Genomic DNA, 72,089 nt, shown 5'->3' with positions numbered 1-72,089 from the left:
GCTGAGTAGCAGGAGACCGGGAACCAGTCTGAAGTTCCCGTACATATAGAGGACCCAGGGACCATTCATGTTCCCATGAATATAGACGAGGCTTAGGGGGCTCCTATATCCTTTCATCTTGATTTTTTGATGCTTATTTGTTTAGTTGACATTGGGGACAATGCCTGTTTTTATTTGTAGGGGTGCGCCCTACTTTTTTCTTATCCGGATGATTGTATATATTAGTTGACTTAGTTTATGTTTCTGTTGATTTTTTTATTTGGTCTGTATATAACTTTACATTTAGTCACTTTTATCGCACTTTTTATCTTCTCTTTGGTCTGTGTATAAAGTTACATTTTTGTGTATATATTCCTCCCCCGTTGTATATTCTAATCCTCTATTGTAAATATTCATTCTATTTTCTATTTTCGTACAAAGTTTTCATTTTTAGCTTAGTAGATAGGCCCACAACCTTTTTGTTTCGGTTTTGGTGCTTTCAATAAGCATTTGGTTTTCTTAATGCCACGGTTCTTTCCAAGGGTGGAGTATTGTGCGAACCGGGTGGCTCTTCCCAATGATGGATGGCGTGTCAACCTTCTTAAAGGTTTGAGTCCGTTTTTGATTTTTCTTTTGTTTTTACTAGTTTATAGTTAAAGATACCTCAAGCAAAGCTTCACTTGGGCCTAACACATTTGCCTTTGATCCCATGGTCAAAGACAAGTGGTTGTGTTTAGGATGGTGAAAGTAGTGACCTTGAGACTCTTGTTTTGACCAAACAAACATCATGTGGTCTTTCGGGACTATTGTGTGCTCAATCGTGTCTAAGGTTGTTGTGGGCCCCCGACTCTATGTCTTTAGCAATCCTTGAGTGTGTGTGGTGAGAAATCGAATTGTGAGTCCAAGTTCTGAGCCAATGGTCTAGAACTTGCCCAGAATATTTGTTGAGACGAAAGTTTGAGTGAAATTCGACTTGAGAAGTGATTATAGGCTCTCCTTGATCCAAACAATAGTCGAACAATTCCATAGCCTACCAATGATATAATCCCTAGCTAACACTTTTGAGCCTTAAACCTTTTTTTCTTTTAAGAACCAATGCCACAAGCCTATGCCCGTTCTAAATTACCCTCTCTTGGCACCCAAATCGTCCCTTAAGTAATGGCAAAAGTCTAAGTTTGGGGGGGAAGACAAGAAAGGAAACAAAGTGATAAAAGGTACAAAAGCAAAAGGAAAGAAAGACGATGAAAAAAAAGAAAAGGAAAAGACAAAAAGAAAGCCCAATGTGCAAAGAATAAAACGGGATTCAAGAAAAACAAAAATGAAAAAGGTGTGGAAAAAGTAGAAAAAGAAGAAATGCTTTAAATTGCATAAGAAAGAGTGGCAATGTGTCTCTCTAACCCCTTGAAAAGAAGTGAAATACTCAAATAGTCAAAGAGAATTGTGCCGAATGAATCAAAAGAAGTGCTTAAGGGAATATGGAACCCATATAGACTAACAATATTTCCTACCCTGAGCCAAAATCCTTCACATTGACTCTACGAAAGCCCTATATGATCTTGAGTTGGATGACGCTCGCATTAGTGGATACTTACATGAGAGTCAAGCATATGGTACTTAGAGCCGGACTTGTGACCTTTCCTTGAGAGAGACGAGTGAATCCCCATTAACCTTGGTTTGCGTGCTTATACTCTAAAAGGTGAGGTTTGCTTAGGGAGAGTTGAGGATGTGTGAGTTTGGGTTCCACATCGACCATAGTAATTGAGAGAGTTCTTTGATGTAATGAGTCAATTCTTGATGCTCTTGTGTCACACTTAATCCATAGTTTTTCAAAGTTTAAATTTTGTTAATGATCCATTCGTATTGAAGGCAATTGTTAGTCCCAATTGATGCATGTTGAGGTTACTTTAGGATAGCTGGAATTACTTGGATTCTCCCTTAAGGGGTGGGTCATATTTTGTTTGTTTGAGTACAAACAAAGGTTTAAGTTTGGGGGAGTTGATAAGTTAAGATTTTAACATGTTTTATGCCCCTACTTGCCTATGCTTTGATCATATATTGTTACAAAATAGTCCTAAAAGGCTCACAAGTTGTGCTTGATTGCATGTTTGATCGACAACGTGACGAAATGTCAAAGATCGACCCAAAAAAAAGAGTGAAACCTACTCAAGTATCAAAGACCAAGAAATTTAAGAAAAGGAGGCCTAGTGCGGACCGCGCAAAGTGGAATGCGGCCACACTAGGTGGTTCAGAGAGTCAGTGAATCAGGCTAGAAGAAGCGCAGCCGCGGTACACATCTCGCGGTCCGCGGTGAATGCTCTGCGGCCGCACTGCTCTTTTGTGCGGTCCGCGGTCATGAGATTTATAGAGATGAAAGTCTGCAAAGCCAATGCCATGCGGTCCGTGGTCATGATTGCGCGGACCACGCCAGCTCCCTCCGCGGCCGCGGTCCATTCTACGCGGTCCGCGGAGTCCAAGTTCAGAGAAGCAAAAGTGAGCCCAGTGCACCCACGGTCTATTTAATGTGGCCCGCACTGACCCTACATGGGTATTTTGTCCAGTTTTTCCAGCCTAGTATAAATAGAACATTTCACCATTTTTTAGGGAAGGAGAGAGATCATACAAGGGCTGCGCTAGTGAGAACGAATTTTGTAGCCATTTTTGGCACTTTTGCTTTATATTTACAATAGATTCTTGTATTTTAATTTTAGCAATTAATTAATATGCTTAGTTCTTCATCTATTTTTGTATTTGATTCTTCAAGCATGAGTAGCTAAACCCATTAGTTAGGGTTGTGGCTCAACCCTAGTGTGGGTAATTGATGGGTGTTACCATCTAATGTTAGATTGACAATGGGTGTTTGCTAATTGGGTTGATTTTATATTTTAATATAGAATTGGTGGTTGCAAATACTAATTCAAGCTTTGTGTGTTTAACTCTTCTTGAGAAAGAGAGTCTATGACCCCAAAATTGACCCAACAAGGAATTGGGATGGACTCATGAGAAATGATAGTTCTAATTAATGGGTTAAACCTCGAGAGAGTAATTACCCTGCTTGAACCCTAGTTACTTGGTATAATTTGCCTACCCATTTGGTCTCGAGAGAGTCAATTGGGCAATGTCACTTTCTCTACCGAGAGTTGTGAGAGTGGGTAAAATTGTGCAACGGTTATAGCATAAGCGCCAATTATGTCAATTGAACCTTAGTAACATCTATCCGTCAATTAGCCACCTAGGTAGTGTCACGACCCTAGTCCCCTTCTTCCCATTAGATACAACTTAGAAATATTCTCGTAGCATAATTTAGTGTTAATCAATAGTTTTATAAAAATAGTTATAATTCGAAAACCCAAAAATGTTTGAAGTGACATTAGGAGTACAAACACATCTCTAGGCTAGACGGACAATCCAACTCCACTACTAGCTCTCTGAGGAAATTGATCCCAACCCTCATATCGGGTAAAATCTATTGTGATCCGCTCTTCCTACCTTAGTGTAGCATCGAGTTGGAAGCGATCAATACCCTTCATTTGGAAGCACCTGAGGAGCTACTCGTGGCAGAGCTGAGGGAGGGTCTAGAATATTGACATTGTCCTGGCGGCCTCTTCTTTGACCTTGAGGTACTAGAGGCACCTCATCTTCACTATTATCATTTACTTCCTCCCACGGGATAACATTTTCGTTAGGATCATTGTTTGCCATTTTGTACCTGAATCGATTAACTCACACAAGTTAGTAAAACAGAAGGTAAGAAAAAGAAAACACACAACTAGTCAGATAGATAGCCAAAACCGTTTAACTCCCCGGCAACGGCGCCAAAAGGTGATTGGCTCCAATCCTATACCACTATAGAATGGCAAGGAGTGGTTGGTTCAGCTTTTACCCTAAAGGTTGGGATCAAATCCACAGGGAGTTAATATAAGTTGGAGATGGGTTCCTATCCAATCTAGCTACGTACGTTGCTTTTAATTGCATTTCTAAACATGTTTGGTTTGTTACTATTCTACTTTAATGCAAATAAATGCTTAAATTAATCTAAGTACAATATTTTTGTAGGGTTTTCTCAAGTCATAAAAGGTACTAGGGAAATGACTTACACCTAGGCGAGTATCTAATGAGATCTAAAATTTAGGACAAGCTTGTTATAATTGGGGCCGTGATATAATCTTTACACATAGTTACTCACTCTATACCTCTCGGTAGTTTGAGTGACGTTGCCCTAATAGGCTTTCTCAAGCCCAATTGGGTGTTCAAACAATACAAATAAAATTGGCTCAAGTCGGGTATTACTATTTCTAGGTTTAACCCTTTAATTGGGGCTATCAATCTTTGAGTGTACCCCAATTCCTTGTTAGCCTAAATTCCGTAGACTTAGTCACTCTTTCTCAAGAAGAGTCTAAGTCATAAAGGCATGAATCAGTGTTTGCAACCACCAATTCTACAATTAAAGCATGAAACAAGCTAAATATCACTAACCCATAAACAATTAAGCCCTAAAATAGAAGACACATTATATACCCACATTAGGGTTAGGTCACAATCTAGCTAATGGGTTTAGCTACTCATAATAAAGGTAGAAATCAAAGATGGAGATGAAATGTAAGCCATAAATGTTGATTACAAAGATGAAATTTAAGAATAATAGCTAAAGATACTCTAAAATTACTCAAAATAGATAAGTACGTCGGTTCACGAGCTCATCAGTACCAAAGATACACTAAAAATTTGAAAAAGATCTATTTATACACAGCTAAAATTACTCGACAAAAATTCCCCTAAGGAGGTTCCGCTGACAGCGGATTAATGAGCGCCTCTGTGCTTGGACTTCCGCAGCCGCGCAAAAGCAAGCGCGAACCGCGGTTCTTCTCTTTTGGACTGGGACTGGCCTTGATTCTGTTTGGAGCGAAAAAGCAATCGCCTCAGCATTGTCTGCAACCGCGGCCGCGAAATATTTTCGCGGAATACGCTCTTCACTTAAACTCAATTTCCAGTCCTTTGATTCTCAATTTTGCCCTCAGCGGACTTTAGACCGCAACCGCATCAAGTAATTCCGCTGCTGTGCTATTTCACTGCAATCAGCGGTGTCTGTTGTGCCAGAATTACCTTCTCTAAACCTCAATTCCGTTGAGAGCGCAATAATGGTCGCCTCAGCGGTAGACCTTTCGTAATCGTACTATTTCATCGATGTCAGCGCTTTTAGCTCAGCTTTGAACTTGTGCAGGTTTAACTCATTTATGAGCTGATTATGACTTTCTTGATTTATTTTGACCAAACACTGCAAACAAGCACAATAAGTTAATATTCGGGAATACTTTCACACATATTTTATCCAAAACCTAAGCAAAAGAGAGCATAAGATAGGCTAGAATTCTTTGTTATCAGTCATAAAATGGGTACCGACCAGGTCTTATTAAAGGGTTGTTTGGATTTGGGCTGGGGGCTATTGGGTCAGGTTGCTGAGCCATTTTTGGTCTGAAAATTAGTTTAAACTTGGGCTACTATTTAAATACACAAAATTTATCAAAAAAATAATTTATAAAAATATTTAATAAATAAATAAAAATTTTATTTATGCACTAAAATAATTCAAAATATTAACTTAGTATTATAAAAATATAAAATGCTATTTTGACACAAATAATATAAATAAAGTATGGTTTATTACTGTAAAATTATGCATATAGCCTTTAAAATTCTAATGTAATTATATAAAAGTTAAGTAAAATATTTGAAACATGTATTATAGGTGCAAGTAATAATTTTAGAATAATTAATTAATCACAAAATAATTGAAATGAGTAATTAATAAATTATTCAAATAATTTAAATGCTGAAAAATTAATTTTAAATCTCTAAAAATTATGAAAAATTATAGAAAAATGCTGGTATAGATTTGTAAACTAAATAATAATGCAAAATGATATTTTAAAAGTATTTATATTATTTGAGAAATATGAGTGCAAAATTGGGCATTAACATGGTGAACCTCTATGCAAATCAGGAACAAGGTTTACATAACAACTCAGAAGGGATAATTGAACATCCAATGCAAGATCCTACATCACATCTGATTATAAATAATTCTATGCAACAAGAGAATGTTAATCAAGAGAGCAAAAACTCAGAGGATGATGACTACGCCCTTGTTGGAGGGGGCAGAAGTAGAGCAAGACAGTCAAATAAGAAAAAGAAAAACAAAGCACATCCTCTGTAAAGAGGAAACAACATAAAGATACCTCTCTTAAAATAGTTACATGATTAGTGCAATCTTTTGGGATATTAGAGGAGTGAGGTCCAAAAAAGCAATTCATATACTTAAAAACTTATAGATATCAACAACATAATCTTTACGGAAATCATGAAACATATGATTGACGGAAACAATATTGATGATTACAATTTTTTTTTGAGATTTTAGGAATGTATCTCTAATGACAATAGGAAGATATGGTGTTTCTGGAAGAATATCAGTAATGTCATAGTCACCTTTAATGATGAGCAGCAAATCACCATAAAAGTATAGGAAACATCCTCCCATCAATATCACATCCATTTATGCTAAATGTACTGCTGCGGAAAGAAGAGATCTTTGGTGCAGTCTTGAGGAAGTCTAGATATTAAGGGTCCTAGGTGCATTGGAGGGGACTTCATTGTCATCTTAGATTCAGATGAAAAATTGGGTGGCGAACTTCACTAGATGCACATGAGTCTAAAACTCAACAATTGTATAGACAATTGTGGCACTACTGACTTGGGGTATACTGGTCCTAAATTCATCTGGTGTAACAATAAGTATCCAAAGAAGAGAATTTAGAAAAGTCTAGACAAAATCTTTATCAACGAAAAGTGGAGTCATAATTTTCAAAATACTAATGTCAAACACTTGGTGGAGACTGGCTCAGACCACATGCCTTTACTCATGAAAGCCTTTGATCAGGCAGATAATCACACTTCTGGACTAAGCCGGAAGATTTCTACAATATTGTTAAGGAAGTCTGGAGTACCAATATTAATGAAAATAATATGTGGAGACTTTAATCCAAGCTAAAGCTACTTAGCATAAAATTTAGTCAATGGTCTAGAGATGAGGTGGGTGACAGTAAAAATCAGGTTCTAAAATGGGAAGAAAGAATTCAATGCCTAGAAGAGATAGAGTTAATCAATAACTCTGAGAATGACAGAAAAGAAACCAATAAGACCCAGACTTAGTATATGAGATGACTACAGATGCAAGTTTTCCTTCTTCTCCAGAAAATTAATATAAAATAGTTTGAAGAAGGAGAGATGAATATAAGGTACTTCCATAGTATGCTCAGATAAAGGAGAATGAATCTTTAATTGAATAAGATCAAAAATCATAATGATAAATGGATTCACTAAGAGGATAAAATAGCTAGAGCAGTTATTAGATACTTTAATAAAGTGTTCAATCTCCATGCATTAGGGTTATCTAAGGGGAGGATATTGGTTCTTAAGGGTTAAGGGTACAAAGAGGGTACGGGTAAGGGGAGGGTTCCTAAGGTTCTTTTGTTAAGGGGATTTAAGGGTACGATGTAATGGTACTTTTACTAATTTCCTATTAATACCCCTACAGGTCATAAGGATGTGATACCTGTACTTAGGGGTAATTTCAAATTAAAAATTAAAAATAACTATATTTAAATACAAACAAACTATAATGGATGAAAAAATTTAATACTTTTATTGCAATACTTATAAAAATAAAATTATATATTTGTTACAATTTAGGGAATATTTCAAAATTTTCTATTGGTTCTTCGCGTGAAATTGATATTACTTGTTCTTCTGCGTCCCCATTGTCTTTGGTAGATAGTATTTCACGATAGGCATCGTCGTCTTCTTGAGTTATTTTAGGAAGGATAAAGTTTCTTCTCTTCCAATATTTCAGTAAGTCTTCATTTCCTTCATCATCGCAAATATTATTTCTAACAGTTGTTCTAATAAAACCTTGAAAAGCAAGATTATACGTTTCCTATATGTAACGCCTAAACTCGGACTGGTTAGGATTTGTTTCAAAATGGGGATCCCCTCCTTAGCATTACCCTTAGTAGATCTATCACACTTTTTTTACCAGTTTAGGAGCCATTTTTAATATAAAAAAATAAAATTATAACAAATAGCAATACGAGTATAGCAAAAATAAATACGAAAATTAATATGAGTGTTAAAACGCTAATTGCAATCAGAGAGAGAGAGGGAGAGAGAGAGAGAGAGAGAGAGAGAGAGAGAGAGAGAGAGAGAGAGAGAGAGAGAGAGAGAGAGAATTAGAGAGATATGAGAGTTTTGTGTGAAAATTGAAGAAACAAAATTGGGTATTTTTAGTTTTAAATGAGGCCAAAGTGTATTTGAACAAAATTAGGGATTAAAAATATAAATTAGGTAATAGAGGGTGTTGGGGGTTAGGGAGACAAAAATAGTCATTTTTTGCCATTGGCTAACTGTACAAAAATGACTAGATTTAAGATTATAAAAATGCAAGGGTACCGGTACAGTACCTTAAGGGTACCAACCGGATCGGTACAAAGGGTATTTTTTCGGTACCCTATCATTACCCTTACTCTTTACCAAATCCCTCATCCTACCCTCAATTCGGATTGGTACGGTACGGTACCAGTACGGGTAATACCCTCCCCGTAGACAGTCCTACCCTTCATCAAATCTGGATCCTACTCTATTAAATTTCATCTCCAAAAGGATCTATAAAGAAGATAGAGACAAGATGGATGCGATTCCTAATGAAGAAGAGATCAAAAATGCAGTCTTTGGTCTTTTTGATACAAGTACTGTTGGGCCAGGTGGGTACAATGGTACATTCTTCCAAAGTTGTTGGGACGTCATCAGATAAGTTATCATTGCCTTTGTGTGGGATTTCTTCAAAGGTAATCCACTTACTAAATTCTATACTCATACTTGTTTGGTCCTAATTCACAAAAAGATGTACCAACCTCCTTTAATGAATTTAGACCAATTAGCCTCTCTAGTTTTACTAATAAGATCGTTTCTAAAATCATTTCTCTTAGATTAAACCCTTTGTTAACAATATTAATTTTTTCCAATCAAAGTGCTCTTGTTAAATAAAGGCTCATTTCTGAAATATTCTTTTAACTCAAGAGATTGCTCAATCTATTTCTCAAGTCAATAATGGTGGAAATATTATTTTAGAATTTAACATGGCCAAAGTATATGATAGAATTGTTTGGAACTTTCTTACTTCTGTGCTTAGGAGATTTATTTTTTCAGAGAATTGGATATGTTTGATTATGAATCTTCTCTCTGGCATATGGTATTCTCTGATAATTAATGGCTATAAAAGGGTTTCTTCATGTCTAGTCAAGGATTGAAATAAGGTGATCCTTTATCACCATCCATTTTCATCCTGCATGCAGAAGTTTTTACCTCCGCTTTGAATAATTTGTTTCAAGATAGCTCTTATATCCCCTTTTCTATGCCTTCCAACGATACTCATATTAATCATCTTGTGTATATTGATAACATTGTTATATTTACTAGTGGTAATAGTTATTCTATTAATCTTATCATGGACGTCATTAAGAAGAATGAAAATAGGGTTGGGAAAAAGATGCATATTGACAAGAGTTTCGTTTTAACTACTCCTAACACATGTGCTAATAGAATTAATAGAATTAGAAGTATCACTGGCAACATGGACAAAAAAATTTCTTTTAATTACTTAGGATGTCCAATTTATATTGGTAGAAAGAAGATTGTTTATTTTGATTGATTGGTCAACAAAATTATTAGAAATTGATTGGTTGTCATGGAAAAAACCTTTCTTATGGAAGTATAGTTATCTTAATAAAGCATGTTCTTTAATTACTATCTATCTATTGTCACGACCCAATCCCCGAACCCGGCTGTGATGGCGCCTCTCGCGGAGACAAGGCCAGCCAGACCAAAACGAAACACCTCTTTTAAGCAGTTAATCATCATAAACAGTAGTAACATATAATATAATATTCATAAATTGCGAAATTTAACGATAATAACAGCAGGAACCATCCCAACACAGCCCAAACCGGGGTGTCACAAGTCATGAGCTACTACAGAATCTGCTATAGGTCTACAAAGTACGGAATCCGATACAACAGTCTGAAGAAAACATAAATGATAGAGGATAAGAGAGACAAGGGGCTGCGGACGTCAACCGCTACCTCGTAACTCCAAATCACTGCCTAGCCTGGAAGGAATCAGCGCTCAGGTACGGCCTCTGCTATACCTGAATCTGCACACACGGTGCAGGGAGTAATGTGAGTACTCCGACTCAGTGAGTAATAATTACAAATAATGGCTGAAGGTATGAAAACATTTAAAGGCACAAAGCAATTCCATGTCAAGCAGTAAAATCACTTAAATCAATAAATCAGTGAAGAAATCAAATGATATTCCTTTTTAAAACAAGTAAAACAGGTAATTTAACAGGTAATTAACAAGTAGAAATCCGCCCCCGAGGGCTCACTCTCAGTACAGTATCAGCCCCTCGGGCTACCTCACAATCACTCAGCATAATGGTCAGCCATTGTTACCTGACCAAATTGCATCAAACAATATCATTGTTACCACTGTTTCAAAACAATGGGTACCCGCGCTCACTGTGGGTGTGCAGACTCCGGAGGGCCCCCTTACGGCCCAAGTGCTATATCAAGCCACCTCGTGGCATCATCACTCGGCACTCAACCTCACATCACTCAAGCCACCTCGTGGCGTAAATAGTATCTCAGGCCCTTGGCCTCATATCACTCAGCATATCCTCACATATGGCCCTCGGCCTCACTCAGTCTAAAAATCATCATAAGCCCCTTGGGCATTAGTAAAACAGTAGTCCTCAGCCCAAACCATGATGTAGAAATATCATTTAAGTTTCAAATCTGAGTAAAAGTGGCTGAGTTTGTAAAACTGTAGATATCAACATGACTGAGTTCAAATAATAAGTCAAGCAGTAAGGAAACAGTGATAAAAATCCCTGAAGGGTTCAAATAGTTGACACGAAGCCCAAATATGGTAATCAGCCCAAAACATGATGATAACAAATGAATTTCGGTCAAATATTTAGTAAAGTCATCAATCGGGATGGACCAAGTCACAATCCCCAGTAGTGAAAGACCCCACTCTCATCATTCAGCGCGTATCTTGCCACAATATAGCACTACGATGTGCAATCCGGGGTTTCAAACCCTCAAGACATCATTTACAACCATTACTCACCTCAAACTGGCTAATTCTCTAGCTCGCGATGCCTTTGCCCCTGGAATTGGCCTCCACGCGTGTCGAATCTATCCAAAATCAGAACGAATACGTCACAATATGCTAAGAGAACAAAGCCCAAGCGAAAACATTCGAAAAATATCAAAAATCCCGAAATTAGCAAAACCCGAGCCCCGGGCCCACGTCTCGGAATCGGGTAAAATTTACATTCTCAGAATCCTCATACCCTCACAAGTCTAACCATACCAAAATTATCCAATTCCGATACTATTTGGTCCTTCAAATCATCATTTTACATTTTTGAAAGGTTTCACAATTTTCTTCCCAAATTCCTTCTTAAATCACGAATTAAATGATGAATTCAGTGATAGATTCATATATTCTAGCCAAATCTGAGTTAAAATCACTTACCCCGATGAATTTCTTGAAAAACCTTGGAAAAATCGCCAAAATCCGAGCTCTCTAGGTCAAAATATTAAATAAAACCCAAAACCTCGTATTTATAGGTACCACTCAGGTTTCATCTACCGTGGGCCACACCAAAACTCATGCGGTCTACGCTAGCCAGTGCGGTCCGCGCAAAGGCAACGTGCGGCCGCATAGGCCTCCCTCTGCAGTGACAGACTTTAATATTTTGGCAGTAACTTTTACTAAAGATGTCCAAATTGCGAAATCTTTGCCTTTCTGGAAACTAGACACGAAGGGCTACAATTTTCATTTTTGAATCACCTCAAAATTCCTTGTAGATTAAAATATATGAGCTTCCGAAGTAGGACCAGCGGGAGGGTTCTTCACCGCGGCCGCGCCCATTTTTGTGCGGTCCGCGCAACGCCTACCGCGGCCGCGCCTGCTTTTGTGCGGTCTGCACAGCACTCACCGTGGGCACACTCATTTTTGTGTGGACCGCGTGAGTGAGTTTCGGGGCCTGCAACCCCTGTAGACCTACTACAACTATGATTTTTGCACTAAAACATCCCGAAACCTACCCGAAACTCCCGGAACTTCAAACCAATTGTACCAACACATCTCATGACATCGTTCAAACTTGCTCAAAACTTCGGAACACTCACAACAACATCAAATCACCAATTTAACATAGGATTCAGGCCTAAGAACTCCAAGAACTCTTAAATTATGCTTTCGATCAAAAGGTCTACCAAATCTCGTCCGAATGACCTGAAATTTTGCGCACACATCCCAAATGACACAATGAAGCTACTGCAACTCTCGGAATTCCATTCCGACCCCTATATCAAAATCTCGCATATCAACCGGAATTTGCCAAAATATCAATTTCGCCAATTCAAGCCTAAATCTTCTCTACAACTCCAAAACCCATTCCGATCACGCTCCTAAGTCACAAATCACCTCCTGAAGCTAACCGAACCATTGGAACTCACTTCCGAGCCTTCTAACACATAAGTCAACATCCGATTGACTTTTCCAACTTAAGCCTTCTTAAAAGATACTAAGTGTCTCATTTCTTACCAAATCCTCTCCGAACTAGAACTAATAAACTCAATCACATAAAAACACGGATAACGAAGCGTAAAGAAGTTGAAATGGGCAAAATGGAGCGATAACTCATGAGACGACTGGCCGGGTCGTCACATCTATACTCTATCTGTGATGTCCCCCCCCCTCCAAAGGTATCTTTAATCTCATTGAAAAGTATTTTGGTAACTTCTCTTGGGGCCTTTGGGGTGAGAAAAAGAATTCCATTGGAGATCTTTGAAGAAACTATGTTATCCTTTAGATGAGGGAGGCATAGGTATTAAGAGGATAAAAATCTTTGATAACATTTTAGCTACTAAAATATGGTGGAGACTTAGAATAATTCCTTCTCTGTGGGCTGATTATATGAAGCATAAATACTCTCCAAGGTCTCAATTGGTGAGTAAGAAAAAAAATCTATTGGGAACTCACATGAATGGATAAAACTGAGGCAGAACCTCATATTCTTTGTCTTATAAACTCTGGCATATGGTGGGATAATTGGACAGGAAAAGGTCCTCTAGCACCCTTATACAGATAGCAACACCAATCTTAAGGTGCTTGTTAAAGAGCTTATACAAAATGTAGAATAAATTAGGAATAAACTAAGAAGCATCGTATCTGAAGAGATTATGGAGCATATCATGAAGATTAACATTGGCAACCAGAATATACCAGATCAAGCTATTTGGGACCTCACAGAGCATGATAAGTACTCAAAGAAAATCACCTATAATTTGCTCAGAGACAACAGGAACAAAGATTAATTTCTGCACAAGGTGTGGCACTCTAGCATCCCTTTTAAAATATCTTTCCTTACTTGGAGATTATGGTTGTCTAAATTTCCGTTTGATATAATCATTCATAAATTTGGTAAGAATATTGTTTCTAAATGTTTATGTTGTACTAGCCATGTCAATGAGTCTATACAACATGTCTTTATGGAAAGTGATGCAGCTAAGATAATTTGGAAAGCATTTATGGGTAAAAACTTCGTTTTATGTATTTGACCTAGTCAAGTGTAACAAGGCCTTTGATGGTTGTGACGTGTCGTGACGAAATCAAAAGGTTGAGTTCAGGGTTGAGAGACGAAGCGACAACGAGGTCGAGCCGATGCGGTAGATGACGAGGACGAGGACGAGCTCCCATTATGGACATGAAGTGGCGGCTAGTCTTAGATTTTAGATTCCTAGAGGAATATTCTACGGATATTCCTTTTCGTTGTACTATCTAGGGTTTAGTGGACCATGTGCGCATATAAATAGGAAAAGATATAGAACAGATGGATCATTGGACCTTCTGCAAAAGATTTCACTAACATTCTATGTACCATGTTCTCACGTTATTGAATAGAAATAAAGCTTGATTTTAGATTTTCCTTCGTTTATTTCTCTCTCCCGATCCAAGAAGGATCAGAATATATGATTGTTCATCACCATCCATCATTATCAAAAAGTCATCTGTGGAACTCATCCTTATTGGGTTATCTTTGTATCATTTACTATTTGAAAGTTATTTACTGTCAATTATTGCTCTCCTTTATATTTTCAAGTCATTATTGCTCAATTATTATTCTAAGTTGTCTTCTTCAACGCTATTCATTAAATATTCATTATAGAATACTAGATATATCATTAGACATTAATATTGGCTATGATTATCGCTACTTATCAACTAATCAAATTTTATAAAACCAAGATTTATTTTTTGGGTCATACAGTTTAGCGTCGTCTGTGGGAATTTTGTAGTCAAACTATTAGTTTTCATTTAGATCTACAATATTCATAGCTTGCTAACCTAGTATACTATAAGGCTATCCTTTTTTCTTTGCATACAAAAACTCTGTGGCAGGTAACCTGGGAAGAATCGACCAAGGAAAAGGAGTTGGAGCGGTAGACAACACCCCGCTCAATATATTGAGTGCTATTGATGAAGGGTACATAACAGAGTTTGAAGGTACCCTTCTGTAGCACAACCAAACCCAATGGGAAAGAAACTTCCACGTCCACAGAGGAAGGACCACCACCCGCCATCAAGAAACTCCTATAGGCGTGGCTAACTGACACTTGGTCAGCATGATGAGTAAGAAGATTTCATGCATAACCATAGAAACCCCAAAGACCCCCGCAGCCAAGCATAGGAATAGGAAAGACGACCAACTAAACCCTCCGCCTTTAGGTAATATCTATGCCAGTATCGGCAATGTAGGTGATGTTGCCCTCGTTGTCGTATTGAAAAGGATGGAGGAGATGGAGAACGATAATATGGCGCTCAACGAACATATGAAAGAGCACCAAGAACGGGTAGAAAAGATACAAGGTGCCCCCAAATTAATACTAAAAAGAGATGTCGGCAGGTTTATAGAATAGTAGTATAGGGAGGAAGCAGCCCCACGTGCCGTACTGAAAACCTTTAAGATGCCCCCGTAGCTCAAAATTTATGATGGGAAGACTGACCCTAAGGACCATATGACCCATTACATCACTACAGTAAAAGGCAATGACCTCAATAAGGAACATATGTCCTCCATCTTGGTAAAGAATTTCGGTGAAGCCCTCACCAGGGGAGCATTGACGTGGTACTCACAGCTGCCGGCCTACTTTTTGGAAACATTTGAGGAGATGGCGGACAAGTTCATAACAGCATGTGTCGGAGCCAAGAAGGTTGAAACTAGGGTAAATGACATCTTCGTCATCAGACAATCCCAGGGAAGGTCTGAGGGAATCCTTAGCTTGGTTCAACAGAGTGAGGATGACCTTACCAAATATCTCCGAAGGAATAGCTGTAGCAGCCTTCCATAATGGGCTAGACAGAGAAGGGTCGAGGGCAACCAGAAAGCTGCTCAGCTGACTAATAAAATACCCACCGGCCACCTGGGACGAGATCCATAACACTTATTGTGTCAAGGTCAGGGCATATGATAAAGACCTCAATGGGCTGACCCGATGACTTGCCTTAGTGCAATTCCAACCCAAGAGGGAACAAAGGGATAATGCGAGGAGAGGTCCTTTAATGGTGTGAGCGGAAAGAGATCAGCATTAGCCCTACATCAGACCACCCGTCCACAACTTTCACCGCGAAAATGGCTCCTCTAGGCCAAGGTCAGACATCCCCAGTAGTGATCGAGGTATGGTTCCTTCACTATCTGCTCATAATTTCTGTGTGTCACTTACAGATGTGGTCTATGCACTCGAGAAGCTCAGACCGAATGTGAAGTGGATATCGAAGATGAGGTCCGACCCAAACACAAAGAAATCAAACGCTTTCTGTTAGTTACATTAAGACCAAGGGCATAAGACCGAGGACTGCCACGCCCTAAGGCTAGAAGTGGCGACTTTGCTGCAACAAGGGCACCTTAAGGAACTGCTCAGTGATAAAGGAAAGAACACCTTAACAAAGAGGTGAGAATGCCCATTCCCACTAGAGTTATCGTCTCCCGCCCATACCATCGACCGATAGTGTGAATTTTAATCACTTATTAGTACCTTCTTGCTTTATTTTTTAGTCCAAAAGTAGTGATTTTTGTTTCCGAATCTAATGAAATTGTGTTCCAATGTTAGAGAATTTGAGCTCAATGAAGAAATCTAACTCAAAAAGGAGTGTTCCATCTCAACAAGTCAAAGAGGAGCAATGCAAAGGATTGTACGATCCGCAGAACTTATTTTGCGATTACAGACGCAGATGCGGCCCGTAGAGAGACAAGTGCAGCCATAACTTTACCCTTGAAGCTTCACAAGGATTTAGCATAAGCGCAATCCACACACCACACTGTGCGGCCACAAAAGCTATTCTCACTGACAAACTTGGAAATTTCAGAGAAGCTGCAAAAGATCAAATGTGAAGTCTCCTTAGAATGCGGTCTGCAACCAAAATGTGCGGCCACAGAAAGTGAAGTATGGCTGCAAAAGTTATTATGTGGCCGCCGAACCCTCCCACTACAAGAGCAAAAAAGAAAGTGCAGTCCACAGCCAAATTGTGCCGCCACAGAATCTCCCAAAGGGCATTTTTGTTAGCGAATTTCTAGGAACTATAAATAAATGAGAAACACGTTTTAGGGAAACTTTTGTCCTGTAGAAGCTGGTAACAGTTAGAGTTTACTATTTTAGGCAATTTGTGATAAAAATAGAAAAAAATCACTACTTTTATCTTTTAATTTTAGCTTTATGTCTTTAATTACTTCTTCTCTTTCATGTTCTATGTCTAAAAGTATGAGTAGATAGATATTATCTAGGATTGTTAACCAATCCTAGTGTGTAAAACATATGGGTAGTTAATATTAATGCTTGTTATTAATTAGGTGTATGTTATTTAACCTTGTTTATACTTTATATCTAGAATTAATGGTTGCAAACATTGATTCATGTCTATTTGACTTAGTTCTTACTTGAGAAAGAGAAACCTAGTATTGGAAAACTTGGCTAACAAAAGATTGAAGTAGTTGAGGTTTTGATTAGTTTGATTAAAGGATTTGAACTAGAGATAGGGATAATCCCACTTGGGCTCAATCAATTGATTAGATTGCTATCCATTTGGTCTTGAGAAAGCCAATTTAGGCATAACCACTCTTTGACTGAGAAGTATTGAGTGGGTACTTGAGAGTTGAGAGTTATAACACACTGTGATCTACCAAACAAGCATAATTTACTCTACCCATTAGGTTTATACCTAGGTGAAGATTACATTCCTAGGTTTTTCCTTATTTGTTAAAAATACCAAAAATATTTCATCTAGTTGCTACTACTTAGTTTAATTTATTAGCAGTCAACTTAGATAACAATCTCGTTGTTATTGAAAGATAAATCCAGTTATTTCAAGTTCTCTTCTTAAGTGTTTATCTTAGCATCGATCTAAACTCCCTATGCATTCAACCCTGACTCACATTGGGTTTTTATAATTACAATGACCATTTCATACTCATTATTTGGGTGTGAATTGGACGTGATCAGTAACGACACCTCTATCAATGACATCGGGTTCACTGCCACTCACAAACTCAAGAGATCGATCACCCATTAACGGTATGATGGCCTCGAAGAAAGTATTATTTTCGATGAGTCAGATGCCGACAGTTTGACCTTCTCTCACAATGATGCGCTCAGTATTACTTTACGCATTTTTGATAATAATATTAGGAGAATTATGGTTGACGATGGAAGCGGAGCATGAATTATCCATCCTTGATTCCTTGTACATATGCGACTCGAGGATAAGATAGTATCGCGCTGCATCACACTAATGGATTTTAACAATGCAGTTGAACGGACTTCGGGCGAGATCACCCTCCCTGTCCTCATCGGAGGAGTGACACTGAAGACAATATTCCACGTCATGGATCAAGACATGACGTATAATCCTATCACGGGTCGGCCATGGATACACCCTATTAGGGAAATCCCTTCCATCCTGAATCAAATTCCTAACCCCTTGGGGAATATTTCAAATACGAGGGGAACAATGCACATCCAAGGAATGCTATCAGATCGCCATGGATAGTACGATAACTCAACAAAAGAAAGAAAAGGAAAAAGAACATAGCAATCAGCAGGGTCGGGCTCCCTTTAGGTCGAAGCCAAAGACACCATTACAAATCTAGAAATGGTCGAGGCCACTGGATTGACTGTGGAAGACCTCGAGCCCACCTTTTTAGATCTAAGAGACCCCAGCAAAAAGGCCTACTTAGGCTACAAGCTCAAGGACTTAGGTAAATTTAGCCAATTCTTAATAACTAACATAGGCTTGTTCGCTTTTAGCCATGGAGATATGCCAGACATCCCCAAAGAGATAGCTATGCACAAACTGAGCATCGACCCCTACTACTCTCCAGTAAGGTAGGTCCGACGAAAGTTCAACCCCGCCGTGAACGAGGCTATCCACGAAGAAGAGGAAAAACTCCAGGAAAACGACTCTCTCAGAAAGTCAAAGTATCCCAAGTGTATTGCAGATGCAGTGATGGTTAAAAAGAAGAATGGAAATAAAGGATGTGCATAGACTTCACCGACCTGAACAAAGCATGCCCGAAGATTTGTTCTCATTGCCACATATTGAACAAAGCATGTCCAAGGAATGCTATCAAATCGCCCTGGATAGTACGATAACTCAACAAAAGAAAGAAAAGGAAAAAGAACATAGCAGTCATCAGGGTCGGGGTCCCTTTAGATCGAAGCCAAAGACACCATTACAAATCTAGAAATGGTCAGCTAATGGATGCCACATACACGAGTTTCTGAGCTTCTTGGACGCATGCTCGGCATAGAACCAGATACTTATGGATGAGGATGACCAGGATAAAACTACATTCATCACTCATAGGGGGACGTACTAATATAGGGTCATGTCATTCGGGTTAAAGAACGCAGGGGCCACGTACCGTAGACCGATCGCAAAAATGTTCAAAGACTAGCTCGACAAGACCATGGAAGTATACATAGACGACATGTGAGTCAAATCCTTGAGGGCCCAGGATCACATAGACCATCTGAAGGAAGCATTCAAAATATTATGGAAGTATGGGATGAAACTAAATCCCGAGAAATGTGCATTTGGAAAGACTTCAGGCAGATATCTAGGTTTCCTAATATCACAATGCAGAATTGAGGTCAACCCAGATCAAATTAAGGCCATTGACGGGATATCAGAGCACCCAAAGACCAAAGAATAAGTCCAATGAATCACTGCCCATTCCAAATTCATCTCGAGGTCATCCTATAAATAGATTCTTCAATATACTCAAAAAAGATACCGCCCTAGAATGGACACCCGAGTGAAAATAAGCACTGAAGGAGCTCAAGGAATACATGTTATCACCACCCATACTCTCAAAGCCTGAGTTCGGAGAACGTATTCTCGTCTACCTCGCCATTCTAAAGGTAGCAGTAAGTGCAGTCCTGGTCCGAAAATACAAAGGTACGTAATCTCCAATTTACTATATCAGTAAGACACTTATCGATGCCGAGATGAGGTATCCTCACCTAGAGAAATTGGCCGTGGACCTTGTCAAAGCTTCAAGAAAGCTTAGGCCATACTTCCAATGCCACCCAATCTCAGTCGTCACCACATTTCCTTTAAGGAACATACTTCACAAACCTGAACTGTGGTGGAGGCTGGCCAAATGGGCAATAGAGTTAAGTGAACACGACATCACTTACCACTCACAAGTACTCGCCAACTTCGTCGTGGAATTTAGTTCCAAGGTAATTCCTGAGGCCGAAGAGGAAGCTACGCAAGCTTCCGGCCTAATGCAAGACCTTTGAGTCCTACACACCGACGGCATGTCTAATGCATGTGGATCCACACTGGGACTTGTGCTAAAAGTCCCAACCGGCAAAGTCATTCGCCAATCTATAAGATGCCAAAATATGACTAACAATGAGGCCGAGTATGAGGCAGTAATTACAGGACTGAGGTAAGCACTAGAGTATAGGGCAAAGCACATAAGACTACGCTGCAACTCCCAGCTCGTAGTCAGCCAAGTTATTGGGACTTTCCATATCAAAGAGAAGAGATTACAAAAATATCAGATCGAGCTCCGCAAACTGTTACCTAGATTTGATGAATGTCAGCCCGACCAGATTCAAAGGACCTAAAATATTGAGGCGAATGACCTGGCAAAATTGACCGCCGCAACAAAAAGCATAAACCATGGGGATAAAAATATGGTGCATCTCCTCAGCTCAACTTTAGACCATGTCGAGGTAAAATCTATAAACTTATCTTGGGACTGGAGAAATTACATTGTAGATTACTTGCAGGATGGCATCTCCCAAATGATAAAAAAAGAAGCCAGGAAGGTGAGAATGCAAGCAGCAAGGTACAACCTCATCAACAACGAATTGTATAAAAGGATGTATGGGGCCCTTTGGCAAAATGCTTGGGCCCAAACCAGACTCAACGCGTCCTCAAGGAAGTGCATGAAAGTCACTATGGCAGTCACTCCGGTGACCGACCACTTGTCAGATTCCTCATATGGCCGGGATACTATTGGACCACTATGAAGAAAAACGCTCAGGAATTCACAAAGAAGTGCAAACAGTGCCAGAAGAATGCACAAATAATCCACCAAACAGGCGAACACCTCTATTCCGTCACCTCGCCATGTCTATTCATCAAATGAGGAATGGATATCGTGGGACCACTCTCGTTGGGACGAGGTAAAATTAAATTCATTTAGTTTTGACTGACTACTTCTTTAAATTGGTGGAAGCCAGTGCATTCGCCAAAATTAATGAGAAAAAAGTAATCAAATTAATCTGGAAGAATGTCGTCTACCGATTTGGCATGCCCAAAGAAATAAGTTGGGAAAACGGTCCGCAGTTCACATGGAGTAATCACCGAGTTCTTCAAAAAATGGCATATAAAAAGAATACTCTCAACCCTGTACCATCCATCCAGCAATGGGAAAACAGGATCCTCCAACAAGTCGATATTGAACATCATGAAGAAGAGACTCGCAGATGCTAAGGGACTGTGGCTCTACATACTCCCACGGGTATTGTAGGAACACACAACGACTCTAAAAACAAGCACGGGAGAAACACCTTACTCTCTAGCCTTTGGGTATGAAGTAGTCATACCAGTCGAAGTGGGAAAGCCCAGCCTATGGTATACTAACGAGAGCCGCAACGACAACGACGAGAACAGAAGGCAAAATCTTAATGAAATTGAAGAATGGAGAGATATGGCGTATGTAAGAATGGACGCACAGAAGCATCAAGGAGAACACTGCAACAACAAAAATGCCAATGTACGGTTACTCAAAGTCAGAGACAACATGCTCAAGGCCAAGATCCAAGCAGGAAGAGACCCCCGAGAAGGGAAATTAGGAGCCAACTAGGACGGACCGGAAAAGATAGTAAGCAGGCAAGCCAAGGGGTCATTCTAACTAGAAACATTGAAAGGAAAGTTGCTACCGAACAATTGGAACATCAGTGACCTCTAGTACTCAACATCCAAAAAACAAGGAATGCCCCATAATTTGTACTCTTTTTCACTCACTTGTGTTCTGTCCCACAGGGTTTTCTCAAAGAGATTTTTAATAAGGCAACGAATGGAGTTTCTAGGGTGAATACATGGGGAAAGCTGCGTTTCATTGCCCGACTTCTCAAGAATATCCAAGTCAAACAATGTAGGGATTAGATGATGTGGGACTGGGACTGGAACGCTAGCCAACACCTAAAATTTTTGATTTTCTCCAAACATACCTCAAGGAGAAGTGATGTAATCAACATGAAATGTGATTAAATGGATGTAATACTTGATTGTTAGAACTATTCCCCTAAATCCATCAATTAAGAAGAAGTACTATAACGATCCGGCCGGTCGTTTCGAGAGTTTAGCCTCGCTCCCCCCATTTTTCTACTTCTTTTGTGTTCCACAACTATATTATGATTTACCGAGTTAGTTGGTTCGGGTTCAGAGTGATTTCGGAGTGAATTGAGACATTTAGTCTCATAATTGGAAGTTTAAGTTGAAAAAGTCGACCGGATGTCGACTTATGTGTAAAAAACCTCGGATTTTGGAGGATTTTGAAGTGATTACTAAGGTAAGCTCCTTGTGCCTCTTTATCTTTAATAATGTGTTTCCCCACTGATTTTACACCTAGTTGGTGAGTTTTTGAGGTGAAATTTGGGAGATTAGGGCTTGAGAATTGTAGAGAGAATTTTGGGGATTTGGAAGCGCAAATGGTGTCGGATTTTGATAAATTTAGTATGGTTAGACTCGTGAGTGAATGGGCTTTTGAGTTTTGTGACTTTTGTTCAATTTTAAGAAGTGGGCCCAGGTGCCGGATTTGAGCCGATTTTCGAATTTTTGGCTCTAATTTAGTAGTTTTCTTGTGAAATTGATCCCTTTAGCCTATATTAATTGTATTGTATTGCTTGTGGATAGATTCAGGACGTTTGCAGACCGATTTCAGAGGTAAAAGCATTGTGGAGTAGAGATTTGTTCGGTTTGAGGTAAGTAACGCTTTCAAACTTGGTTCTAAGGGTTCGGAACACCGAATTATGTGTTATGTGATTGGTATTGAGGTGACGCACATGCCAAGTGACGGGCGTACGGGCGTGCACCATGAGAATTGTGATCGGGTTGATTCCATGGCATTGTATCATGACTCTATCTTGTTGATATTCGTGTTTTCACCATCTGATAAAGTAGTTGAGTTGTCAATCATGCTAAATATCATGTTTAGGCTTTATGCTGACACTGTTGGGATCGATAGTGGTCCTTTCTTTTATCTCACTAATTTTATTGATATTTCATACTCAGTCATGTACATGCATTTCATATCATGTTTCAGTATCAGTTGTTATTTATTAATACATCATATCATTGTTTTGGGCTAGTTTGCATGATATTGTGAGCCCGTGAGTGAGACTGAAGAGATTGATGACTAAGTGAGGTCGAGAGCCTGATTATGAGTGACAGTTATGGGATCGGGTTGCACGTCGCAGCAGTTATACTGATTTGTGATAGCGATTGGGTTGTAGGAGCCCCTCCGGAGTCTGTACACACCCCTAGTGAGCACGACTGATATTATTGAGGGATAGATCTTTCCTAGACATGGATCTTATCCGAAGTACTTGATACCCAGATATGGATCTTCTACATAAGGTTGGATTGCCCTTCCTTGATCTGGGTGACTTATAGTTAATGTATATGTTCCGGGATGGATATTCCCTAGGCCTTATGGGCCATATACAGTACCGAGTGGTTAAGAATTCGAGAGTGTGAGCACATGAGGCTGACACCATGGTGCATCCCATACAGTATATACATTGGCATGTAGAGATAGTTGAGTTACATACTTTACACTGTTCAGATCTATTTTACTTTACTGTTTTGAGTTGCCTATTTAATGTGAAAGCATGCCTACATTTCTGCATATATTTCTATTTTATTTGTATCGGTTGAGTTTATCACTACCTTTCGGTCAAAAGTTTAGACTTGTTACTTACTGAGTTGGATGTACTCAGGTTACTTCCTGGTCACGGCGGCAGTTGCTGATTGAGGCTTTAGAGTTCAGAGACTACCAAGGTAGTTGCATAGCATTTGCAGGCCTTGACTCTCCTTCTTTATCACTAGTTATATTTTCAGTTTATTTCTCTAGACACTATAGTGGACTATATCTTGATTTAGACGCTCATGTACTCAATGACACCCTGGTTTTGGGTTGGACTGTATCGTATTTTGGGATTTATTATGTTTTCGAATAGGTTTCTTTAATGTTAACAGCTTCCATATTTATTTATTTTTCAAGTTATTCATACTGTGATGAGATGATAAGTAGAGGCTGGACTAGTTCCACAATAGGCGCCATCATGACAGTTAATTTGGGTTGTTCGACCAACTCGAACAAAACTCCTCGTCCCTTGGCCACACTTCAACTAAGAAAAAGTACGTTTGACCAGCTTAACAAAACTCCTCGAACCTGGGCCATGTCAAAATTGAGAGGGAATGTGTTCGACCAGCTTAAACAAAACTCCCCGACCCTTGGCCATGTCTCAATTAAGAGGACGTAGGTTCGACCAGATCAAACGGAACTCTTTGGCACATGGCCACTCCACACTTACACAAAGGATATTTACATGAACTACCTGAGTGGAATCCTCTGGCCTCACAGCCATCGCGACCTATAGGGAACATCCTCGATAATGTCGAAGAACTCCCCTCAACCCCATGGTCATCCCAACCGAAGGGGTCAACTCCCGACTAGCTCGATTAAAAATTCCTCACACAAAGACCTCGCCTAACAAAGTGATGCACACGCCTCGACAAGTAAGGTGCTAGAAGTCGTTAAAAACAGACAAGCACTTCAACCAACATGACACGCGTGCTTTCGAACAATAATAAAAGAGAGAAATACTAAAATAAATCCAAAACCACAAACACGAAATAAAAAAGCAATTCAAAAACATATGACCACAAAAACCCCAAAGAAAAAGAGAGAAGGTAGGCATAAAACAAAATAGGATTCGATATATTCAGATAAAATTCTTTACAAGGCACATGAAGACACCAACAGAAAGGAAAGGAGAGTACACAAGGATAAACAAAAACATGCGCGGAATACCTAACGACCAACTTCACCTTGGTCTCCGCCACCTGCCTCACCATCATCTCGGCCAAAGGCAGAGTCGCACCAGGTGCATCAAGCTGAGGTGGTGCCAGGGTCATAACTACAAGCCAACCAGGCATCACAAGCTTTAGCTCGAGCCTCCTCCAAGGTGTTGATACCCAATTTTTCCTATAATATTTTTGAAATGCATATATACCTTTAAAACTATGCATTAAAATCAATGGGTATTTTCCCGTAATTTTTACACCCTTAAATTAGTTTATTTCAATATGTTCTTCATATAAATAATTGTAAAATTGCATCACAGATGAATTTAGAACATGTACTGATTTAATATTACTATTATAGGTCCTATTGAGTCGAAATTATTTTATAAATACATAAATTGGCACCTTTTGGCTACAATTATAATAACTTTGCAATTATAGCCCATGCGTATATTTCTAGTATTATTTTACGAGAAACTAGTCCTCCGTATTTTTGAATACTAAATAACTATTTTTAAAACATTTCTATGCATGAGATTCATTTTTTATAATTAGTAACTATTTTACAAATTATTTTTTAATAAATTGTTTAGGGTATTTAATAAATAACCTCTTTTTATTTTAATTTTGTCCTAAAATTAACTAGCCTAATACCCCTTATAAACTAGCCCAAAAGATCCCAGGCCCAACATCCACCTGCCCGACCCAAACCCCGTGGCCAATCCTGGCCGTTGATCACTTTTGATCAACGGTCAGGATATTTCCTACTAAAATTAAACCCTCCTACACCCCCCAAACCCTAATCATTTTCCACTTTTTCCCTACCGTCACATGATCCCTCGTATCTCAAATTCTCTCTAACTCTAACCCTAATTCACCCTCGCCGTCACTCATATACTGCCTTCCTATGGTGGTTCTTCATCCCCTCAGGCCTCTAATGGTCTCTTGCTTGCTATGGTATCTCATTTTCTTGGATCCTTGAGGACATTCTCAAGGGACCTAGGCGGTCTATTTACACCTTGGGGTTTTCTTGCCTATTTCAGGCTATTTGACTCGACTTTGAGTAAGATCTTTCTCATTTTTATCGGTGGACTCCTAAGTCTATGTTCTCATCTCTGTTTCACTTCTAAAAAAACCCTAATTTTTTCTTTGATTTTCTCAGATCTGTACAGATCTAAGACGGATTGAACGTACTTCACATGTTTTCTTGAATGTTTCCTAGTTTTTCAAGTGATTTTTCGTTCTTCCTAAAACTAGGGTTTACTGAAACTTGTCTTCTCAAAGTGTTCCTGATTTTCGAATGTTAATCATTTGTTCTTAAGTATTATTGATTGATTTCTGCTAAAATTGTCTGGACCCTAATCGATTTATGTTGAAACCCTAATTTTATTATATTTTTCTTCGATTCTGAATCTTTCCGTGTTACTTGTTACATCATTTTATCTATGCTTTGACTTTTATGATTTCCCCTTAGTCTAATTCAATGTCTTGTGATTTTTTCCCTAGTCCGTCTCTATTAGGGTTTCTGATTCGATTTCTCGGCTAATTTCTAAAATTCTATTTAGCCTAGCTATCTATTTGTGGAAACTGATATTTTCCCCGTAAATCAGTACTACTTTGAATTTTGATCTACTGATTTGCTCTGTCAAAACTTATGTGTTGATGTTTGATTATTTCCCTTGTTTACAACCTTAATTAGTTTTCTTACCTTATGTGTAATTATTAATTGGTGCTGCTAGCCTGATTTTATGCTCTGATTTTCAAAACCTGCTTCTAATTGATTTCGAAGTTAGTTCTTGCCTTATTCAACCTAGCCCTTAATTACTGATTGATTCCATATACATTTTTTCTTAAATTAAGTAATACTAGTCTGATTTTGTGGCTAATTTGTTAATGACTGACTTCACTTGATTGATTGTCTGATTATTTCTTACCTTATTAACCTTGCTCTGATTTACTAAAGGAGTTCGAATGAGATTTCCTTAAATTAAGTATCATTTATGAGATTTTGGCCCCTTAATTGAGTCATGACTGATTGTTAATTGATTTCCATACCTTATATGCATATGATTGGCTCATTACCTTATGTGTCCTACTCTATTGCATACTATAAAATCCCCCCATTGTTCTGGTTCTGGGAGAGACATCAATTCACAATTTACACACACACTCAAACTATTCTCCTTCTTTACTACTTGTGCTGTTGTGGGTCTAGCTAAGGCTAGACAGTGAGGCAACTTGCTCTATATTATGCACTCCTTTCCCTCAACTGGTATGTCTCTAGTTACATTTGGCACCCAAACTCTATGTGTTTCATCCCTGTATTAGTTCATTGGTTATGAATTTGGCCTACTCTCTTATTCACTTCTTTGTTCAAGCATGCCTAAAATTCTTCCATGCTCTATGTGTAGCTAATATGTTTACACTTCACATGTTTATCTAATGTTTAAACAGCCTGAGTTATGCCTAGCTGTGTGATCATGCCTATGGTTGATCCTGCTTGTGTGTCTATCCTCTATATCTTTACATCATGTTTGGTTGCTTGCTATCCTGGTTAATTTTATAAGGTTATAAGTGTTCTATGTGTATTACTGCCTATTTGTCTCCCTGCACCCCATTCATGCACCCTCAACTAGATTCTCCATGTGTTCCCAATCCCCTTTTCACCCCTGTGTGCAAATATGTTTGCTAAAGTGTCTATGGAACTAAACCTTTTATGATCTACTGACTGTCTACTGAATTTGCTTTCCTCTGAACTGTTTTCAAAATGTGCTCTTCTAAAACTGGCTTCATTCCTATCATTTTTCTTAAAACTGGTCTATTACAGAAGATATTTTACTCCTAAGAATTTATCTCCACAGTGTTTTCACTAAGTCTTTTCAAGCACTCTCACTTACTCTTAGAATATTAAGTTCTGCCCCGCTGGTATGTGTACTGCCTAAAGATCATGAGATCTCTCTAAACTCTAGCATATCAGGGCTAGCTCTTTCATACTGTACATAATCAGTCTTTATTTGAGAAAAGTCTGGGTGTGAGCACTGCCCGGGATCCTTGGGGTCCTTAGGGAACTCTGACACACCTGGACATGAATTGGGCTATGAAATCCTTGGCATTTGAGACTACTGAAGGCCTAGTACACTAGGATTTGCTCTGGGCCTACTTCAGGCTCCCTATATCTTAATTTGTATTTTTATTTATGTAATTTTTATTCAATCATTGGTCTGTAATAATTAATTGTAAATAGATATTGGGGTGACTAGTGAAAAGGGATGGCAGTTGTATGGTACTGTGGGTAAACCTGGGTAGATAACATGCCTATAGGTGTTTACTTTATACTATTGTATGTTAGGTAACCTGCCTATGGCTTTACATCATTCAAAAGCACTCTGCTATTGCATGTTTGAAAACTTGCCTAGATGTTTACTCTAATCACTATTGCGTGCTAGATAACATGCCTATAGGGTTTACTTTGGCTCAAATGTGCTTTGTTAGATAACCTACCTATAGGGTTTGCTTTGGTTGAAATAAGTTCTGCCTACTTTGCTTTACATGATTAGACGTCATGCCTATAGGTAATAAAATAACTAAGGTTCAACTTTCATTACAGCATATATTCAAATCTGTCTCTTTAGAAATCATGCATGTAGGCTTAATTGGTTGTCACACTTGCTCAGTAAGTATGCGTGTCTAATAAGAACTAATAGCAGTTTCACTCATTAGAGATAGAACTCATGTCCATGGGGTAATTATCATATGCATTAAGTACTAAAACTGGAACTTCATACAGTGTCTTGTTAAATGTCACTAGAAAGCATGCCTATAGGAAAAAAGAACTTTAAACTGTTTCCCAGAATTGTGACTGCATATACACACTTAGGCAAGCCTTAGGGCATTAAATAATTGTGAAACCAGTCTTGTTTGTGTGTGAAATTATCCAGGCTTAACAGGCTATAAAACCAGTAGGCAAACTGGTTAGGATTCTGTCACTTCTCTTAAAACAAACATTGTATGTTCTGTTTTGTGATTGTTCATCTAGATGTCACGTCCCTAGTCTTTCTGAACTAATTCAAAATCAGTTGTTTGAGACGTGCTGCTTATTTGCTTATGTACATGTGGAGGTAAACATGAGCCTTAACTACTTTTGCCCTATTTGATTGTATCATATGTTCTTTGCTTGTCGCCTAGATTTTCCCTTTTAAACACCATAGGCTGTCTAGAACTGCCTAGATTTAGAGGTCCTAAATTCCTCCAGGACCAAAAGGAAGGGACGGGTAGCAGCACGTTTAGAGGTCGTTAACTAAACTTGCTTATATAACCACTAAGGTGAGGGTAATTGGTAGTAAAAGGATATGATGATCTGCGCGCTAACGTCACGTGTAGCCCCTCTAATTGAGGAGGATTACCGGGCATTGAACAGATTGATCCTGTAGGCTAATCAACTTAGGACTTCCTTTTCCCAACTCCCCTATTTGTTCAAATTCTATAAACTTCCTTTCCTTTACATATACATGTGTAAGCTATCCAAACCTCTCTCTTACTTTCATTATCTGAATCATACATGTATTTAGAATGTGAAAACATTCCATTATTTTCAAATATGCGTTAAAATTGTTTACTTGTTATAATGACTAATTCACATAGTTTAAGTTCGGTCGGGACCCACCGTTGTAGACCGCGAGGGATGCCTAACACCTTCCCCTCAAGGTTATTTCGAGCCCTTACCCTAATCTCTGGTAATGCAAACTAGTTACATGAGTTAATCACTCTAGGTGCCCTAACGCACCATAATCGGTTAGGAGGCGACTCTTCAAACACCCAATTCCCAAAAGGAAATGAGTTGTTCCAATATAATGTCAAAACTCGGACTCCTGCGAGGAGAAAAGGTGGCATGACACAAGGTATTTCATAGATAAAGCCTGTTTAGCCCAACTTTCGGACCACCTCTACCTGAGCCTCAGCAAGAATCCACCCCTCGTACTATTCTCGCAGAACAGGCAAAAACCCTAACACACGTGAGGTGGAGGACCGTTCAAGAAGCTCGACATTCTCATTCTCCATAGCAGAAGACCACTGATGTAGTTAAACATTCTCCTCCTCCAACTCACCAATCCTCTCCTCAAGCCGAGCCTCTTTAGCATCAGCCATTGACTGAATGTTATCCATGTCAACACAAAGACTTCTATGCACCAACTTGAAAAAGGCATCTCTCCTTCGAGCTTGTCTCTGAGAAGACTCCGCCTCCTCGAACAGCTTCTACTTCTAAGCTAACTCCCCCCTGAGCTCATCTACTTCGAACCGACACTCATCCAACTGATCCTACAGCTAGTCGACCTGAACCTGGAGATTAGGGCACTGAGCCTCAACTCTCTACTCAGCTCAAGCACCTCATCTTTCTTCTTCAACGCCCCCTCCATAATACTGAGACTCTCTACGGATGTGAGCAACTCTTCAGCTTTCCTTTTCATCTCCTCCCTCAGGGCAGTCACGTCCCCCTCCTCACAAAGCCTTTTTTTAGCCTCCTAGCATCGCCCCCGGTACTTCTCAAACTTCATCCTCATTTTTTAGTAGACATGCTTCCTCCTTTGCTCTCTTCGCACACTCTCGAACTCCAAGATAACAATCTATACACAAAGGAAAAAATGAAGCAAGGTAAGACTCAAGAACGAACCAGAGCGAAAAAGAAAAAGAAATAGCTTACCCTGAGGGCAAGGCCGGCGAAGCTCTTGGATAGAGTGATATCACTCAACTTCCCAAGAATATGATGCTCAGCATAGGAACAGAATAGGTTGAATGCTTGAATCACATCCTCGGTATTTTTGAGCGGGCTGTGATGCACCGGGATCGTGATCGCCCTTGACCCCCCTACTCTCACCTCAACCTAAGTCACACTGCTGTCAATCATTTCATGCTCTTCGAGATCGAGATAAGAGTTAAACTCATTTCCAATGCTCGTTAAAAATTCAGCTTGACCTTCGCCTTGTTCGGCCGGCAGTTTACCTTTTCCCTTATCAACCGGTGGGGCTTCCTAGGCTTGTTCAAGGGACGGTGCCTCCTCATGCCCAAGGAATGCGGGGACCTCATAAGAAGAATTTAAGGTGGCCTCCTTCCCTTTAGATCGAGAAGAAGACACAACACTGGCCTCCTCCAATTGGGGAACCTCTAGGACCACTCCTACATCTCCCTCGACCGAAGTGATCGCAACATTCTGCATCTCAGCCTCGAGAGAAGCTTTAGACAAGTTGACAACTGTTGTTACACTAGCTCCCCCATCTACAAACCTGCTCTTCTAGGGTCTCAAGTCCATGCCGTGTGGGGGGAACATCAAATTCCACAACCTGGGAAGGAGACGGGGGGAGAACAGACACAACAGTCAAACTAGAGGCAGGAGTGGAGGAGGTGACTCCACTCCTTTTCTTGAAAGAAGGTGCCAGTGTCGGGTTTTTATTAGGAACCTTCTTGGTAGGACCTAGAAAGAAATACAAAGATAAACACAATAAGATTGACGAACTAAGAATACAACATCATCTGAAGACAATGTACCAATATTACCTCTCGGAGGGAGGGGAGGGGGAGCCGATTTGTACTTTTGCCAAAAGTTGGGCCAATCTTGAATTCCCGTAGCATGAAGAAAGCTTGCTTGACCCAATCAGCGAGCTCCAATACAAATTAGAGGCTCCGAGCAGTAGCTGCAAGACAAGAAGAATCAATTTGAAAAATCAAAAATGCATGATCATATAAAGGAATGTGGAAGAGTAAAAGCACTTACAGGCGCGGTTCTGGGCCTCCAGGAAGTCTATGACATCGGCCACCATGGATTTGGTCCTGAAAAAGAAGAAGTCAAGCCAAAATAGCCGAATACCCATGTCGTCCGTCCTGAAGACCATGGACTTGCCTCCATGGTGGCAAACAATCAACATCATGCCCCTATAGAAGCTGGGCATATACAGGTGCACGAAATATTGCAGAGTGATCTCGATGCAAGACAACTCGGCAAACTTGGACAACACCTTGATTATTTTGTACATCAAGGGCGCGCGTTGCGCTGATAGACCTAATAATGACGGCAGAACTCCTCCACCAAAGAGGGAAGAGGAAAAAAGTTGCCTATGGTGAAAGGGTAGGTATAAAGGGCACAATACCCCGGACAGTGAGTGTATACTTCATCATCACCCGGAGGTACAAGCTCCACCTGGTCAAAAATACCATATTTGGCCTTATATTTTTCCAAGTGCTTCACCGTCAAGGAAGATTGGATAACCTCAGCCACCGCCTCCAGCTGTCGCTTCAAGTCCAGTTTCATGTCGGGATTATGAGGGACTATCTCGTCCATCGAGGGAAGAGCCTTTTCTTCAATAGCAACAATGATATCTTCCCCCCAGGCGGAGGCTGTAATAGCATAGGGTTGGCCGAAGCTCCCTCATTCATACTAGGGACATCTCCACCATGAGTACCGAAAGTAGGGCTTGACATCTTTATAAGAAAATGGAAAAGGGGGGAAGAAGGTTAAGAAAATGGAAAAAGATTTTAGGAATTAATTGGCAAAGTAAGGAGACTTGGTAGAAAATGAAGAAGATTCCAGTGGCTAAGGTGAAGAGCAGATTCAAATGGCAGTGATCAACCACCCTTTTAAAGGAGGACCCTCGAAATTCGAAACAATTCGTCATGATTGCGGCCACAGTCGAAATGACATGGCCAATCCTAAATCCATGCATGCTCTAGCATGACGCATCACGAAAGGACATCATCATAATGCCTGGCGTTATGCCTCGACCACGTCAGATTCCCTCCAAAAGTAACTCGAGAAAATCGAGACAACATAAATTCAAAATATGCGGCTCTTATGACATCACGTCATCTACCTATGACGACGACCACATCCATCATTATCCGCATATCCACCTCGTCCTTGAGGACAACCTCGACAAGTGGAGGGACTAACTGTATGGGTGAAAAGTTCATATTTATGTATTTGACCTAGTTAGTTGATATTGCCCTGGGTCAAATTCTGTAATGACATGATGAGATTACAGCTTGTTCAAGAGTCTATCATTGTTACTTGGATGAAACCTCCTCAGGGAGAACTCAAGTTGAACACAGATGGTAGCTATATCCAAGAGAATGGGGAAACTGGTCTTGGAGGAACTGTGAGGGATGATCAAGGTGATTTCTATACGGCCTTGATCACGCCCAACTCTAGTCCGAAAAAGGATAAGCAGTTGTAGCAAAAATATATTCCGATCTAAAATACTGGAATTGAATCCCAAAGAGAACTAACGTTTCGTTATAACAGTTTAATATCACTAAGAAGACAAGCTCGAACAATTCCTAAGTTACAAATATTAAGATTCTCATGTCTAACAAGTTAACTAACAAATTAAATAAGTAAATTAACAACTAAAGATACTAAGGGTTGGAGACTAAATTAAGGAGGTCTAGGGTTATGATTTTCCCAATTATTGGAATCTTTCCCGCTAAGTCTCCTACAATTTCGCCTAAGTATTCTCTATCGATCGTGAGTACTTCAGGTATTGTAATTCTCTTCTGAGCAACTACCATAATTTATTAGACATATTCTTCCGAACTACGCTAGCTGGCTCTAGTTCACCGCTCAACAAGATAGCACCAAGGTTTCGTTATTCCTAATCCCACCTTTAAACCCTCTATATTGATTTCTCATATACATTAGGAGTGATGTTATTCAACAACTACCTAAATATGTACCATTTTCCAAGTAATACACACTAAATAGGAATAGTCAATTGAGGGTCCTTCAATCAACTAAGATAATTACGTAGTTGAACAAGTAGATAAAATCTAATGGCAGAATTATATTAAATGCAACAGAAAATCATCCTTCAAAAGGTTCCATCAAACCCTAGATGAGAAAGTTTAGCTACTCATAATTGCATAAACAATCATAGTCATATTCAAAAGCATTAAACTATAGATTAAAGAAGATAGAAGAGAAAAACTCTTGTGATTTGTGCTCTAGAGTGGTTTGTAGCCTTTTGCCTCTTCAATGATGTCCCTCCCCTAAAAACTAACTTTAAGATGTATTTAGAAGGCCGGGTTGAGGTCTACACGTCCAAACATAATGAGGAAATAAAAGTGGCTCGGATAAGCATCGTTGGCACGGGATTGTCAGAGGCGCCAACATTACCCCGCGAGGGCCCATCAAAGGCACCAATGACAATGCCCTGGACAAAGCCTTGCACTATTTAGGGTTATGACTTTTAATTGCCTTGCACGTCTTTTTTTATTGCTCCATTTTTTAGCTTCGAGGTACACTTTTAACTTTTCTCCACTTCATGTCCAAACATTCCTATACGTAAAATAAACTCTATTAAGCTCAACTATCACACAAATTAGCATCCAAAAAACAAGAAAGTAAGGTGAATAACGTCAAAATATATGGAATTATAGCACGACATCAGGCCTTCTCTATCCTGTTAAAATGTGACAGCCACAATGAAACGGAAGCTCAAGTCCTTTTATTTGGGATTAAATGGTACCTATAGAATGGGGTCACTGATTTTATAATCGAACTTGACTCTCTCTTAGTGACAAACATGCTGAAAGACAACCATACTCACAACTACAAGTTGCGAAGGACTATGGAGGAGATCTTACAGTAACCTTGCCAATATCACGCCTACTCATTTCTATAGGGTGGCTAACCAAGTTGTGAATTTTTTAGATATGCAACTAATGCTAAGGAGAATAACATTTATCTCTCCTTTAATCAGCTTCCTAGGGGAACAAAATGACCCTTCATTTTGGATAAATTTCAAGTTCCTAGAATTAGAACTAGGTATGACAAAGCAAAAAAAAGTGTTAGTTAGGAACACATTGTTGCTTACACAGAGGTTGATTTTATAATCACCTGGCTGTGGTTTTTGTTAAGTTAAATTCCAAGGTTTCAATGATGACAATATTCACTTACCTTGTTTTGCATGAATCATCAAAAAGAAAGAAAACCAATGAGAAGTTGTCCAAAGATGTGATTGCTGAATTAATGGACAAGAAGAAGGAATCAAAAATCAGCACATCCATTCGGCCTCAATCAAAGGATATCAGATTACAAATCAAGAAGCTATTGCCAACAAATATTCAATATCCCTAATTAAGCTCAATCAAAGGCTTGATTATCTCGTAAATGAAAGCTTGTGACAAGGAAAGTCACGATCGAATCCGGGCCTTTCCAAGAGCAAGATTCGAAGAGGCACCCCTTAGGTCAAATCCTTTTAAATATCTCGTGCCTCTATTTTTGGTCAAGGCTCAACGGTTCTTTCTCTTCTATAAGAAGTTTGCTAAGATCAAATGGGAGACTTGCGTAACTGCACACATTGATTTCTAAGTCTCTCTACTTCTTAACCTAAACACTATAATCCTTAGTTTATCAGTGTCTCAAAAGATAGGAAGAGTTAGAATACAAAATAGAGTTGTTTCACTATTCAAGATTCATTATTGTTGTACTTCGTTGGTGGTGAACGAATCAAAAACATCTGTATTGTAATACTTTCAAGATCTAAAGAGAACCCTTGTGACCCAAGAGAAACTGGATGTAAGTACCACACCGGTACCGAACCAGTATAAAATCATTGTGCGTCATTCTTCTCACATTTATTGTTATTTTACATTCTGCTCTCAATCTAGTCAACTAAAATCATCATTAGTTGTCTAATTTTTTAATCGATCATAATTAACCCCCATTCCCCTCCACTTGTACTTTCAATTGGTATCAGAGCAAGACTCACAAACTTTGCTTAACAGCTAGTGAGGAAAAGATCATGGGATCAAACACAGTTGTTGGTGCACTATTTCAAAAGATAACCTCTCAAGTTCGACCACCATACTTCAATGGACAACACATCTCTCATTGAAAAGTGCGTATGGAAACATACACCATATCATATGACATCAAAGTCTAGCGGGTGATCAAAAAGGGAAATCTTCCAATTCTCCCAAAGAAAGATGAGAATGGTCCAGTAATAATATCCACTACTCTACTTGATTTGGATGGCTACACTGATGAGCAAGCTATTGTCATAACTGTGAATGCTGAAGCAAAAAATCTGTTATACAATTTTATCAATGGTGAAGAGTATAAAAAGATCTCAAGCTGTAAAACTGCTAAGGAAATGTGGGACAAATTGGAAGTCACATATGAAGGAACCAACAAGGTAAAAAATGAGGATAAATCTTTTGGTTCGTGAGTATGAGCCATTTCAAATGAAGGATGGAGAATCTGCTGATCAAATGTTCTCCAAGTTCAGCAAAATTCTTGGAGATCTTAAATCTCTTGGTAGAACATTAAAAAGCGGAGAACAAGTCAGAAAAATTCTTAAAAGTCTACCTACGATTTGGCAGCCAAAGGTCATTGCTCTAGAATGTTAGCATCTTGACAAAATGTCCTATAATTAACTTAGAGGTGACTTAATAGGTTTTGAGAAAACTCACTTGGATAGACAGATTCAACAAGAAAACAAAAAAAGTTGCCTTCAAAGAAACTATGGTTGAACCAGAAGATGAAGAAGAAGTGGAAGGAGGAGAAAAGGGTGAAAATATAGCCATGCTTTCTCAAGTTGTAACTAGCATGATGAAGAAAAACAGAAATAGCAGAAAAGGTAAACCAAACTTTAGAAAGGGAAGGACAAACAATGAAAATGATGAAATATGCTATGAATGTGGAAAACACGGAGACATTCAAGCTGACTGTCCCGAACTAAAGAAGATGCTCAGCAGGAACCTTCAATGAAAGAAGTCTTTTGGAGCCTAGAGTGATGAAGAAGAGTCCGATCATGAAGAAATTGCAAATATATATTTCATGTCCATATAAGATGATATCAATGAAGAATCAGGAGAGCGTGGATTCTCAAGAAACAGAGAAGCAAATGAAGAAGAAGACTCAGATCAACTTGGTCTCATGGAAGATGAGGGAACTAGTGAGGTACGTCCCCTCAATTGCCCTAATTGTTATGAACTTGAAGAATTTGTTGATATTGCTCTTGAAGATATTGAAAGAATTCTAAATGAACTCAGAAAGATTCAAAGAGAAAAGAAAGAGTGGGCCTTGAAGCTAAAAGTTTGTGAAATTGAACGTGATATGCTATAGGAAGAAGTTGATGAAATTCAACTTCAATTGAATGGATTGCAAAAATCCACTAGTCATAGTTCAGTCAAATCAAATCAGATAGTTCACCACAAATAGAAGAAATTTCATGCATGTTCCTTTTGTGGTAAAAATGGCCATAGTACTAACCAATGCAGGAACATAATCAAAGCAGAAAAAGACTCTGAAAATTCTAATAGTCCGCCTTGTTTTTATTGTGGTAAAAAAGGTCACACCTCAAATCGCTGCAGGTTCAAGGATGATAGGAGGTGGGTCTGGCGACCAAATCTTCAATTCAAACTAATACTCGGCCTTCTAACCATTCAGCACCCAAGCAAGCTTGGGACCTAAAAACAAGTAATTTTTTTTGCAGGAACACCGCAAGAAGAATCGAAAAGGAAAATTGTATCTCGACAGCTCATGTTCCAGACATATGACTGGTGACAAACAATTGTTCAAGAAAATCACCAAACTGGATGGAGGAACAGTCATATTTGGAGACAAATCCAAAGGAAATGTAATTGGTGTTGGAAAAGTTCCTCTGAGCTCAACATGTGATGTAGATGAAGTCTACCTAGTTGATGAACTCGGCTACAATCTTCTCAATATTAGTCAACTATGTGACAATGATTACGAGGTTCGTTTTAAGAAATATGATTGGTTTATAGAAGATGAATCAGGTAAAGTCATTTTTTCAGGTAATAGAGACAGAAATGTCTATACTATTAGCAACTTAGATAATCTTGGGGATCAAATTTGTCTTGCTTCCATAGTTGATGATCCCTGGGTTTGGCATAGAAAACTTGGTCATGCCAGCATGCATACTATTCAAAAGCTTCTAAACATGATTTCGTTATTGGACTTCCAAAACTAGATTTTCATGGATTATATTTGTGATGCATGTAAACTAGGAAAACAAACTCGCTCATTTTTCAAAATCAAGAACATTGTTTCCACCTCCAAACATCTCCAACTATTGTATATGGATTTATTTGGTCCAACTAGAACTGCTAGCATAGATGGTAGAAAAAAAATGTTTTTGTCATTGTGGATGACTTCTCTAAATTTAACTAGGTTATGTTCAAAAGTCATAAAGATGATGCTCTAAAGAATTTTGAAGTTTTCTGTAAGAAGGTTCAACGAGAAAAGGGTTACTACGTCTCTTCTATCAGAAGTGATCATGGAGGAGAATTTGAAAGCAGAGCATTTGAAAACTTTTGCAACGATCAAGGAATCTCTCACAACTTCTCTTCACCAAGATCTCCGCAACAAAATGGAGTGGTACAACATAAAAATAGAACCTTACTGGACATGGCAAGAACCATGATCGTAGAAAACTCTCTACCTCACCATTTCTGGACAAAAATGGTAAGCACAGCATGCCATATGATCAATAGGTGTCTGATTCGACCAATCCTCAAAAAGACACTGTATGAACTGTGGAATGGTAAGAAACCCAATATTAGCTATTTTCACCCGTTTGGATGCAAATGCTTTATTCACAACAATGGAAAGGACAATTTGGGTAAGTTCAATCCTAAAAGTGATGAAGGTATATTTCTTGGTTACTCTCCTTCAAGTAGAGCATATAGAGTTTATAATAAAATAACGTTTTATATTGAAGAATCAATTCATGTTGTTTTTTTGATACTAACCCTCGCCCAAGAAATAAAAAACTTCTTGAAGATGAGGAAATTCCTTTTGTCCCTAAATCTGTCATTACTGAAAAGGATCATCAAAGTGAGTCAGCTGATCAGCAAACTCAACCAGATGAAGAGTTTGTAGAAATTCATGAACCATCTCAAACAGATCAGTCGACTAATGTAGAAAGAGATCCTCCCTCAAACACTCCAAGTGAATGGAAAAGCGAACCTGGTTATCCTCAGAAATTCATTATAGGAGATCCATGGGAAGGAATCACTACAAGAAGATCTCAGAAGAACAAATCTCATGTGGCTCTTATTTCTCAATTTGAACAAAATAAAGTGGATGAAGCTCTGAAAGATACTCACTGGATAAGTGATATGAAAGAGGAACTAGATCAATTTGAAAGAAATAAAGTATGAGAATTGGTTCCAAGACCTTCAAACTTCTCCATCATTTGAAGTAAATGGGTATTTAGAAACAAATTGAATGAATCTAGTCAAGTGGCTCGAAATAAAGCAAGATTTGTTGCTCAACGATACTCTCAGCAAAAAGGAATCGACTATGATGAAATATTTGCTCCTGTAGCAAAACTCGAATCCATTTGAATATTACTTGCTTTCGCTGCTCACAAAGGATTCAAGCTGTTTCAAATAGATGTTAAAAGCGTGTTCCTAAATGGCTATATCTCCGAAGAAGTATATGTGAAGCAACCACTAGGATTTGGAAACGTCACCTTTCCTGATTATTTATACAAGCTGACTAAAGCTTTGTATGATCTCAAACAAGCTCTGCGTGCCTGGTATGAAAGGTTAAGTTCTTTTCTTTTAAATCAAGGGTTCAAAAGAAGTAATATCGATACAACCCTATTTATTAAGCATTCTAGTTCAGGTAATCTTATTACTCAAATTTATGTTGATGACATTATTTTTGGTAGTCCTAACTCTGTTTTATGTGAAGAATTTGCTCTGTCCATGAAAGGAGAATTCGAAATGAGCATGATGGGAGAACTGACATTCTTTATCGGACTTCAAATCAAATAGTCTCCTAAAGGGATTTTCATTAACCAAACCAAGTACACTAAGGAGCTTATCAAAAAGTTTGGCATGGAAAATGCAAAGTCAATCGTCACACCAATGAGTCCAACAACAATGCTCGATGAAGACAGCAATAGAAAAAAGGTTGATGAAACTATATATAGAGGGATGATTGGATCCTTATTGTATGTCACTTCTAGTCAACCAGATATTATATTCAGTGTATGCAAATGTGCAAGATTTCAGTCGGCTCCTAAAAAATCCCATCTCAGTGCTGTTAAACGAATTATTAGATATCTAATTGGTACTTCTGATCTAGGATTATGGTATGATATAGAAACTAAACATCATTTTATTCGCGATCATGTCGCTAAAGGTGATATTGTGTTAGAATTTATTACTAGTGGCACGTGTCAACTCTTGGGAAATGCATTAGTGTCTTGGCATAGAAAGAAACAAAATTGTGTTGTCATATCAACAACTGAAGCAGGACATTTAGCTGTCAGAAGTTGTTGTATACAAGTTCTATGGATTATGCATCAATTTTTCGACTATGATTTATCTCTTACCTCTCTCCTATATTTTGTGATAATACCAGTGCTATTTGCTTATCAAAAAATTCTTTGCATCATTCTAGAGCAAATTATATAGAAATTAAGTATCATGTTATCCGTGATCAAGTTGCTAAAGGCGATATTGTGTTAGAATTTATTAGTATTGATTCTCAACTTGCTGATATTTTTACAAAATCACTTTTGGAAGAAAGATTTTGTTTTCTTAGGATAAAGATTGGCATTTTCCAAATTTGTAAAATAAATCTTTTTACTGTCTTCTAAAATATTTTATTTCCTTAAGTATGTGTGGCTTAATTAATTTTCTTGTAAGTGTAATAATTGCTTCTTCATCAGTACCGCGGATCAGTCACTTCAGAAGCATCACTTCCTTCTGAACCCGCCTTTTCCTTTAACCAAGGCGACCCTTCGTTCCTCCCAAAAGCACCGATAAAAACCCTTCTATCCCTGTTACTCTCTCCATTCTCATTAAATCCAACCTTCTCACCATGTCCAAAAGAAACCACTCTTCCTCCACTGTAACCAGATGAAGCCGAAGGTTTCAAGAACCCCTCAATCCTGAAGAACCTATAGACCTAGAGTCGTCCATTGACTCAGATTTTCTCAAATGGATAATCAGAGTAGTGAATCTTCTAAAAATCCTCCCATTAGACAGAAAAAGGCAGGCAAAAGACATATGGAGCAAACCCCCAAAAAGTTTGCATGGAAGAAAAGAAAGGTGGATAACACTGAATTCGGCACTGAGGACAAGTTGATCTTTTATGGCCCGAGTGTAAAAGCAAGGTTTGAGTCCTCCAAGTCAAAATCTATGGCTTATGGACACTCTATAAGTCTTTCTCTTATGAAAAATCTACACTATGATGTGACCACTATATTTGATTTTCAGCATCTTTCTTCTCTATTTGACACTGTTGGTAACTCTATTTATGAGGAACCTGTGAGGATGTTTTATGCAAACTTGTTTGTGAATGACAAAGATGATTTAGAATCCATGGTGTTAGGCACTCGAATTATTCTGGACTCTTATGAGTTTGAAAAGATTTTCTCTGCTAAGTTTAGTGGGTTTGATGTTTTTGTGCAAAGTTCTTGGCCAAAAGATTTTGAAGTATCCTTTGAAGAAGCCAAAACTTTTTTATCTGATAACCCTCCTGATATTAGCCCCCAAAACCTAAATTTTGAACATCGTATCTTGGCCCACATGATTGCTACTACTTTACTCCCCAAAACTGGGTCCTTTAGCTCTTTATCCACTAGAGATGTTTTTGTCCTTTACTGTCTTGTTAATAATAAAAGACTGGATTGGTTTGTGTGGATTTGCCAATATATGCTTGAAAGTATTAGGGACATATCTTCCTCCGCTGCTTGTTTACCATATGGTCTGCTCATCTCACACATTCTCGAAGTTATGAAGGTAGATTTGGCACCCATTACACCCAAGCACATTACCAGCACTTATGACAAGACAGCCTTCTCAATGATGGGGTATACCTTGGGTCATGATGGATGGGTTAAGCGCGCCAAAGTTGAAAGCATTCCAGTGCCAGTTGAAATTCAAACTAAATAACCAATATCTCAGTCGACTACCTCTTAAAATCTTCAGGAGATGCAGCAATATTTAGATGAGGTAAAACAGCTAGTGGTTGAGATGAAGAAACAGGTGGACAAGATCAGAGAAGTCACTAAGGAGACATGTACAGATGTGGCTAAGCTCAGAATGGATATAGGCGCTACGTGGAGACAAGGAACCAGGGCATTTAATTCTATTACTGAAAAGATGGATAAGCTTGTCAAAGATGTCGAATTCCGATGACTCCTTCTGCACTAAAGTGATCAACACTCTCAAGTACTTCCTGGAAAGAAGCTAATATGTATTTGTGTGATGGTGTTCAACAACAATATTTTCTCTTTTATTGTTTTTTGCTTACTTGTTTGTGATTCTAACAAACTTTTTTGTTCCTTGGGTCTGTATAACATATGCCTCTGCTGAAGGCATTAATTTTGTTGCACTATCTCGCTAGTTATTATGTATATTACTTCCTATATTACTTGTCTTGGTTGTTTTCTTTCCCTTTTTGATTGATGTCAAAGGGGTAGAACATGTAGAGAAGTAATTCAACCACTCAGGGGGAGCAAGCATCAACTCAAGGGGAGCAACTTAGGAAGTGAAATAAAAAGGAAAGTCTCATAATTAATGTTTATTCTCTCTTGATTGTCTACATCAAAAAGGGGGAGATTGTTAAGTTAATTCCAAGGTTTCAATGATGACAATGTTCACTTATTTTGTTTTGCAGGATTCATCAAAAGGTAAGAAAACTAATGAGAAGTTGTCCAAAGATGTGATTACTAAACTAATAGATAAGAATAAGGAATCAAAAATCAGCACATCCATTCGGCCCCAATCAAAGAAAATCATATTACAAATCAAGGAGCTATTGTCAGCAAATATTCAGTATCCTTAATTAAACTCAATCAAAGGCTTGATTATCTCGTAAATGAAAGCCTGTGGCAAGGAAAGTCACAATCGAATCTGGCCCTTCCCAAGAGCAGGATTCGAAGAGGCACCCCTTGGGTCAATCCTCTTAAAGATCTCGTACCTCATTTTCGGTCAAGGTTTTACGGCTCTTTCCTCTCCTATAAGAAGTTTGCTAAGATCAAATGGAAGACTTGTGAAACTATACACATTATTTTCTAAGTCTCTCTGCTTCTTAGCCTAAACGCCGTAATCCTTAGTTTACTAGTGTCTTAAAAGATAGGAAAAGTTAGAACACAAAAGAGAGTTGTGTCACTATTCAAGATTCATTGTTGCTGTACTTCGTTGGTGGTGAACGAATCAAAACCATATGTACTGTAATACTTTCAAAATCTAAAGGAACCCTTGTGACCCAAGGGAAACAGGATGTAAGCACCACATCTCTACTTCTTAGCCTAAACACTGTAATCCTCAGTTTATCAGTGTCTCAAAAGATAGAAAGAATTAGAAAACAAAAGAGAGTTGTGTCATTATTCAAAATTCATTGTTGCTATACTTCGTTGGTGGTGAACGAATCAAAACCATCTGTATTGTAATACTTTCAAGATCTAAAGGGAACCCTTGTGATCCAAGAAAAACTGGATGTAAGTACCACACCGGTACCAAACCAGTATAAAATTACTGTGTGTTATTCTCTCTACATTTATTGTTATCTTACATTCTGCTCTTAATCTAGTCAAATAAAATCATCATTAGTCGACCATAATTCACCCCCTGTACTTTCAGTTTTTGCACTGTGTTGTAATCTTTGGAGGTAAGGCAATCCCTCCTCCTTTCATTAATTAAAGATAATACAACACGCCCAAATATACTGAAAATTTTAATTTAAAAAATTATGAAAGGAAGTACTCCAACACACACTTCTAAACCATTGTACCGTTTGCAGGGGGATACTTTAACCATCACACCTAGTTTTAGACTTGGACATTAATTCTTTAAACGGTTTAGAAGCATTTATAATTTACATTATTTAGCCACCACAAAAATGTAATTCTTGGAAACCTGGACCTTGAAATCATCAAAATTTGAAAGAAAGATAAGTATATTGATGTGAATTGACAAAAATTGAAAATGATTTGCATCCAAACAAAAAGTTTGAATCGTCTGCACACAAAGGAATGGTCTCCCAATCCAAGCAAAAGGACTACAAGTCGCAGCCAATGCAGATGACAAGAAAACAAATAAAACACTGACCCAAAAGAGAAATTAACCAACCATTTTTACACATTCATATCCTATTCCTTACCCCATCTCGGATGAGATAAGATCAATGAGATTCTGCCACGTGGAACCCCTTATTGTGGCATATGTAAATAGCTTTGCTAAAATTCAAAAAAAAAAAAAGATCCCCCAATTGCTGCCCTTTCATGTGGTCATTAATTTAATTTGTAATGTCAAGAACCACATAATAACGGCTACCATTCCTCTCATCTTAAGATGAGGTTTCCTCAATTTGTGTCCGTATGTGCAACTACATCGTTATATATAGAGGAGGCAATAGCTTCAAGCTAAGCAATTAATATTCAGAAATGGCTTCCTCAGTTATGTCCTCAGCTGCCGCTGTTGCCACCGGCGCCAATGCTGCTCAAGCCAGTATGGTTGCACCTTTCACTGGTCTCAAGTCCGCAACCTCCTTCCCGGTTTCCAGGAAACAAAACCTTGACATTACTTCCATTGCTAGCAACGGCGGAAGAGTTCAATGCATGCAGGTTTGTACTAGGAGTATATAATATTTGGATTGAACTTATATACGAGAGTGACATTCTTACTATATCTAAACCTCTTTTAGCTTTAGGAGATAACTTATCTTATTTTTTTTTGGATGATTACTTGTAATTAAGGAACTATACTTGTAATTAAGGCACTATACTATGTTTCGAAAAGAATGACACATTTCTAAATTTGAAAACAATTTAACTTTAAACTTTTTATTTTATTCACTTTACTTTTAATGAAAAGCTTTTATAATCATACAAATGGTATAACCCCACAAAACTTTTGCCCCTCAAGCTTTTAGAACCACATATTTCAAATACTTTATTTTGGCTTAAACTTTGTGTCAAGTCAAATTACATCATCTAAATTAAAACAGACGGAGTATATGCATAGAAGATCACAAAATTCATTGACACCCCAATGTTAGATAGAAAATGTTATGTTCCATACTTGTACTGAAGTTAGTTTAAATTTTTTATTTGGGATATATGTAGGTGTGGCCACCAATTAACAAGAAGAAGTACGAGACACTCTCATACCTTCCTGATTTGAGCGAGGAGCAATTGCTTAGGGAAGTTGACTACCTTTTGAAAAATGGATGGGTTCCTTGCTTGGAATTCGAGACTGAGGTCACCGTCTATTATAAATCTTGCTACTATTATCAAGCATACCTAACATGAATTACTCAATCCTAACTAATTTGGGATCAAATGTAGTTGATTAATGGTATTTATCTCATGTTAATGTTTTGTTTATCTTGTGGATATGTACAGCACGGATTCGTCTACCGTGAGAACAACAAGTCACCAGGATATTATGATGGTAGATACTGGACCATGTGGAAGTTGCCCATGTTCGGGTGCACTGATGCCACTCAGGTCTTGGCTGAGGTAGAGGAGGCAAAGAAGGCTTACCCACAAGCCTGGATCAGAATCATTGGATTTGATAACGTCCGTCAAGTGCAGTGCATCAGTTTCATCGCCTACAAGCCCGAAGGCTACTAAAATCTCTATTTTTAAGACAACTTACCGTATGTATTCAGGGGAAGTTTGTTTGAATTCTCCTTGAGTTTTTCCCCGGAAAAACTGTTTTGGTTTTCTTTTGTTTTAATTCCTTCTTTCTATTCGGTATATATTTTTGAATTCCACTCAAGTTTATGAGAACTAATAATAATCATTTGTTTCTTTACTAATTTGAAACATGTTCTCTGGCATAAGTCAACATCCGGTCAACTTTACCAACTACTCTTTCTGTCCCGGAGTCTTGTGCTTTTAATTTTCCCTTTTGGATAATAATTTATATACATGACTATTTATTTCAAAATGAAGATAGAAGAATTCATGCAGTCGACTCTAACTAGTGTTGCGTACGTTGAGCCTTAGTCGTTTAATTGGTGTTGACGCTGACAAATGCATATACTTTTAATTGGTTGATCAGCCTTAATTTAGGATCTTCTCGTGGATTTTTATTAGTTGATCACTTCTGGAAATTTAGCAAATTTTTATCTTTAGGATATTGTCCTCGATTCAAGGACGACCCTGTTTAAAACTTAATTTTAGGATCCTATTAGAATTCCAGCCGTGTGATGGAAGATACTAATAATAGGATCATATTAACTAAACTTCAGTTTTTCGGGAGAATGTTACATAATATATCTAATATCATTTGAATAAAGATTTGAAAGAGTTTTTCCAATTAATTAGTTATCTAATTATCATTTTTGAAATTATGTAATCCTCTATATATACTCATTTAATTTCATTTGTCTATATAAGGTTGCCATTAGATTGCTCCCATTCTTGAAACTAATTATATATATCGTAAAATAAAGAAGAAGAAAAAATGACGATTGAGAAAGGGCTGCCAAATAATAAGCTAAAGCTGCAATTAGGCATGGGCTTCCTGTTATTCCAGACCGGTTGTCTAGCGATTATCGTAATTTGTTTAAAGACATCACAAACTGTTTTGTACGAAATGATATTGAAGCGACAAGATACTCTTCCTTACCAAAAACAATTACTACTTGAAGTTATCTTTTACAATATAACTTTAGCCATTACTAATTTGCTTAGCATTGTTAACATTGTTGTTTTCATCTTATGCTCTTGATATTCATCATGTTTGTGTTGCTTCCATTTCTCTCACCAGTGATCGAGAGCTGCCTAAATTAATGCTGTTGGATATATATATATATATATATATTGAGTTAACTGCGTTTCTGTAGCCTTTCTTTCTTTCTTTTTTGTCAAATAAATTGCATTAATTATGTCAATTTGCGTGTTAAGAGTTTGATTAGTAAGCGTGGCGTGTTCCATATTTTAATTACCATTGCATTATCTTTTTTTATTAGGAGCACTTTCATTTTCCAGGCATCCCTTTTAAGTAACAATTTTTTTTCCTTCCAAAGTTCATAAACATGCCTTATTTTTGCATTGTTTCTCAGTTTCTTTTTGTTTCTTGTATTAGGGCTTCGTTAATCCAGTTTCAGGAGTACTAGGATAAAGTTTATTAATCTTCCTTTTGTCATTTTCAATGGGGAAAGAATTAAGGGAAAAGGGCCAAAATTATTCTTGTACTTTGTTAAATAGTTTAGTTTACATCTATCATCCGTTATACTTTTCGTTCAAATTTAACCCTACTGTTAAAATAGTAAACAAATTTGTCCCTAACCCTAACGAATGTCCATCAAAGCATTGGGACCCCTCAATTAAAATGCCACGTAATTAACCTCACCACCCCAATTGGGACCCCTCAATTAAAAATGCCACATAATTAACCTCACCACCCCCAATACCTCTCTTCCCCTTCGATTTCTTCTTCCATCAGCAGCTTCACCACCCAAAAGCCTCAATTTTTCACCACAAAATAGCTTCAAAATCAGAATTTAATCAATAATTTTCAGCCTCAACAGTATATTCAAGTAACATAACATGAACTTCAACAACTGCCGAAGAACATGACAGACCCATTAGGTATTCTTCAAGCTTTTCCAAACCCTTTAATGGTGATTTTAGTCTCCTTTCAAATACATCTGCCAAATCAGTACTAACCGGCCACCATTAATGCCACCATTAATTGACAGACCCACCTTCTTCACATAAATCCCCCACCGTAACTCCTTCATTTTTTTTCACATTCTCAGCCATAGCAAAATAATGAAGAACCAAACAGAATAAAATGAAGAACAAACCAAAAGAAAGAATAGACCTTTAGTGACCAAGATCAGAGTGACTCTTTTGGTGGTGACTGTAGCTTCTTCTTTTTTCTGAATGGGATTAGAAAGAGGTGGTAGTGAGAGGTTTTCCCGATGAAGATTTGAATAAAGCGTACAGTCGCTGAATTGATTTGAATTTCTTGCCGGAATCGGGGGAAAAAACTGGCAGTTGATGGTGGACGATAGAGATGGGTAAAATCAAAATGGGAATGTCTTTTTAATTTTTGGTTTTTTTATTTTGTAAATCTATGCAATAAATACGATATTGTAAAAACAAATGGTGACATGGACTCCAGCTGGCATTTTATTTGCTGAGTCCATTGCCATAATGGACATCCGTTAGGGTTAGGGACAAATTTATTTACTATCTTAACGGTAGGGTTAAATTTGAACGGAAAGTATAACGGAGGAGAGATATAAATTATTTAACAAGGATAATTTTGGCCTTTTTCCTAAGAATTAACAACACATTGACAAAATTGTCTAATTTTCATAGGGGTGGGCATATTTCGGTCGGAACCGAAAAAATCGACCGAACCGAATTCTTTTTTATTTAGGTTTCGGTTATTCGGTTTGTTCGGTCGGTTTCGGTTTAAAATTTTAAAATTTCAGTTTTTCGGTTCGGTTTTCGGTTATTAAGTTTTTTAATTCGGTTAACCGAAAAACCGAATTATTAGTATATATGTTATTTAAGTTATATATACGCTAAGCCCATAGGTAATAAATTAATACTATTAGGTCTAATCTATCAAAGAATCAACCCAATTAAGTAAGTCCATCAACTTTCCAATCTCAAAGACTTTCCCTCTATTAAAACTTCCATAGCATATGTGATAGATACCGGGAGAATTTCACACAGAGTTGTAATTTACACTATGTTTGAATTTTATAATCCATAATAGTGTGCAAAGTTTAATCTATTTTTTTTCTATAAACACAATATTTTCAACAATTTCGAAGTTTTGAGAAAAATCAACAAATTCACCGGTCGTATTATTACATAGAAGGAGTCCGATATGATATTATTCAAACCGAAAACCGAACCGAAATAACCGAACCGAAATTAGAAAAACCGAACTGAACCGAACTTATTTTAGTTCGGTTTCGGTTACTACTTTTACAAAACCGAAAACCGATTAACCGAACCGATTTTCTTCAAACCAAACCGAACCGACCGAATGCCCACCCCTAAATTTTCAAGCAAAACCAACATCTTCAGGGCTTTTGCATCTATACCCGATTTTGGAGTCACAATTGAACTTATACCCACTTTGCAAAAAAGTTTGCAAGCGTACCCAATTTACGATAACTTCAGACTTATGGGTCTGAAGTTATAAAAAAATGTCTGAAATGAAAAATTTGCACTTCAAATGCACTTAAGGCAAATAGGTCTGAAGTGAAACCAATGGTTTCATGCACTTAAGGCTAATAATTCTGAAGTGAAAAATTGCACTTCAGTAAGTTTGAATTGGAAATTTGCACTTCAGATGCACTTAAGGCCAAAAAGTCTGAAGTGCAACAAACGTTTTCATTCACTTAAAGCCAATAAGTTTGAAGTAAAAATTTGCACTTCAAATGCACTTAAGGCCAAAAAGTCTGAAGTGCAACAAACGTATTCATTTACTTAAGGCCAATAAGTCTGAATTGAAAATTGCCCAGAAACGAAAATTTGTTCTTCGAGTTATAACAATCCAATATACGATTTAATACCTAAATCTACTCCAAATGAGCTCAAATTTGAAACATAGCCTCCAAATATCATCAGGAACAAACTCCAATCATTAATTTGTCAAAACAACAATAAATCTAATGAACCCATTTTGCAATTAAGAAAAAAAAAAAGAAGAAACCCTAAGCAATAGTAAAAAATAAAACATCATAACAGCTCACCATCGTAAAACATCATAAACTACATTAAAATATATTCACAACCACCATATAAAATTATTGTCACCCGAAGAAGAAGAAGAAGAAGGAGGAGGAGGAGGAGGAGAAAGATGCTTAAAGTTGTTTAAAAAGGGGTACAGGTTAAAACTTTTTTAAAAAGTGGATATAGATTAAATGGGGGCGACCAAATAGGGCGTCCGTGCAATTTTTACCACAACTTCCATATATTCTGGCGAAATTGTGCAAAACGAACACACCCCTTTTTTAAATTTTTGTTTGTTTGATACAACACTTGATGTAACTGACGAAGTTCATATACATTTGTTAGAGAGACTTTTATTTTTGGGCACTACACAAAAGAAAAACAGGTAGAAAAAAAAAAGTCTCTTAATTAGTAGTAGCAGTTCCTGTTATGATGATGATCCTTCATAAAAACGCAAGAACTCTTCATAACTGTAAGGGTACCAAATCCATTCCATAATCTTATCATCTTTCTCCTCCTCAAAATCCCAATTATAAGCTCTCCATAATTCTTCCCCTGATCTTTCTGGAGAATTAGTTTCCATCCATTTCTCAAACTCCACTAATTGAGGATAATTATTCTCCTCCAACACCATTGAAATGTTGCTCCCACCTGATAATGATGTGTTTTTGTAAGTTACTGTCTCTTCTTGATCAGGCCAGAAGTCAGAAAACAAAGCGTTAAAATCTATACAAGTCTTTTCAAAATTTTCCGCTTCGCTGGTTTCTATTATCAGTCCCAGCTCTTCGTAATCTTTCACATCTAAAGGTATTATTTCCTCAGTATTTGCATTTTGCAGCTTTTTCTTCTCTTCTGCTTTTCTTTTGATAATCTTCACCTCATCACCTTCGTAAAGAGATCCCATTAAAAAAAATGGAGACAGAAAGATTAGAAGTGAAAAGAAGAAAATTAAAGAGAAGATTTTCTACTACTGTACTTCGATGAGTGCAGGGACTGAGTGGGGAAGTACTGGAATATATATTGAGGGGAGCAAAGCTAAGGTTTTTGGATTATATGCGTGCATGCATGAGTCAGCACATAATCGGACACAAACCTCTCACTCTTTTTTCTTCCTCAAAATTGTCTTGAATTTTTAATACTTGAGAAGGCATTAATTTGCTTTTTCTTTTTCATGCAAAAATTAAAAGGTTTGATAATCTGATTACATTTATTGAGAACTAAAATCTGATTACATGTATTACTATTAAAATTTCTACTAGAAGTGATTGAAGATAGATAGAGACGAAGCTGGCTAGCTAACTCTTGTCCGTTACGAGAATAAAATTATATACTATATTAAATTTAATGAAGCTTGTCTAAAATAATAAAAGTAATTAGGTAGTTTAGAAAAGGTCATCATGACATCATATTAAAGTTATATAAAATGATACAATAATGCATTACAACGTAGCAGGGCGCCCTTCCATAAGCAAGTAAAACAACCGCATTAGGCCCCATATTTGTGGGGGGGCCCATTTTTTGTTATACCTAATAGACTCCATATAAGTTTAAAAAAGAGTTTTGTAAATTAAAAAATTTTGATTTCTTTCTTTAATAAAAATAGAGAAGAAGGATTTGCAACTGCTGTGATTTCTATCAAGGAAATTACATTTGAAATGAATATCGAACCCGAATTTCGTAAGAAACATGTGATATATAGGAAGTAACAATTTTGATACGAATGTTGATAATAAAATCTCAAAATATTTCGAAGAGTCCTTTAGAGTTGATTACTTTTATACATAATAGACAAGGCTATTTTTTCACTTCAAAATAGATTTGAACAATTCGAAATATATGAAAATATTTTTGGTTTTCTATTTGGCAGTAAAACTAAGATCACTAGATGTTGGAAATTTGAAAAAATATTGCCTTAATCTTGAATGTTCCTTAAAGCATAATAATCAATTCAATATTGATGGTTTAGATTTATTTTCTAAATTAAAAATATTAAGAAAAATAGTACAATTAGAAGATAGCAGTTTAAATGATACACTTAATCAAATAAAAATATTTAATTCTTTTCCAAATGCCTAAATTGCTTATGAAATAATGTTCATAACTCATGTTACCGTTGCTTCAGCGGAAAGAAGTTTTCAAAATTAAAATTGATAAAATCTTACCTAATAACAACAATGTCGCAAGAAAGGTTAAATGGATTAGCTATATTGTCAATTGAGAAATACTTATTAGGAGTTATTGATTATAAGAAAATTATTAATAACTTTGTATATAAAAAAAGTTAAAAAAATAGACTTCAAATAAATAATAATAAAATTTTAAAAATTTAAAGCCCCTCGTAAAGTTTGGCTTTAGGCCACAAAATTGGTCGGGCCGCCCTAACAATGTAGAGAGATTATATATTACATGATCAACGTACTTTTAACATGTTGTAACATGTTACATGTTGTACTTTTCAAGTTACTAACTGCACATATTATATACGATTTACTTATAACTATTTTATAATTAGTGATCTACTGATGTAATACAAGTTTGCACCACTAGTGAGTGAAAGTTAAACTCTTATCTTACTAAGTATTACTTCCATTTGTTTCAAATAGAGATTCTCACTATTTTCATATTAGTTTGTTTAAAAAATATTGACACCTTTCAATATTTCCTTAATAAGAAGCACGTATAGCCTCATAAATGCTATGACAGATTTCAGACCATAAGTTTCAAAATTTTTACAGTCACACAAATGATATAACTTATTTAAGATTACATATCTCAAAAGTCTCCTCTTATTTATTTAAGTTTGTGTCAAGTCAAACTAAAACGATCTCTTTAAAACGAAGGAATTAGTTTAAATAGTTTGAGGAAGAAATCAATTCAAAAATTTAGGAAATGGACCAAAAGAGAGGGCTAAAAACGTCATTTACTGGAACGGGAAATAGCACATAGGAGTAGCATAAACCTGTAATCCCCAACAGGCAAAAGTAGAAGTCTCCAAAAAAACACCGACCACTTTTTGGGCACATGGATGAAATTTACAATGTGAAAGGCTGCTTCTTGTTTTTGGTATTTTGTGAGTTTTAGAGCTTATACAAGGTTTTGCATGGGAGCTAATCACTCGTACTACACAAGTGGCAGTGAGTGTCTAGAATACTCTTTAGGTGTCAGTTTGTCTAGAATACTGTAAGTGACCTCGATCGGTTTGTTTCTTTTTAGTAATGAACTCGTACTTCAATTTTGGTGGTTCTGTAATTGTAATGGCATGGCGTCAGTCTTTTGATTTTTCTAGTACTCTGAAACAGTACGCGTACGAGGAGATAGTCTAATAAATTCGAGGAAGAAATGTGGCAGTCTTTGGTTTATATAGTGCCACTGAAAATTTGGATTGAATACAGTGGTAAAAGTTTGCATCCAATTCTTATAATTGCGCTGAATTAATTATGATACTCAGTGCCACTACTGGTACAAGTTCTACGATGCCTTAACTAGCTGGACAGAGGCGAAGCCAGGATTTGAAGCTAATTGATTCGGGATTCTATCCATTCTAAGTTATTGGGTTCTAAATTAATAATTTATACATATTCAATTAATTTTTAAAAGCAAATATAGAGTTTGAACCAAAGCTACTAGATTCGGTCGAACCCTATCCAAAGCTCTAGCTCCGTCCCTGATTCTGAACGCTCCACTTGTTTCGCTCGTTTTCTCTTTCCTTCTAACTGCGAAAGATATTACGACAAATTGAAATTGTGTATCAGTGATCATTGATCTTGTGACATAAATAAGATTGACGTTCATGATTGCGACCACCTTGTGTGTTGCTACCCTTGCTTCTCTGGCTACACTAAAGAACTCTTCAAAAAGGACCATAGGTTTCTGTCTTGGAAGGTTCGATAAAGCTTTAGAGAAAATATATTTTTTGGAAAGGTCGATAAAGCTTTAGAGAAAATAAGAGCAGACATCTATTTGGGGTTTCCTGTAAGTTGCAATTGGTGTATTGTGTTATACAATTTTCCATATATATATATATATATATATATATATATATATATATATATATATATATATATAGAATAACAAAACTAGCTAGCAACATATGGACTAGATCATCCAAATGAAAGAAAAATACTATAACATATGAAGAGGATCATATAACTAAGATACCATTTATAAAGGACCACCGAACGGAATATATCTCCCCACAATATAAACATACAGATCCACCATATATACAATATTACATATTTTCAAGAAAATTACTCCTGTACACTTACATATATACAGTCAACGAACAAAATTTATCACCTATCAACCACCTTACATCAAAATTGCTAGAGCGACATCCTTGCATAATATACAAGAAAAATTCAAACTTGCCTCTATTGCTAATTACCGTCCAAAACTTGTGTCTTCTTTTTCTAGTCAAAATTTTCTTTTATCTTTTTCTTTTGGATAGGTTATAGTAAAAAAGTTCACATTCAGCCGTTAAAATTCCTTTCATTTACAGTTCACAATTAAGGAAGGTTCAAACCATAGCAGTCAGGCGAGAGTTCTGGCAATCAAAGCCTTCCACTCTATTTGTTGCTTGAGTTGCCTTAAGTCTTGTCCTTGCGCATGAGCTTCCTTTACAACTCGACGATGGAGAAGGTGAAGCTGAAGTAGATGGACTTGGTGATGATGATAAAGTACAGGTTAATTGCTTTCCATAGTTTGCAAAGTACACATCATGAATTAATGGATTCATCGCTCGGCTAGGTGGTGACCCTGTGAAGAATGGAGGGGATGATGACAAGAGCGATGCTGATCGCATTGCAGCTACGCCATCCTGTTAGACCACATAGGAACTTGGATGATCAATTTTAGAGTTTCCAATTGAATTAATTAAGTAATTAACAGAAGACACATTTGAAACAGTGTTACAGCTACCAACAAAACAGCAGCAGGTTAAGTGTACAAAGGCCAAAAAAGGTATGTGGGACAGTTGGTAAGTAAAAAAGATGATCTATACAGTCAAAGAGTATTCTGGTAGTGCACATTTAGTACTCCGATAAAGTTTGATATCAGGAGGACAGTTAAAAACATTTAAGGCAATGAGATTTACTGTGTTGAATGCCTATTGAGGACACAAGCTGTGGAGGTTTGCGACCATATATCATGTGATTCACACATCAGTTATTCCTACATTTCCATTTTCCAATAATTGCCATGACAAGCAAACAACTTGATAGAAATGGTAACTAACCTGCGATAAAACGTTAAAATACACTGATCGTGTAAAAGATCTATATACTACTACCATGTTTAAACTTAAGTTATCAAAGGGACTTTGCAGAAAGCACTGCAGGCAGTTTGCAACACGGTATTGTTGTTGTGAATGTAAGATCGCATCGTCCTAAAGTTTGAAATCATCAACAATTGGCAGATGAATATGTTGATTTTCAGAGTGACAAACTACATATAGTTGCAACTATATCCTGCATAACAGGGACTCTCCATTCTTCTACCTTACCCTCTGACATGGAAAGCCTTTAAGAAAAAACTAATTCAAATTTATACTACAAGATTTATCATGTATAAATTGCCTTAAATCTGAAAATGTACATATAAGTTCGTGGGAAAATGCTTAGTGAAATAATAAGAATATCATGCAATCCTTGAAAAATTAGGTCAATTTTTCATGACAAATAATGTGAATATTTTTTTTTTTTGGCAGTAATTATAAGTCGGGTGATCATCCCATAAAGAGTGACACAAAGAAACGAAAGCAACAAACAAAGAGTTTCAAATCCATAGAGATTACATTGTAATGTGCTCAGGCCAGAAATATATAGAAAGTCCCCTACCTCTTTTAGGATGAGATCAAAAAGTTCTATTCCAGCTTTTGAATCCAAGGTTTCAGCTTGATTACTGTTAATCCTCCATTAAAAAACCCGGAATTAATTACAGAATTAAGGGTAACCAATTAAAAATATGGACAAAGAGAAAGAGATCAAATCACCTCAATTTGGAATGACAAATTGGATGCCTTACTCGACGAGGTTTGGGACAAACAACTTGAATCATAGTATTAATGCCGCAATTCATCGTTAGAAATTAATCGGCCCAGAAAACTTCAATCGGCGGCAAGGGAAAAGCAACGGTCCATGGCTCTTGAAGGTGGCCAGTGGTGTTGGGAAAGTAAAAGGTGTAATTAACAAGAACTAATTAGTATAGTAATTAATTTTGGCAATCCCTGCTTTCCGAGGAATAAGCTTCTCGTACGGGGAAATACACATTTTTGGGGGAAATAATTAATCTTCATTGATTAATAAATATAATTCTAGGAATCTATCTATCTATATTATATTAAAAGGAAGGTAGTGAACCATGAAGTTAAGCCAAGTGGCAAGCCAAAAAAAAAATCACTTGACAATTTTAAGATAAACATTAAAAATTTAAATTATAAATGAAAACATAATTAATGGAAGTAGTAGTTTAATAAGAATTATTTTTTACTTATGATACAAATCTTTATTTTATTATTAAATATAGATTTTAATCTGGAAAATAAATACCATATAGTAGTATAATTTAATTAATTCTTTTTTGTATAATTATGATAGGGACGAATTAATTAATTAATTGATCAATCTTTGTAACTCTCCTTATTTTGGTACAATATATATTACTGTAAGTATCTTTAATTAAAATTTTGTGTATAATTCAGTTATGGTAGGTATCCATTTTTGAGAAAGAATCATAAATTTTCATTTTGTATCATACACATTAATTTTAAGTTGAAATAATAATTCTTTATTTAGTACAAGCTTTGTATCTGACCTTATTTGGGTAAAATATACATTACTGCAGGTATCTTTAATTAAATTTTGTGCATAATTCAGTTATGGTAGGTATCCTTTTTTGAGAAAGAATTAATTAAATTTTCGTTTTTTATCTTACACATTAATTTTAAGTTAAAATAATAATTATTATTTAGTACAAACTTTTTATCTGACCTTATTTGTGAAAAAATATGCATTACTATAGGTATCTTTAATTAAATTTTATGAATAATTCAGTTATGGTAGAAATCCTTTTTTAGAAAGAATTAATTAAATTTTTATTTTGTATTTTACATCTATATTATATTAAAGGAAATAGTATTAAAAATAAACAAGAGGACAAAGGAAAAAGATAAAAAAAAATTAAAGTTGGTGGTTAACAAATTTTAATTAACAAAAAAAAACGAAGGTTGAAAATTCAAAAAAGCCCAAAGCTAAAAGAAAATGAAGATCTGTATCCTTTCTTGATCACACTTGCTCTTACATATATATTTATACATACTTTTTTTAAAAATTAGGATTTCAGATGCTTACGATGGTCTTTCCTTAGAAATCTTTATTTAAGCAACTTTTGCTTATGTTTGGCTTCTCTACATTGCTTAGGGTTTAGCTTCCACACAAACTACTGCAAAATATGGCTCCAATCTATAACTATATATCAGTAAAATATCAATGTCCAAAATGAATTGGAATTTGAAGATCGTGTTGTTAGATTATGGCACGTTCTAGACCGTGAAAAACCAGAAAATCCTAACTCAATTGAATTAATTATTCAAGATGAAAAGGTGCATACTCTTTTAGCAGCTATTATTTTTTCATGTCTTTTGAGTTGTAATGTATTTTCTTCAAATTTGCGCCTTACTAACTTAAATTTCTTTCAAATTTTTTGTTTTAGGGAGATCGAATTCAAGCAACTATTGGAAGAGTTGTTATGCGTATTTTCAAAATAAAAATATATGAAATGGGATTGTATATTATGAAGAACTTTGTAGTTGGACCAAACAATCTGAAAATTAAGACCAACAAACATAAATTGAAATTGACGTTTTCTCATAAGACGAGTGTGGATGAAATTAATGATCCACAATTTAGTTTGAATATCTTCAGCTTTAAACTAAGCGTATTTCTGGAAAATGCACTGCAATATGTCCATGAGCATTTGCTACAATAATGTTCCCTTAAGCACATGCTTCATATCAAGCAAATTATAAAACATCATTATTTTTCGTGGAACATTCATATCAAGCAAATTGTATAGTGTCATTATTTTTTATGGAACATTCATTAGGAGATGGAATGAAAGTTTTACTGGAATCTCAAAATATTTTTAATGTTTGGTTGTAAAGATGGTAGTAACACTAATATATTAAACTTTACGGTGTAGATCGTTCTTTTTTATTATCCGCGCATCGTGCGGGTTCTAATACTAGTATTATATTGAAAGGAGGGTAGTGAAGCATGAGGTCAAGCCAAATGGCAAGCTAAAAAGAAGTCACTTGACAATTTTAAGACAACATTAAAAATTTGAATTATAAAAGGAAACATAATTAATGGAAGTAGTAGTTTAATAAGAATTGGTTTTTACTTATGATACAATCCCTATCTTATTATTAAATATAGATTTTAATCTGGAAAATAAATAACGTAGTATAATTTAGTTAACCTTTTTTTGTATAATTATGGTTGGGACGGATAATTAATTGATCAAGCTTTGTAACTAACTTTATTTTGGTACAATATATATTGTTGTAGGTATCTTTAAATAAAATGTTGTGTATAATTCAGTTATGGTAGGTATAAGTTTTTGAGAAAGAATTAATTAAATTTTCGTTTTGTATCTTACACATTAATTTTAAGTTGAAATAATAATTCTTTATTTAGTACAAGCTTTGTATCTGTCCTTATTGGGTAAAATATACATTGTTGCAGGTATCTTTAATTAAATTTTGTGTATAATTCAGTTATGGTAGGTATCCTATTTTGAGAAAGAATTAATTAAATTTTTGTTTTGTATTTTACACATTAATTTTAAGTTGAAATAATAATTCTTATTTGGTACAAATTTTGTATCTGGCCTTATTTGTGAACAATCTACATTACTATATGTATCTTTATTTAAATTTTGTTAATAATTCAGTTATGATAGATATCCTTTTTTAGAAAGAATTAATTAAATGTTTGTTTTGTATTTTATATCTATATTATATTAAATGAAATAGTATTAAAAATGAACAAGAGGACAAAGGAAAAAAGATAAGAAAAATTAAAGCTTGCTGGTTAACAAATTTTAATTAACAAAAAAAAAAGAAAGACGAAGGTTTAAGATTCAAAAAAGCCCAAAGCTAAAAAAATGAAGATCTGTATTTTTTCTTGATCACACTCGCTCTTACACACTAATTTACATTTATTGTTTTTTTAAATTTAGATGTCTACGATGGTCTTTCCTTAAAAATCTTTATTTAAGCAACTTTTGCTTAGATTTGGCTTCTCTACATTACTTAGAATTTAGCTTCCGCACAAACTACTGCAAAATATGACTCCAAACTATAACTATATATCAACGAAATATCATTGTCCAAAATAAACTAGAATTTGAAGGTTTGTGTTCTTAAATTATGGCACGTTCTAGACCGTGAGAAACCAGAAAATCCTAACTCAATTGAATTAATTATTCAAGTTGAAAAGGTGCATACTCTTTACCATCTATTATTTTTTCATGCCTTTCAAGTTGTGATGTATTTTCTTCAAGTTATGCACCTTACTAACTTAAATTTCTTTTCAAATTTTTTGTTTTAGGAAGATCGACTTTAAGCAACTATTGGAAGAGGTGTTATGCATATTTTCAAAACAAAAATATATGAAATGGGATTGTATGTTATGAAGAACTTTGTGGTTGGACCAAACAATCTAAAATTAAGACCAACAAGCATAAATTGAAATTGACGTTTTGTCATAGGACAAGTGTGATGAAATTAATGATCCACAATTTAGTTTGAATATCTTCAACTTTAGAACTATGCGTATTTCTGAAAAATGCACTGCAATATGTCCCTGAGCATTTGCTACAATAATGTTCTCTTAAGCACATGCTTTATATCAAGCAAATTGTGTAGCATCATTATTTTTCGTGTAACATTCATATCAAGCAAATTGTGTAGTATCATTATTTTTTATGGAACATTCATTAGGAGATGAAATAAAAGTTTTACTGGAGTCTCAAAATATTTTTAATGTTTAGTTGTAAAGATGGTATTAATACTAACATATTAAACTTACGATGTAAATCGTTCTTTTCAATTATCCGCGCATCGCACGAATTCTAATACTAGTCAACAATAATAAAATAAACATCAGTTTTTTATAAGTAATGGAGTACTAGATAATCTTTGAGGGGCCTGATTTAATTCTTTCTTTTTCTTTTTTCGTTTATCTCATTGATAATTGTGATGTAAAATTATTACATTCTAGTATTTGATATTTAGATTTAAACTAGGTAAGGAGAATGAAACCTATTGTGGAATATATCATTCCATTCCTCTTTATGTGAATCTTGTGTTAATTTTTAGTAAAATCCAATTACAATTTTACTGAAAATATATTGAGTAGGGAATAGGAGCTGTATTGCTCATACGTGCAATACTTGTCACCCTGCTTCTATTTTCTCGTAGGCTGTCAAAACATTAACACGTAAAATAACTCAAACGAACTGTAAATAACATGTACAAATGGAGCCAATGAATTAAGGGGTCGTTTAGGAGGATGTATTAGGGAAAATAATATAAGTATTAATTTTGATATCATTAATCCCTTATTTGGTAGTATTTTTCAACATTTACTATTGTTACATATAGCAAATTATAGCATTAGCAATACCATGGTTTTTAATACATGGATAAGCATGTATAAAGATTGATCTGTCTTTTCAAAACCTTTTCCAGATTCTTTCTAACGCATGTGGAGTTTATTTTTGTAAACAAATAATTTTTTTAAAAAATTAGGAAATACATATTATTTTTAATATACCAAACTATGACGACCCAGCCAGTCGTCTCATGAGTTACCGCTCCGTTTTTCCCATTTCTGCCTCTTATTGCTTTGTCTATCGGTTCTATATGTGACCAGGTTGGTTGGCTCAAGTTCAGAAATGATTTGGTAATGTTTTCAAAGCATGGGGAGGAAGAGGATGGCACAAGATGATAATGGCAGGCTAGTGGAGAACCATGGTTCTGTTGAAATGAAGAAAGAGAAAAAGAAAAGAAAAATGAATAAAAAAAGAGAAAAAATTAGTATCAAGTTTAAGTAGTTAGAGTATCCAATAGGAAATTGACACATGGACAATTAAATTAGTTTTAAGCTATTTTTTGTGCCTCACGTGCATCTAGGAAATGAACTTTACTTTTTATGCCAGGTCATCACTCAATAGGGTATTAAATTCACTTAAGATTAGAATACGTGGGTAAAAGGTCGGCCGTAAAGTTTAGGTGTGTAAATGATTTTTTCTGACAAGTTTAATGGGTACTTTATGCATTTTCTCACTTATATTTTGATTTTGCAGCATGCTGTACTTACTGAATTTCATGATGTGGATTTATGTGTTTCTCACTGCTCGGTCTTTATTTACCTTTATTACTTACTGAGTTGGTGTAATCACATTACTTCCTGTACCTTGTGTGCAGATCGAGGGGTTGCTGGACGTGATAGCTAGCACTGATTCTTCCATCTGTCGCAGATATTCAGAGTTGGCAAGGTAGCTGCATGACGATCACAACCTTCCTCTTCTCCCTCTTATCTTCCTTAGACTATATTAGTGTTGTCCAGACTGTAATAGTCTTAGTTGTTATCGGATAGTCCTTAGTAGATGCTCGTGATTTGTGACACCCCGATGTCAGGCTTTTGTTTCTTTCTGCACTTTGTTATTTAGACTTATGCTGTGATGTTTTATTAATTAATAGCTTAAAACATCTTTATTATGAAATGTCTAATTGTTTTGGGATTGTGTCGGCTGGCCTAGTTCCATGATAGGCGCCATCACGACCTGGTTAGTTTTGGGGTTGTTACAACTAACGATCTATGCGTATACAATAAAATCCAAGGGACCGATTTTATGGTTATTTCGGGGCTCCAAAGATGCGCCTCCTAAAGGCCGAGGCAGGGCTCGAGGTGCGATCTCGTAGAGTTTTAAAATGCTTGGCTCAGAAGCAATATGGATCGACGGCTGCCATAGAATAGTGGGGGGTTCCCTAGGCATCTGATGGAAGTTGGCAAGCTGATGTGCGCCCATACCAAGGCATTAAATAGCTGTATCAATCTCATATCTTTGTAATAAATGCACTTGTACCATACTAGGATTCCCCTGATCTATAAAAGGGTTCCTTATCATTTTGTAAAGATATCTGATACTCAACATTGAATACAAGAACATTCTCTTTGCTCTCTAACTCAAACACTCTCTATTTGGCTCTATTGCTTGTCTCTATTGCTTTATTTACATTCATTTTATCTCATAAATTGTTCTTCATTTATTGCTTATTATTGATCATAAAGAGCCGCAATCACAGCCCCAAAACTGTTAATCCCCAATCGATTGCCCTTAGCCTAGTGTCCGGCTCGACCTCAAGGCCCGTATATGCCAGCTCGAGGCCCTGATCTCTAGCCCTTTGGTTTGATCATTATATTATCTACAAGCTCTTATTTTATCTATTTCCTAAACAACTAGCATAAAAATAGATCACGTATTTTTAGAACCACAAAATCAAATCTAATTATAATTACTATTTTCAAGGTAAATAGTTTGGCGCCCACCGTAGGGCTAAGAATAATAGTGATTATTTTCTTGCCGGTTTACTACATAACACAAGTTACCTTTCAGACTTTTTCTTGTCCAAGATCTTTTGATTTCAGGTTGGAATGTCTAACTTAATAAACGCACGTGAAAACAATAATCTTGAAGACCATGGAGAAAATGGAGTGGATGTTCCAGGTGTTGGTGTACCACCACGAAACCCTGAGAACTTACCGGAACCAATTCCCGCGGACATGGTCTCACACGACGCTCAACATGTCAAAATAGGCTCCAACGCCAATAGGAGCATACACTAAGGAGACCAACAAGAAGCTCCGAAAACCCCAGCTAGGGAAGAGCAGGAAGTTAGCCTTCACGTTATTTTTAAAATGTTACAGGCACAACAGTTGGAGATTGCTCAGCTGCAAAGTCACCAGAAAACTCCCAGTACAGCAGCACCGGGAATGGCTCCCCCAGCCGAGCAAGTACCGATAAGATCAAGTAACAATGGGTTGGCAGCCGACCCCGCCCTCATAAAGATGCTCGAGGACCTCACAAAGAGGATCGAGGCGAGAAAAGGATAGAAGCCAATGATAAGAAGGTAGAGACTTACAACTCTAGGGTTAATCAAATTCTGGGCTCACCCCCGGTCCTGAAGGGTGTAGATTCGAAGAAGGTCGTACAAAAGCCATTCCCGCAGGAAACTACTCCAAAACCCATTCCAGAGAAGTTCAGGATGCCCGACCTTCCGAAGTACAACTAAACCTCGGACCCCAACGAGCACGTCACTGCTTATACTTGTGCACTGAAGGGCAACGACCTAAAGGACGGTAAGATCGAGTCCGTCCTACTGAAAAAGTTCGGATAAATGCTCTCTAAAGGGGCAATGATGTGGTGTCACAACCTGGCCCCAAACTCTATAGATCCATTTGCCATACTGGCAGATTCATTCATAAAGGCACATGCTGGTGCCACCAAAGTAGCTACGAGGAAATCCGACGTCTTCAAAATCAAGCAAAGGGAGAACAAGATGTTGCGAGAGTTCGTATCTCGCTTTCAAATGGAACGAATGGAACTACCACCAGTCTGCGATAACTGGGCGGTGTAGGCCTTCACTCAAGGTTTGAACGAGCGAAGCTCGGTAGCTTCAAAGCAACTGAAGCAGAACTTAGTCGAGTATCCCGCCGTGACTTGGTCGGACGTCCACAACCGATACCAGTCAAACATCAGGGTCGAAGACGACCAACTAAGAGCCCTTTCGGGCTCAGTATATCCTAGCAGGCTTCTGTCAAAGGAGCCAAAGCCAAATAAAGAAAGATACCAACTATACACTGAAGATAGAAGAAACGCCCCGAGGCACAACATACCCCGCAATGACCGAAGAATAGATCGAGGCCAAAACCCTCGGGGACTCGTCAGCAGAACCGGGTTCGATAGGCATACAACGCCGATGGAGGCGCGTCGCTTGTCGGAATACAACTTCAACATTGACGTTTCAGACATCATATTCTCCATTAGTAAAATCAGAGATGCCAGGTGGCCCAGGCCTGTACAATCGGATCCTTCACAAAGGAACCATAACTTAGTGTGTGAATTTCACAGCACATATGGCCACAGGACAGAAGATTGCCGACAACATTGGGAAGAAGTACCCTGACTATTTAGCAATGGTCATCTCCGAGAATTCCTCAACGATCGAGCCAAAAACCAGTTCGGGGAAAGGGAGGCAACTAAGAAGAATGAAACTGATGAGCCACAACATATCATCCACATGATCTAGGGAGGCATCGACCCTCCACAAGAACCCATGATCAGAAGAACAAACATATCCATCACCAGAGGACGAGGACATCGAGACCTTGTCTCAGCCTCACAACGATGCATTGGTAATCTCTTTCCTTGTAAATACATCTCAAATTAAACGTGTACTTGTGGATCTAGGTAGCTCGACCAATATTATCAGGTCGAGGGTCTTGGACTACTCGACCAAATCGTACCCACCTCTCGAGTCCTCAACGGGTTCAACATGGTGAGCGAAACAACGAAAGGGGAAATCACCCTCCCGGTCAATGTGGCCGGCACGACCCAAAATGCCAAATTCCATGTCATCGAAAGAGACATTAGGTACAACGCCTTGTTCGGGAGACCGTGGATACACTGCATGAGAGCAGTACCATCCACCCTCCATCAAATGTTGAAATTCCCAACAAAAGATGGGATAAAAACCATCTACGGCGAGCAACATGCAGCAAAAGAGATGTTCGCAGTGCATGATGTGGCACCAATACCAATACCTCCACCACCGAAGGAGCCAAAGGATAAATGAACAATAAAATAGTAATAACAAGATACATCCTCGGCCAAGCCCGATCGAACGAAGCAAAGGACCATATTGCATCCTTATAACAAACAATCGAAACATATCAGGGCTCAAAATACCGCCAGCACTAAGGTATGATTGTCTTATTTTTTCTTTATCTACATTTTTATACTAACCTAAGTGCAGGTATCCGATTGAAATGTCCGAAACACTTTACAACTCGAAGGCCTTAGGTTCCAAAAGCATACGTTGCACTCTTTTCTTTCGATCGGGTTTTTATCCCAAGAAGGGTTTTACCTGCAAGGTTTTTAATGAGGCAACACCTATATGCTACCTAAGGAAGACTCGACAAGTATTCAAGGCTTCTGTTCAATCAACCTCGAATACTAGGGGGCATCCCCACCCCCCCAAAGAACATCTCCTCGGAGAAGCCAAGATGTGCTAAGTGGGGTCTCGATAGGAAAATGATGTACCAGGACAAACGGTCGAACGAACCATGACCGTATAGAATAACCGAGCCCTTAACAGCGAAAACATGTATACTTGTACCAATTAATCGAAGAATACTTTCCATCAAAGCATTTTGCGTTTCAAAAGAGCCCACTATTTTTTACAAAAATGGCTCCAAAGCCAAAAAACGTCCCAAACACTCGGGGACTGGCGTCAAAAACTCATAAGCCCTCAATGAGGCAACATCAAGTTTGCAAAAATAGCTTCAGAAGCCGGAAATGTCCCGAACACTCAGGGACTAGCGTTAAAAACTCAAAGCCACATGACCTCCGGGTCGGAAACTCCAAACTCGCAAGCCTTCAATGAGGAAATACCAAGTATACAAGAAACGACTCCCGAGCTAGAAAATTTTTGATGACTCGGGGACTGCCGCCGACGGCCACCCCCATCGACTTATCAAAAACCCAAGACCATAAGACCCCAAGTGGGCAGCCTTGGTCTCGTAAGACCTATATAAGGCAATGACAATATCTGTAAGACCTCAAGCAAGGCATGAACGACACTTGTACCAAGTAACGGTATTTGTAAGACCTCAAGCAAGGCATGAGCCATACTTGTACCAAGTGACTAAAACTGTAAGACCTCAAGTAAGGCATGTAAAAATTTGTAAGACCTTATAAACGGCATAAACCCGATCTTAAAGTTAAGGCTATCTATCGAACTTGTAAGACCCCTAAAAAGGCATACCCTCGATATAGACGCTGAAGCTACTTCACTCGGGGATTGAAAGGCTCCGGAAAAAATGCAATGACTACGGTCACAAGGTTGTACCAGCCAAACTAACGCGACTCGGGGACGCCCGACCGTCGCTATAAAATCACAAGCCTTCAATTACTTCGAAAGTACTTCGAAAAGAACCAGTTAAACAGGATACCCTTGACATAGGCAAAAGAGCTTCAACAATGTTAGCGCCAAACTGTAGGCTTCGAGATACTCAGTCACCGAGCCAAAACCTCCCGAGGTGCTCATTCACTACCATATAACGACTCACAATCGAGGTTTTTATGGAACTGTCGAAGAGTCAGGCAAACATAATCCTAAAAAGTCCTTAACGAGGGAAAAATAAAGCCTATATTAGGGGTTGTACTGACCCAATGCATAAGAGCCACTGATGCCAGCCCGTACAAAAGGTCGTATTGACCCAATGCGTAAGAGCCACCGTCTCCAGCCCATATAAATGTTCGTATCGACTTAAAGCATAAGAGCCACTGCCGCCAACTCATATAAAGGTCGTACCGACCAAACGCGTAAGAGCCTAAGGGCCAACTTTAAATTCAAAAACTTAAGGGCCAATGAGCTCGAGTCAAAACCCGACTCGGAGACTAAACCCGAAACAGTTAATTGAATATGCCTAAGAGTAAAAGCATAAGAGCTTAAACACTGCTTATACTAAAGGTCGTATTGACCAGATGCATAAGAGCCTGCGGGCCAGCCTAACAAGCCCCAGGCCGTACTACAAACCTAAGGGTTCTTTTAACTCAAAGACCAGTTCATCTGGATAATGGCTGATAAACATCAAAATAAAAGGAAGTACATGAAAAAAAAAGCTGCAAGGCTCCTTTTTGTACACATATGTGAAAGAATACAAGCTCCATTTACAATGTACTTTGAAAGTACTATATACAAAATCATAAAAGGAAAGGCCTAATCTACGTCCCTCTCAGGGACTATGACCTATCGGTCTCTTTCTTGCTATCTTCGGCATCACACAGAAGGAACTTAGCATCATATTCATCTGCCTTTGCCTGCTTTATCTCTTCCGAGAGATCAAAGCCCCTATCATAGATCTCCACGAGGGTTTCCTTTCAAGATTTGCACCGTACATACTCCTTACTTCTGTGCTCACAGTCGAGAGCCCTTCTTAGCTTAGCTCGAGCATCAACAACGTCCTTCAAATAGACCACCACTTTCTTGTCAGCCTTAGTTCGGCTCATTATGGCCTCGGCCCGAGCATCTACAATCTCTGCCTTCATCTTTAAAAATTCTGATTCGAGCCTTGCAATCATGCTCGCTCGGACCGGGCTGTTCGCACGAATGTTTCGGAACTACACCTCAAGGGCGGAGGCCTTGGCCAAAGTATCCTTCTGGGCCTCAACTAGGGCTTTTAGCTCGTTACGCTCATGCTTAACCTGGCCAAATTTGCCCCAAAGTCGTTCCAGGTCCTCTGTTTTTCTCTGCAACTGAAAGAGAAAAATATTAGCCTGTGAAAGCAGAAGGAGGAGCATGTATTGGCTCGGAACAAAGGTTACCTGTGTTTTGAGATAGTCCTCAAAGTTCCGATTTCGATCCGCCTCATGCCGCAGTTATGCCAGCTCATATTCCTTTTTCGTGCAAAGAAGTCTAAGGGATTTCTCCCCATCTAAAGCTTTCTGCAGCCTGGCCTCACGGCAAAGCATCTTGAACTTAAGCTTGTCAAAGGCTTGCAAAAGAAAGCTCAATAAGAAAAGGAAGACATGAAACTGGAAAAAGCCTATACCGGCTACCAAAGCTTACTATGAAGTTAAGCCAGTGAGCCTCACTAAAGGTCGAGCGCACATTCGGTGGCTTAGTTTCCCCCGAAGTGCCTTCGGTAGGACAAGAGGGAGGCGACGGATGACCCTTGTCCCTCGAAGTACCTTCGACGGGAATGGGAAACAGCGACAAGGATGGAACTATTTTTTCAAGAATAAAGGCCTCCGAGGCCAGAAGCTCGCTGCGAGCATCCTCACACCGCGAAGACTCCTTCCGTTTATTATCAATCCTCGACCCTGAGGTCGGCAATCTCTCCTCCTCCCCAGGGGACACGACCTCATCTCAGAAAATTCTCCAACACCTGTGTTGGCGGAGTTAGTCCGCTGTAAAGAAAGTACCTTTCTGAGAACAAGCAACTATGCACCTACCATGATGTTTTACCTCCCATTTCCCCTTGTAAAATCTCCCCATTTGCACTTGTCATAAGCCGAGCAAGCTACCAGCTTACGAAACCATTCCGCCAGATCAGGAACCTCGTTCGGCAGCCAAGGGACCGCTACAGAAAGCAAAAAGAAGAACATCTTCACGGAGCTCGCCTCCACTATGTACAAAAATAGTAAAAGCACAAATGTACCACTTACGTGTGAAATTCCATTTCTTAGGAAATGGCAGAAACTCTCCAGGGATAATATCGACTGTCCGTGCTCTAACAAATCGAATTATCCACCCCCGTCCTCGTCCTCTTCGTCATTAACGGCTAGGGGCTGGGTAGATCGACGTCGTAGAATAATCAAGCCCCGGTAGTACAAAGGCCGATATAACATGACGAGATGACTAAGGGTGAATTCGAGCCCGGCCTTGTCTGCAAAGTACCTTATCATCAACACTATCTTCCAAAGGGATGGGTGAGCCTGTGCCAAAGTAACCTGATACCTTTTACAAAATTCGAGCATAACCCTGTCGAGAGGGCCTAATGTGAAGGGGTATGTATACACGCTCAAGAACCCCTTGACATGAGCCATAATGCTCTCCTCCGGGGAAGGTGCCTGCAACACCACCTCTCTCCCCTATCCACAGTCTTTTCTAGATACCTCGAGATGCTCTTCCCTTATCGAGGAGATAAACCTTGACGCATGCTCCCAGTGTCACAGGAAACCGGGAGGTTTCACTATTGAAAAGTCCCTCTTCGAGACAAAGCACCTCGATGCTAGCTCACCAGACACCGGCGGTGTACCACTAACCGAGCACGAAACTAAGGTAGAACCCTCTTCTTGACAAGCGGATGCAGGCACAACAGTCATAGTTATGGTAAAGCAAGGAAAGGGGAAATGAGAAAACACAGGTGAAAGCTCTGAGTTGAAGGAAACTTGGCGCATAAAGGAAAACCCCTTTAAAAAAAAGTCACCTAGTACAGTAGGGTTTCAAAAGAAGAGAAGGCAAGTACATATATAGAGCAAGCGACGACTGTTCTCCTACCCTAAGGACCAATGAAATCTGACCATATCAGCACTATTTTCTTGGGACATGCACTGGTAAGGCCACCTCGGTCTTTTCACGGTCATATCACTAAGTGATACCATCGCACCAGTACCCGGGAGTCATTCGACCCCGAGGGCTTTCAATCCTTGTAGGGTATCGACCCTGTAAAAACGCTCACCCCTATTATGAGATGGTACCTAATCTCAAAGGCCTTAAATGCTCTGAGCACACGTTCCAAAGAACCAACAATCAGAATTTGAAGACAAAGCAATAAAACATAACATTCAAAAACTGGAAGCAGAAAGAAAAAATATTGTATTCCCAAAAAATGCATGTACAAACAGGGAATCATTCACAGTCTTTCCCTAAGAAACCCTGACACAAAAAGGGAAAGGGACGACCTAAATCTACTCTTCACCCCTGAAGTCATCACCGGAACCCTTGTCCGAAGCATCCGAATAGGCAGTTTATTCCTCTTTGATTCGTGCCTCCTCGATCTCGACCGAGAAATCGATGCCCTTGCCACTCACTTCCTCAAAGTCCTGCTTCTGTGCTTGCACACGAGAACGAGCAACAACTCGAGTCAGCTTCTGCTCGACCCCCGCTAGTATGTCTCGAGCCTTTTCATTCGCAGTAGCAGATATTTATTGTACGAGGATGCTTTTTCCTCTACCATAGACCTGGCCAATGACAGCGCAACAATCTCTGCCTTAGCACTCTTCAAGAGGTCTCTGGATGAAAACAACTCCATCTCATTGACAACTATCTTCTCCTGAAGACGCCCCACGAGAGCGTTCTTTGCCCAAACTACAAAAGGTAAAACAAGTCGATAAGTATCAAGTCAAAATAAAACGCAAGTTCATAAAATGCTGTACTACCTGCTCAATAAGGTTGTTTTTATCTCGACTCGTTTCTTCCAACGTTGCCCGGCGCATACTCAGCTCCTCCTCCTTCCGGGTGGAATGGGTCTCCGAATCTTTTAAACTCGAGGAAAGACCCTCGACTTCCTTCGTATGACCTATAAGCTCATCTCGCAGCTTGGAGACGGCATGATCATACCTCTTTAGCCTACAACAAAACAAAGAAGTCAGAGAAACAAAGAGAAATACTTGAAAGCACCAAAATATGTCAAGGTACTACCTGCCGTAGGCAACCCTCCACTTACTCGATGGCACCAGGAGCGTCAAGGCTAATATTCTCGCTAAATCCATCGAGGAAATTTCCGAGCTCTCCTTCTCCCTTCTGAGAGCCTCCCACTTTGGAGATGTTCAGGTCCTGCGCATCCCTAAGCTCTCTGAGCGAGAATTAGGGACCCAGATTGAGCCCCCCCAGAACATCAAAGAACCCGAAGGACAAGTCATGCCCCCAAAGAGCTCCAGGCTCGGGCCTTTTGGAGCCGACAACAACAAGTTCCTGAGTAGGGACCGTGCCACATCTGGTCGAGGAATTAGGAACTGTATTTGTGCCCTCCTCTAGGTCCTCTAAAGCATGGGCGCGAGCCGAATCAGCCATTCTAGACTCGGCAGCCCTCAGCACAGACACTAGGGGCCATTAGTGTCCGACCTCTTCCTTTGTACCAAAAGGTTATCGTCATCCTCATCCTCATCCTCGTCATCGGAACTTGCTCTGCAAGCTGAACATGAGAACTCGACCTCAGCTCGAGGCCTGCGAGATTTGGGCTTCTTTAATACAAGGGGCTCGGCAGCCGTCCCCTTTTTCCTCTTCTTACCCTTATCGGGATTAGAGGACTCTCCCTCGCCGGTAGGAGGCTGCCTCATCAACACTCCATCGCCAAGGCCTGCGCAAGCGTAGAAATCAAAATTTATCAGCACAGAGAATATAGGGAAGAAATATGAAAACATTATAGAGGCGGTGAGAATGGGCTTACCATGATTCTTGGCCACCCACCGCATTTTAGCCAACTCAGGCCAAAAACGCTTGCGATAGGGGAATAAGTCATTTAATCCCCTAATCCACCCCAACAGGACCAGAACAAATTCGGGATACCAAGGGGCGGCTGCGTGAACAAAGGTAAAGTTAGGTTTTCGAGAATAAAATAAGAAGACAATAAATCACACACAAAGAAGAAGCACTTACGCTTCATGTTCCACTCCTCCGGGAACAACATTCATTCGGCCGGAATAATGTCCGAGGTCCTTACTCGAACAAAATGGCTCATCCACCCCCCGATCCTTGTGCTTGTCGATACTCGAGAAAAAGGGTTTCAAAGATCGAGGGTGAAACTTGATCAAGCCTCGAAAAGATGGGGGTTGTACAGCCTGATCAGATGATCAAGGGTAAAAGTCGTACCCTTGACTTTGTTGGAAAATTAGCGAAGCATGTAAACTATCATCCAGAAAGAGGGGTAAATTTTGCAATGTGTTACCCGGTACTTACAACAGAAGTCAAGAATGACTGGGTCTATAGCCGGAGAAGAAGCGTTCGAGGAGTCGACAAGGCCCAAGGTAAACAGGTATGAGTATACATAAAGAAAATCGGCCGTATGGTCCGTTATGCTTTGTTGATATCCAATTTCCTTATATATTTTGAAATATACATAAATACCTTCAAAATAGCATATACATGCATATATAAGCATGCACAAGGTTTTTAAAATTTTTTCATAATTTTAAGGATTTAAATTGATTTATTTCCTCCCCTTTTATTCATAACATCCCCAATAATTATTCCCCAAATTATTTTTATAGTAATTTAGTCATTTAATTTCTATACCTATGCCAAACTATGGTTAATATATTTTTTATGCATTTTTTTATAATTGCATTTGGTATTTTAAAGCTAAATTGGATATAATTGCAATATTAGCCAGTTTAATGTATAATTAAATTTTATATGCGTAAAATTGGTCCCTATATTTTTAAAATGATAAATATATATTTTAAATCATTTTGGTACATTAAACTATTTTCTAGAAATTGTTTGTTATTTATTATAAATTAATATAGGAAATATTGGCTAATTAAAGTATAGCCAGATTGGCATTTCAATTACAGCCTAAATTGAACCCAACCCCAACCCAATTTCCTATTAAAATACCTGACCCAAACCCTGAACACGTCTACCCGATCCAACACAAATTAAATCTTGGCCGTTGATCTCCCAGATCAACGGCACGTATTAGTTCTTTCCTTTTTTAATTCCAAAGACCCCTAACCCTAGCCTCATTTCCAAATCCCACCACCTCTGCATTCTCAGATCTCTCAACCACTCAACCTAACCCTAGCTCCTCTCACCCGCCGACCTCC

General features: G+C 37.9%; 1 protein-coding gene and 1 long non-coding RNA gene across 2 annotated transcripts; one reads left to right on the top strand and one right to left on the bottom strand.

The window, feature by feature from the left end:
* Positions 1 to 44,105: 44,105 nt before the first annotated feature.
* On the top strand, positions 44,106 to 45,574 carry LOC107774398 (ribulose bisphosphate carboxylase small subunit, chloroplastic 2). The gene is made up of 3 exons (XM_016593918.2): positions 44,106 to 44,375; positions 44,877 to 45,011; positions 45,156 to 45,574. The coding sequence occupies exons 1-3, from the start codon at positions 44,196 to 44,198 to the stop codon at positions 45,384 to 45,386; spliced, it is 546 nt and encodes a 181-aa protein (XP_016449404.1). The 5' UTR covers positions 44,106 to 44,195; the 3' UTR covers positions 45,387 to 45,574.
* Positions 45,575 to 53,913: 8,339 nt separating this feature from the next.
* On the bottom strand, positions 53,914 to 55,709 carry LOC107774401 (uncharacterized). Its single transcript, XR_012704253.1, has 3 exons — positions 55,459 to 55,709; positions 55,304 to 55,367; positions 53,914 to 54,285 (listed from the first exon to the last, which is right to left on the bottom strand). It is a non-coding gene; the product is annotated as an uncharacterized LOC107774401 (long non-coding RNA).
* Between the last annotated feature and the right edge of the window lie 16,380 nt (positions 55,710 to 72,089).

This window comes from Nicotiana tabacum, chromosome 3 (assembly GCF_000715075.1).
Source record: "Nicotiana tabacum cultivar K326 chromosome 3, ASM71507v2, whole genome shotgun sequence".
NCBI classification, from domain to species: domain Eukaryota; kingdom Viridiplantae; phylum Streptophyta; class Magnoliopsida; order Solanales; family Solanaceae; genus Nicotiana; species Nicotiana tabacum.
This window is presented reverse-complemented; position numbering and strand designations above follow the sequence as displayed.

Excerpts from the sequence above, each read along its gene's own strand:
- LOC107774398 (XM_016593918.2), top strand. The coding sequence starts at position 44,196 with ATGGCTTCCTCAGTTATGTCCTCAGCTGCCGCTGTTGCCACCGGCGCC. Across the intron at positions 44,376-44,876 it reads GAAGAGTTCAATGCATGCAG|GTGTGGCCACCAATTAACAA; the intron begins GTTTGTACTAGG and ends GGATATATGTAG. Across the intron at positions 45,012-45,155 it reads GCTTGGAATTCGAGACTGAG|CACGGATTCGTCTACCGTGA; the intron begins GTCACCGTCTAT and ends GGATATGTACAG.